At 37.7% G+C, this 59,536-nt stretch overlaps 4 protein-coding genes across 4 annotated transcripts; 3 read left to right on the forward strand and 1 right to left on the reverse strand.

Annotated features, from left to right (window-relative positions):
* The first annotated feature begins 10,676 nt into the window (after positions 1-10,676).
* On the forward strand, positions 10,677-15,731 carry LOC139119051 (uncharacterized). Its single transcript, XM_070682668.1, has 2 exons — positions 10,677-10,768; positions 13,584-15,731. The coding sequence occupies exon 2, from the start codon at positions 13,696-13,698 to the stop codon at positions 15,298-15,300; it is 1,605 nt and encodes a 534-aa protein (XP_070538769.1). The 5' UTR covers positions 10,677-10,768; positions 13,584-13,695; the 3' UTR covers positions 15,301-15,731.
* A 5,697-nt stretch (positions 15,732-21,428) lies between these two features.
* On the forward strand, positions 21,429-25,867 carry LOC139119052 (uncharacterized). Its single transcript, XM_070682669.1, has 2 exons — positions 21,429-21,536; positions 23,556-25,867. The coding sequence occupies exon 2, from the start codon at positions 23,642-23,644 to the stop codon at positions 25,223-25,225; it is 1,584 nt and encodes a 527-aa protein (XP_070538770.1). The 5' UTR covers positions 21,429-21,536; positions 23,556-23,641; the 3' UTR covers positions 25,226-25,867.
* A 7,885-nt stretch (positions 25,868-33,752) lies between these two features.
* LOC139119053 (uncharacterized) lies at positions 33,753-40,184 on the reverse strand. Its single transcript, XM_070682670.1, has 2 exons — positions 40,013-40,184; positions 33,753-37,368 (listed from the first exon to the last, which is right to left on the reverse strand). Exons 1-2 carry the CDS (start codon positions 40,093-40,095, stop codon positions 35,436-35,438), a joined length of 2,016 nt encoding a protein of 671 aa, XP_070538771.1. The 5' UTR covers positions 40,096-40,184; the 3' UTR covers positions 33,753-35,435.
* Positions 40,185-42,002: 1,818 nt separating this feature from the next.
* LOC139119056 (uncharacterized) lies at positions 42,003-59,065 on the forward strand. The gene is made up of 5 exons (XM_070682672.1): positions 42,003-42,350; positions 43,421-43,523; positions 55,944-56,087; positions 56,463-56,702; positions 57,287-59,065. Exons 1-5 carry the CDS (start codon positions 42,348-42,350, stop codon positions 57,316-57,318), a joined length of 522 nt encoding a protein of 173 aa, XP_070538773.1. The 5' UTR covers positions 42,003-42,347; the 3' UTR covers positions 57,319-59,065.
* The last annotated feature ends 471 nt before the right edge of the window (positions 59,066-59,536 follow it).

A 59,536-nucleotide genomic window follows, 5' to 3' on the forward strand; every position in this document is an offset into this window, starting at 1 on the left:
CCCGTTTGTATCAGTTAAAAATGCGTAAACCGTAGGAAATGTGTCACGAGGTCAACGGTTTAGAACAACCACATTTGTAAACAAACCAGGTCAACTGTCACGGCGGTCTCGCACCAAGCTGGATAAGGCAACAGTTTACATTGGCTTATCGATTGTAAATCACTTAAAGATCAACAAAATACGCGTCAATTCATCTAAACTCTTTCAAATTTCTGCATCATGCACGTTGTGGGCAAAGAAAACCTCAACCAGGGGCACCATATCATGCAATGCCGCGATTTAGCTCCAAGCATCATTGTACATTCAAAGTTTACAATCGCGATAAAGCCCAAACATATGTGCCCGAGCGTACGTGACCAATTGCCCTCCTTACTTCGGGCAAATGGTCTCCTTCCTCGAGAGTAAATAGTCCCATGTTTTTGGCTATGTTTTCATTACATGCCTCTCTTTTATAACTGTCCCTCCAAATATTTGGTTTATATGCAAATGACAATTATATGCTTTATTTCCATTCTAGACAAAACCTGTTGAGAAAATAGAATGATTATATATATATTTCAATCACCGTTACGCAGTTTATTGATTTGTTATTTATTTTTTGCATAATTTTGTAAAAACAGTATTTCCGGTAAAACAAGAAATTTTGTCACTTTTAAATCACAAAGTTGCCATGGTGAAATAGTTCCTGTTCACTTACAGTCAAGCGATGACTATGCGGCCCAAGACGTCATCAATGTGTTACCAGTGAATCCTACGGAGAGCGCGACGTTCGATATACGAGGCTTGTAATAAAACTAACATCGTGATGATGAATAGGCTGCAAGCTTTAATAAGCAAGATGAATGAGAAAGTTTTTATACAGGTCGAAAACAAAACCATTGCTTGGGATAGAAATGGAAAACGAAGTTTGTAAATTTTCTACAAAATACAAAAGCGAGATAACATTTAACGTAAAGCTCGTTGGACGATAAGTGTAAAAAGATGGCGGGCTGATTGACCTTTAGTGCCATGTGTTAAATCAAAGAGGAACATACACAGAGTGGTAACGGGTATTGTTTAAGGCGTTAAGCGGTTACGTAACCCATCCATGTTCGCCTCGCCTCAGGTTGCTCTCGCCTCTCTTTTCCGAAGAGTGCCGACCATGCATCCTTCGGTAATTTTCGGATTTTCGCCAATTGTTAAGCGAAAGTATGTTCGGCAAAGTTTGTGTTGTTGTTGTCGTGTGGTGCTGAGCAGAATTGACGTGCTGGCGAAAACGGGAGTGTTTTGAGCTTCAGGAAAGTGAGTTTTACCGTTTTAAAAATTCCTCTCATATTTTTATGAATATATAATGAGTGCGTTTGAACCAAATTTGGAAGTCTTTTATCGATACTGTCTGGTTTTACTCAATGGTTTACGGTCAGTCATACCGTCTTTTACACGTGCGTCAAGGAAGGACATCTTTATGAAACTGCTGGCGTGTTATGTTTTGATTGGCGTGAAGCAGTGTTTCTGGCCTGAGAGCTCACAAAGTAACTATGGTTGCTACGCGACTGGCAGTACGATGCCATCTCGTCGTATTTTTCGCATAATCTCGTGTAATTATCAACCACAAACAAAGCCTCCAAAAAGTTTAACACCTTTGAAGCTCATTTTAATATGAAAAGCCAATAGTCTACCGAGACGACCATGGAACAAAAGGCATGCAAGCGTTGCCACTCTGTGTGTTTCTCTGTAGTTAAATCTGCCTGGGTAATGACACTTAAATTAACATCCCTTGCTAAGACTCGTTAGAATGTACATTCTGTCATTTTATTTCTTGCTCTACTTGTTGCCATTCAAGACATTAATGGCTATGACAGAGAGGTAACTTTTAAATAAGCGTAAAAACACTAATATTGTTAGTTGTAGTCTCATATCAGTTGCAATGCGAATCGCTGGCGCTATCATTCTTCCGACTAGAGGCGACACTACTTCCATACCAGACAAATTGAAAAATATTAGGAATGATCTCTCTCTCTCTCTCTCTCTCTCTCTCTCTCTCTCTCTCTCTCTCTCTCTCTCTCTCTCTCTCTCTCTCTCTCTCTCTCCAACATGTCAAATATCAATTCTTTCTTGGTCTTTCTTGCACATTATTGTTTCTGTTCCATTCATCTTACGGCGAAGTTCAAAGCATGACGCCTTCCTCTCAAATTCAAACAGTGATATGTACTGAATCGAGAAGACGATCGATTCTGCGATCTTCGTACTACATCCCACTCCAAATCATATGCAGTAACAGAAGTCAAGACATGGACATGACTTTGAAACAGTGCAGGCAAGCTGGTGACTTTGTGGACAGTGACCGATCGTGCAGAACAGTATAAAAATGGTGAGGCAAATAAATTTCGAATCATTTATTATGGTATCACTTTACGTTCACAGAAATGCTGCATCTGACAACACTAGATCATCGCCTTTCACCTATCCTCGATAGTGTCGGCTATATCGATACACATTTTGCGAGGATGTCTGACGGAGAAAGACCAATTGGAAATAAGCTTAAGACTTCACCTTCTGTTTTCTCTTTGTTCATTTTCAAACCAGACATCTTTTCGAAATCTTCAAACACATCAAGAACCTTTCTTATAGACTTTTCATCATCGAGAAACAGAGTGGTGTCGTCGGCCAACTGTGCAATTTTAACAACATTTCCGCTTAAATTTTTATATGGCAATTGTATACCTTCTATGTCAGTACATTGACAAATTTTACATGCCAATACTTTAACGCAAATAACAAAAAGCAAAGCACTTAGAGGGCATCCTTGTCGTACACCTCTAGTCAATGAAAAAAATTTCGACATCCAACCATTATTAATTATACAGCTTTGTACGTCAGAGTAAATCACTTTCACCCATCTTCTCAACCCTGGGCCAAAACCAAATCTTTCTAAAGCCTGATGCATGAACTCCCAATTAATACAATCAAACGCTTTTTCAAAATCAACATACATAACTGCACCAGGAATATTGTTCACAGCAGTATAGTGATACATATCTTCAATTAAACGTACAACTTCACCAACAAATCTACCTTTGATATATCCCACTTGATCAGTATTAACAATACTTGATACAACTTTTGAAACTCTGTTAGCTAAAACCTGGGTCAATATTTTGTAATCAGTCCATAATAATGACACCGGTCTCCAGTTTTTCAGTAACTCGGGCTTGTTTTTCTTATGTAACAACGTAATAACACCTCTCTGTTGTGAAATTGACAAACTGCCATTCTGAAAAGCACTGTTAATGGAATCAATAATCAAACCCCCTAGTAATGGCCAACAAGCGCAATAAAATTCTATGGTAAAACCATCATAACCGGGAGATTTGTTCTTTTTCATTTTACGTAACACTCGGCATAATTCTTCGTCAGAAATCAACCCTTCACAACTATTTTTGTCTGTCTGGCTCAATATGGGTAAATCAACATTACTGATGAAATCATCCAAGCTGAGAGACTGTTGTTTTTCACTGTACAAATCCCTATAAAAATTGATTTCTTCCTTCAAAATATCATCGAGTCAGTGACCACATTCCCCTCTTTTGTCCTGAGTTTTACAATATTTTTCTTTGTGATGTTTCTTTTTTCTAGACCAAGGAAATACTTTGTGCTTTTTTCACCTTTTTCCACCCATCGAGCTCTTGCTCTGATTTGACAACCTTCCGCCTCTTTATGTAAGATACTACTGAGGTCAGAAGAAATTTTCTGAAACACATCATAATTTTCTTCTGATGGAAAATCACACAACAATTTTTCACTCTGCTTTAACAATTCCTCAAGGTCTTGTTTCCTACTCCGTTGCTGTCGTTTTTTGAATACTATACTTTATCGTAAACTGCTTTAACTCTTTCTTGTATAAATCCCATTTCGTTCGTTTACAAGTTACATGGTTATATTTTTTCGCACAATTCTCAATACAAATAACAAGCTTATTCAAATAAACCTTGTCTTCTAACAGGCAGTTGTTAAATTTCCAGTAACCTGGTCCTTTTTCATGCTTACTATACACAAAAGAAAGCACTACAGCCATGTGATCACTATAACTTGCAGGAATTATTTCACACAAAGTAGTATTTTTGTTAATTTCATTTGACACAAGATAAAAATCTAAACGGCTTTGTGTAAGAGGCTTTCTTCGTCTCCAAGTATATTGCTTAACAAAAGGATGAAACTTACGCCAAATATCACATAAATCATACGCTTGTAAAATATATTTTAAAGAGAGCCTTGCCTTAGCATCAACCAAGTCATTGTCTCTGTCGCAACTTGAAAATTTATCTAGATTTGGATCCATTGTTGTATTGAAATCGCCACAAATTACAATGTTGTCACCATCAAACATCACTTGATTTACAAAATTACAAAGACTAGTAAAAAATGACGTTTTTGCAGAAGTACTGTTCGGAGCATAAATATTGAAAAGACGGAGGGAAGATCCCTCTAAATCTAATTTTACACTGATAAATCTCCCAGTGTTGTCTTTATGAACATCACTAATGGCAACCGGAATGCTGTTTGAAAAAAGTATTGCAACCCCACAGCTATGTACTGTGCCGTGATTATATAAAATGTTACTTCCTCATTCTCTATTCCACATTTTCTCATCACATCTCTTACTATAGGTTTCTTGCAAGCAAATAATATGGAAACTTTTTTACGGCTCCAATTGAAAATAAGATTGCGTTTTGTTCTATCCCGTAAACCGCTTATGTTCAGCGTGACTATTTTACAAGCCATACATGAAAAACGAAAAACAAAGAAAAGACACACACCTACACAAAAACAATTTACAGTTTCTTCATTTAAACCGACCTTGGCCTCCTTCGCAACGGCATCACTAATTTGTGGATTCTCGCGCAAGTCCGATTTACCCGAAGCGTTGCTGATTGTCGAAAGTGAGCTTGTAGATAATTCTCTTCTTTTCTTCTGGAGGTTTACAATCGGTGTTGGCGGAGAACGGCTGGCCTTTTTAGAACTAAGTCTTGTGAAGAAACGCACAATACCATGCTTTTTCTGTCTGTAGTTGTCCGGCGACAGAAAGACGTCTTCCGAAGCTGGTGACTTCACCGGTTTCTTTTCCCGCGCGTCGGAAGGTGTCTGGCTTGGCAAAAATAGGTCATGTAAGAAACAAATTATGGGTTTGAAATGGACTGATCAACCAGTTAAAGCTCTCGGGGTTTGGTTTGGGTATGATCATTCAAAATGCGAGCAGTTAAATTGGGAATCAAAAGTGACTAAATTTGAGAATATCTTGATTTCATGGGGTAAGAGAGATTTAACGTTTTATGGCAAAGTCTTGATAGTAAATGCGCTTGCATTATCCCAATTATTATACCTAGCCTATGTGATAGTTGTACCAGAGCACGTTGTAAAACAAATTGACAGGTTAATTAAAATTTTATTACAAAGGGTCTTGGAAAATGGCCAGAAATGTGTTAGCAGGACCATTACACGAAGGAGGATGTAATATGCCAATTTTTAAATGGAAGGTGATTGCACTCAAGTTCATGTGGATTGTACGTTTTACTGACGGTAATAATGCATGTTGGAAGAACTATCCACTTTATTTATTTGATCCATTTTCAGATTCCTTAAAATACCCAAACCAATCTTTAAAAAAGGTAATAAGCAGGATATTAGAAACTACAGACCTGTTTCACTGTTACCTTTATTCAGTAAAGTCTTCGAGAAGATCGTTTTTAAGAGTTTATATGGCCATGTTGCTAACGTTATCTCTGATGATCAACACGGTTTTGTTCTTGGGAGAAGCGTCGAGACGAATCTAGCCACTTACACAGACTTTATTTCAACAGCGTTCAACAATAAATTACAAACTGATTCAATTTATCTTGACTTCAGTAAAGCTTTCGATTCCATTTCTCATAAACTACTTATTCACAAACTTTCTTCTTTCGGTTATACCGGAAAATGCATTAAGTGGCTTGAGTCGTATCTGTCTGATCGCTCCCAGAGAACTGTCATTGAGGGAAGTTTTTCAAAATGGTGCCCAGTTGTATCTGGTGTACCCCGGGGTTCTATTATTGGTCCCCTGCTTTTTATTTTATACGTAAATGATTTGTCAACATGTGCTCGGTCATCAAATGTTATTTTATATGCAGATGATTCGAAGCTTTATAAAACTATCCAGTCAATTTCTGATTGCACATTGTTGCAGGATGATCTTGACAGGGTTGTCCGTTGGTGTTCAACATGGAAGCTTAAGTTAAATATTGACAAATGTGGCTTCATTAGTTTCACTAATAAGACTAAGATGATTCTCTTTAATTACTCAATTAATACAACTCCAATCACACGTTTTACGTCAATCAAGGACCTTGGTGTCATACTTTGTGGCTCCATGGATTTTTCCGAGCACATTGATACTGTCGTCAAGAAAGCAATGTGCAATCTAGGTTTCTTAAAACGCAATTGTCAAGATTTCCATAATGTAAAGTCGGTGAAGGCCTTGTACATTTCTTTGGTACGGAGCTGCCTCGATTTCTTTTCTGTGATATGGAATCCATGGCAAAAGAACCTAGTTGATAAAGTTGAACGTGTTCAAAAGAAATTTATCAGATACTTATGCTTTAAACAAAACATACCATACTGTTCTTCAGAGTATAGAAAATTATGTACATTTTTCAAACTTCCTTCCCCTTTTTAATCGTAGAAAAGTTTCTGATCTCTGTTTTTTATACAAATGTATTCATTCTGTGGTTAACAGTTCTTATTTAACACAAAACCCACTGTTCAACGAACTTTAAGGTTTAACTGTCCGTTTCGGGTACCAGCAACCAGAATTAATGTTCGCAAGTACTCTTTCATTCCACGTGCTCTGTCCACTTTTAACGAAATTGCAAAATATAATCCAAATATTGATATTTTTGACAGATTTAGTCTTTTTAAAAATATTGTAAAGAATTATTTTTATACATGATCTCGTTTGTGAATCGCAATTGTCTGTTTTTATTGTATATATTGTTTTTATTGTTTATTTTGTGTGATTGTGCTTGTATTTCTTTTTATGTCGAGCGGAGCCTGTAATTGGGATTTTATTCCTGTTGGTCTTCCGAATAAATAAATAAATAAATAAATAAATAAATAAATAAATAAATAAATAAATAAATAAATAAATTCTTCAATTCTTAGAGATGTATTTTCAAATACTAGAATATCAACAGAGCCCTTTGTTTCAAGATTGCCAATCTTTTATCAACGGGTTTTGAATGCATGGAACTTTATTCCACCCCCTAATGACGTAAAAAATACAGTCAATACCATCTTGTGGAATTGTAAATATAATGTATTTGTTAATGTTAAACGTAGTGTAGAATATATTGAAATTAAGAATAAGAAAGCGAAGTTGATGAATTTGAAAACAAGAGATGTATATAGATTTCTAGTCAGCCGTATTTCACAACAAGCCACTACTTTGAGCTGGCAACAGGAGTTTGGACAAATCATTGATTTGAAGAACATTTGGACTTTAGCTCATAGAGTTACTAAGGAGAACAAATTAAGAGCGTTTCATTGGAAATTTTTACACAAGAAATGTATAAATAATGTAAAATTGTATCTTTGGAAAATAAGAGATAATGCCCTTGCTTGTATTGTAACGTAAAAGACACAACACATCATCGCTATTTTGAGTGTATCATCGCTAAAGAAGTAATGCAAATTGTAGAAAATATTGGACAGAGGTTACATGATTTACATGAAGCCTTGAGTTGGCGGAATATTGTATGTGGGATTGATAATAATGATAAATTAGATGGTATAAATCTTGTTATGTTGGTTGCAAAATGGTCAATACACAAATTTCATTGCATGGAGTTTCATAAATCTCAGTTATGCAATTTGGTACATCATGAACTGAAGCTGCGGATGATTAATGTAATGTAGTTGTCACAATTTTACGTGTACGTGTATACTTTATTGGAACAATCTGTAATGTAAATACTATATTCCATAAGAGACAATAAAAAGATGTCATTCAAAGTAAAAAAAGCTTACGACTTCAGCACTCTAATCGGGGAGCGTATCCGTGATCCTAATCGGCTGGAACCGAACAACTTCATTGGCCACACTGACATCGTGACAATAAATGTCCAAAATATATAGCACAAAAAGAAGTTTTATATTCGGAATAAAAGTAAATGGGTCTGTGCATGTGATAAAGATATTATCTCCCAGTATTCATCAATCGTGTGACCTCAATGAAGATTCGTATTTACCTAATATGGCTAAATATAGATAAATGTCTCTCTCTTTCTCTGTCTCTCTCTGTCTCTCTGTCTCTCTCTGTCTCTCTCTCTCTCATATATATATATATATATATATATATATATATATATATATATATATATATATATATATATATATATATATATATATATATATATATATATATATATATATATATATATATATATATATATATCGAAGTTTACATATGTCCTCTTGGGAAATTACGAAAAAAACAATGCTCGATGCGGAAAGCAAAGCGCTATATATAATACTATTAATTACTCCGAGCACAAAGTAATAATATCTGTTACTTAAGTTTCATGCATCCTGCAATCTTGAGACAGAAGTATATATATATATATATATATATATATATATATATATATATATATATATATATATATATATATATATATATATATATATATATATATATATATATATAAAACACAAATTACTCTAAGTACAAAGTAATAACATTTATTATTACTTTTTATGCATCCCGCAATCTTAGAACAGAACCAAAAGCATTCATAGCTCGACACTCTTATTTATATGATCGGGACGTACCATTATAGAAGTGTTTCATGAGGCCGATGTCAGTCAGGTGAGGCCGATATAAACCTTCTCGGTACTGTCCCTTTTGATATCTTGGCCTTGTAAACGACACTTTTGATTTAACAGTCACCCTTCAAGGGGCATTTAGACTTGTTCTGGCAATTACAATCAGCTGGTCGATCTTATGCTGGTCTCCGGTGATTAACTTCTTTGAAAAAAAACTAGCATGTGGCAATTGACCAATCACAGTGCTCCATTTGGAGGTCTTTATCTATTTATGAGGCCCAACGTGGCGATCGTAACGCGACTTGCAATAGTGGGAAGGGCATTGAAGCAGAGCGAAATTGTCGGGGTAAAATCTAAAAAACACAAGAGCTGAGTTTTATGAAATTCTTTATTTTTAACGCAAGAAACTGGCATATTAGACGGAATAGAAATCCATAATAAGGCCGTGACTTTTTATACAAAGACGTAGAGTTTTTGTATAAAATCCATGCAGAGCTTCTATATAGAATGAATTATTCAAATCAATTTGATATGACTATTCATAGTTGAGTCAAAAGAGTATTATTTTAAAATTCACATATTTCATTTTTCGACTCGCGGTTACAGCCCACACATTCAGCATGCATCTTTTTTCATCACACCATCGAGAAAATCGCCAACCTGTGACGAAGACAGTGTTATTCAAATCAAAACGCTCAAAATCGTCCCTCAAATGCCGTAAGAACCAACACGCCAGCAGGTAAGGTGTATTTGGTATGTACTTCTCGCCATCACGCATACGAAGCTTCCACAAAGAAATACAACACCAAAAGTTTAGTCCGTCGGCACTCACCTCAGAGAATTGGAACGCGATCTGTCATATAGCGAAAATGAAACACCTTGAGAGCTTCTATTTTCAGCCCAATCTTTCCAAACCTGAGCAGCTCATTTTGTGTTCGACTGTGTAGTTATCGGTGTCATCGAGCTCCTTCCGCGAATATCTGTAAAGAAGCTTTCGTTTTCAATCACCCCAATAAGACACCCATTGTCCATGCGAGGGCAGCAGAGTGTGGACCAGACGAGGCGGGCTTGAACTGGAACGGGGATAAAAATATTCATCGCTTCGGGAAAAAGACAGATTGCAACAACATACACATGCAGCACATCTGTCGTACATTGCTTGAAAAAAAAAGAATTAGGCTATTCAGAAAACAAGTTAGCAGGACTTGCACATCCCCATTCAAATACTGGGACGACCTAAATTGCCATAATGATATATAGCCAGCAAAGCGTTGTCCAATCAAACTGATCACGCAACATTCCCTTAACAGCTGTAATGTTCCACATTCCAATTTTAACACAAAAGCTTGACACTTAAATTGCGTTGGCACAAAAATGTACTCGGGGTTTTATTGTATGTCTCATTACACTTGTATGAGACGTTTATGATTTTAAAATGTTACATTGACGAACGAGACACACAAAACAAAATTACCAAAACGGTAGGATGTAAGTTTTGAGTAACAATGTTTAAGTCCGATAAAACCCTGATACTCAGGCTCTTCTGGTATATAGAGTCTCCCTATACCTTAAAATATCCCCGCCTTCGGCCTCGACATTTTATCGTAGGTTCGGACTTTATATACCAGAATAGCCATCGTACTTGAGCCTCGCCCTATAGTTCATATTGTATTGTATTATAATTTTAGAATAAAATTTATCAACTTATATGTAATATATAAATAGAAAGAAGGCGTTGACTTTCGGATGTCACAGACGTGACAATCAGCTTGTCAGATTCAACTTTTAAATTTAGCTATTTATAAAGACCGACACAGGATTAAACAGGCAAAAAACGTACGTGTAAGTGTAGCATATGCATTCTAGGGTAGAGATTCTGACCAGAAACAGGCATTTCTGACCGCCTTGGGAAAATTGTTGACGATCGAAAAAGGTAAGATAATAGATATTGTATATCATTTGGAAAATGAAATTGCCGCTGATTTTCTTAGGCGTTCGGTGCTTTAATTTCTTTTCCTGTTTTATTGTCTTTAGTATCGCGTTTTGAACAAGAAGATTCACGTTTTCACCATCAGATAAAACATGTGTGATATTTGTTCGTTTGGGAAGCCCAGCCAAATTAAATCAATGTAAATTATTATTATAATTATATAGAAAATGATTCATCTCTATTTTATACCACGTATAGCTTTGTTCTCTGTCTTTGATCTATCAGGCATTCACATATGACCTACCAACCAATGTCATCAACAAAAAGCAATTTAGAAAGTATTATTGAAAGAAATTTAGGTCCAACGAAGTTAGGATACTTAAAGAAGAAATCATTATAATACCTTTTCTTTAAATCCTGTAAGCAGATGAACAAACTTAAATGATGCACAAGTAGTTTTCTCTCCTTTTGCTCCTCTACGAATTTTTAGAAATCTAAATAACCTGAATAAATCAAAATCTAGGTGCACAATGCTTACTTGATGATCATCTATCGATAGGTGTTTTTTTTTTCGAAGATCATCTTTTCTAATTTCAATTGTTCAACTAAAAGTTGTTTTACGTTCGAAGTTGAAACATGCTTAAGACTTAGCACAAAAGTTACGGACTCCTGTCACAAATTTTAGAAGAATTTTAGCACATTTATAGACGAACAAATAACAACTGTGCTTAACCGTGAAACTATACTTAGAGATAATTATCTGTCCAACTCATCCACAACAAGCGTTTACTGCTATCCCGCCATCAACGAATTTCACAGTTCTTTGGGTAGAATACTACAAGAATGATCTTCACGTGAAAGGAACTCAAATTTGCGAATAAGAGAGAAAGGACGACATTGTATATCTTAGGGGACATAAAGTGGCGGTTCATGATTTTTACAATATAGTTGCAGTGTTCTCGGCTAAGAATGCTATTATCGAAGGTTCTCTTTCAATATATCGCGAAATGTCTGGATGCATCCATTTTGGATAGACTATATAGGAAATAACAATGCTCTCACGTTTCAATATATTGTTGTTGTCGGTGAATTGGAACTTTTGCCACACGTGTTTAAGTTAACCTATGTGAGTATGCTGATCTGGTAATTACATTGCATTTGAATTGTGACAAGGTGTAATACTTTTTGACGCTAGAAGAGGAAAGAAAAACTTTAAAAACGTGAGAATTTGCAGAATACACAAGTAAAGTTCCATAAACAACTGCAAGTTATTGAGTTATTAGAGACAAAAGACTGCAGCTTTTGCGATGTGTTTTAGTGGTTGTTTGGATATACTCTAAACGTGGCATATAATATCGATTGGATGACTCAGAGATCTTACGCATGTCTTGTGCATCTTATAAAAGTCGGCTTCAAGGGCGCAACCGAATGAAAACTCCTGACGTTTTGCGTGAAGTATCACAGCACATTTTAAATCATATAATTAATGCTGCTAAACTTTGGCAAAATCTATGAATACCTAATTTCTCAGTGTTATTACTTCCGTCAATCCCAATGGAGACACTATTCGCTAGTCCTGTTACAGTATATTTATGGGGTTAACGTAGTTCATATTTCTTAATAATGGGTAACTTTCACTGGACAAAATGGTTGATATACAACAATATACACACATTATACTGATTTCGAACATTTGTCAAGTACGTTAAGCATACGCGTACCTATACTTGTAAAATTCATAAATACAGTGTACATTTGGTGTGCAAAGATCTGCATTACGTGTACTCTTGCTCTGCATAGATGTACGCTATGTATATCAACGTATTAATCTGTTCCATATGCAAAGATATACGTAACGTGTACGACTAATTTTGCGTTCCAAATACGTAAATATACTGCATTTTGCCCAGTGTTTGGGACGTAAACTCACTTCAGAGTTATCCAGGCTACCTGCCTTATTAAAGAGATAAATCAAGCAATCAACAGACCACAGATGACCCGTTTTCATTTTTTTTCTTATCTTTAATATCGAAATCAAGTACATTTTCTCATTCTTTACCCTACAATTTGTATCGATTCCACTATTGTATCGATTCCACTAAACACAGGATTTGAAAACACAATGGATAGTGTATGATTTGAAATCTTCTTTCTGACTGATAAATTCTGTTCTTGACTGAACTCCACCAATAATAATGGATCTGACAAACATACAGCCCTAATCGACGATGTGAGTAGCGGAAGAATTCGAAGTGATTTCGAGAGTAAAGGAGAAACTTGCAGTTATGTAATGCAAGATACAGTTAACTGAGATTTAGCAAACTTGAACTTGTTTCATAATTTTTTCAAAATTTCTGCGAACAAGGTACCAAACATTTAAATGAAAGAGTTGTTGTGCGATTTTAAATATTTTAAAGTCTATCATCATTGTCAAATACATACGTAATGTTATTCTTGTCCCTAAATTCTGTTGTAATATTAAACGTACGCTTTGAAAATCGCAATGCGCTGTTAACGAAATGCAATAAAGTTGCTGACTAGACCAAGATTCGGTTGTTGACGAAATAATATTTGGTGTAAGTAATATACAGGCTGTTATACGATTAGAATATTAGATATTTCTGTGTAATTTTTGGAGTGCCGGGAAAACTGCATATTCGAAAAAGCTAAGGAAAGAACACAAAACGATGTAGTAAATGGAATATAAATGACATGAAGAAGTTTCATATTTATTCATAGTTTCTGCCAAACAAGCAGTGTCAAATATTGAAAATGAATGGTGCAGTAATGACCTGTACTCTTTTCTTTTATTTCACAGACATAATCGCTGTGTTTGCGAAAAAAGAAAAGATAACAGCTTAAGCATCCAAAAGAAGAGGTGCTCTTGCTTTTTTCGGTAAGAGAGTTATCGGTCTGCGTGACCCTATCGCATGAAAATGTCGGGTAGACGACAAATGGTACCCTTCCTACTGGGAGCCCTCAGCATGATCATAAGTTACACCGTTTACCACAACATTATCATACCACAACAAAAGTACGCAATACAAGACGATGGCAGTCCTATACCTACACAAGGGGGTCGTGAAAACTTTGATGAAGTATACAGCACGACATCACATAGCTTGATCAAGTTTGAAGTTAGCGAATCTAATATTCAAAATGCACTGAAGGAGAGATTAAACGACGTCGGCTCGAGAATAAAAGATGTCGACAAATTGCTTGAAGAACGAAAAAGAGAAATTGGGATAGATGAAGAAATGGTGAACTTAGCATTAAAACACAAGACTTCAGTCAAGCGACTGATCCAAAAGTTCAAAGAAGTGCTCTTGATGAACAGAACATTCGCTTTAAGTGTTGTGGGAGGCTCCATTTCTGTTGGTGCAGGAGTTGATGGTACTCCAGGAATCTATGCAACAACTCTCGGACACTACTTGACAAAAATGCTTGGTTCTGAAGTCACGGTAGAAAACGGCGCCGTTGGTGCGACGAACAGCTATTACTATGGCTATTGTTTTGAAACGCATTGCAATGTGCGGAAGATGGATCTACTTCTTTGGGAATTTGCACATAATGATTTCGGATATCCAGATGGTATCTACGGCCAAGAAAGGTTAACAAGGATGATTCTTGCAGACTTACCGAACGAACCACAATTGATTTACACTAATTTTCTTCATGGAAAACAGATTGATAAGGAATCTTGTGAGAATAGCGAGAAAAATGGCAGCGTACCACTCAGTAAGCATTATGACGTCCCGTCAATAAGCATGCCCGACGCCGTGTGTAAACAAGTCAAAGAACACAGAGCTGACTACCTCCTCGGTAGCAAAGATGAAAGCCATCCGGGTCCAAATGCCCACGACATGGTCGGAGTGTTCCTAGCTGAATTTCTTAAAGAGGTTCTCATCGAAACTATTGAAATTTTAGAAGAACAACTCTCCAAAGGTCCAACCACATCCAGAGGTTCCATTAAAGAATATATTCTAGAAGATGTGAAACCTGACTTCAAAACCTGGAATGATGAAGAACTACACCAGAAATTACTCCCTCCAGTTCTCTTCAATACTACTGCTATAACACATCCACAGTGTTGGTCTTTGCTGGGATCAGAATACCGACCATCGGAGATGGCTTTTATGCCTCAGGAGAAGCTAGGCTGGACGAAATTTAACATCAAGAAACGAGATGACCGCACAGATTTGAAAGCAGTTTGGCGCACCCTGCAACCCGACGCTGTCTTAGAGTTTGCCTTCAGCATCCCAAAGTACAGAGACCTCAACTGCACGATTGCAATCACTACGATAACAAGTGAGAATAACGAGTGTGGGCGCGCTAAAGTGTTTCTAGATGACGAGTATATAACATTAATCGATTGTATGCACAGATATTTAATCACCTTGGTCCATGAAGTCGCGCTTAATGTGCCACCCGGAAGACATACCTTAAAGATCACAAGTGTTGATAAGGAAGGTTTTAACGTTGCTGCTGTGAGTGCCGCATTTGAAATTCCAGACGATGAACTCGAGAAGATGTAGTTTTGCAACAGGTATCCTGATTCATCCGATAAGTTTCAAAAAAGTTAAATTTTTACAATTTCAAAACACTTAAACTTGTTAACCGTCTCAACTTAATGGAGCTTGGTAACCTAAAAACCTTGTTTGCTCGGGTTAGAGGCTTAATAAGGGGATGTTACTTTCTCACTCACACCGGTGACAAGGATAACATTTTTACACAAATTGCTGCAGATGACAAAACAAATTATACTTACACTGACTCAAGTACTAAGGGGCAAGGGCGTGAGGGAAACCAAGAATTAAGACGAATGGTGTAGCCATGCATGTAAATTTGTCTAGTTTAGGTGTATTACTTACCGTTTATGTAAAGAATCCCTGTATTCATGCTGCACCGGGTAATTTGCAAATATCAGTGAATATCTCTGTTATTACTCAACCATTTTACTTCATTGAAAATATCCCTAATATTGAGAATTTCTGGTCATGTCACGTAGCGCTAAATATCCGTAAAATGGATGATGCGCAGGCTTGGTTGTCGCTCTAATTCACAGAAAATTACAAGTTCGAATGCCACGACTTTGCAGATTTCGTGTTTGGTGTTTGGTGGTGAAAGGCATTTACCACAATTGCTATATTAGTTAGGTCACATCATGTATTAGACTCGGTCGGATGCCGCTTTCATTTCCGTTTCCTCGCAACCTCACACGTACGTTGTATACCACTACACGTGAATGACTGGTCAAGTCGACATAATTCTATTGACATTGCATACTCAGAGATTCGAGGATTTCCGAACAGAAAGCATGTTCACGGTAAAGTAGATGGTAACATTGGTTCTGATCTTTGCACGGCTGTCCCTTGAAAAATCTAAGGTAATTACGCAGATTAGATGTGGATTCGTTTGTGTAGTATCTCAGAAATGCTGTCACGCACTCGATTGTACGTTTGAAAACCAAGGCTGGGTAAGACAAGACAAATTTAAAGAAGTGCGCTGATATAACTATGAAGACTAATGCATCCGAACCCACGCTATTATTAGTAAACTAGTGATACATGATATTGCCTTTAAGGTAGAACGCACCTCGGGGACAGAAATTCAGGCCTTCAAATTTTAGCAATTTTCTTCTGACCTACCACTTGTGGGGGCTCATATTTAGCTCACGTGTGTAAATACGTGGGCTATTGTCATAGCGATGTCTGTCTGTCTGTCTGTCTGTCCGTGTGTGAGTGTGTGTGTTAGTGTGTGTGTGTCTGTCTGTCTGTCTGTCTGTTTACACGATAACTCAAAAACGCCTGAACGGATTCAAGTCAGATTTAGTACACAGGTACCATATGCTACTTGCAAGAACTGATTAGATTTTGGTTAGTGTGGCTTGCATATTAATGAAGTTATGCAATATCGTATTTTTCCGTACAATGGTTTCCCTATGGAGACGGTAATGACAGTGTAGACATATATCAAGAAATACTGCACAAAATTTCATGAAATTTTTCACAGATGACAATCTCAAAACATTATGATGATACTGTGAGTGTCATGTCAATTACCTTCTCATTTGCATATTTAATGAACTTTTGTTATTAGTGAGATAACTCTGAAATTCCTGCACCAAGCTTGATGATACTTGCAACAAATATTGATCTGATATATATCTAATTATACTTAGACGCATTGGGCAGTGTCAAGTTAATAAATAGGTCATTTGCATATTTTATGAAGTTTTGTAATTAGTCATATAACTCCGATATAACTTCACCAAATGTGATGGAATCTGCTGCAGATACTGATCCGACTGATATCTAACTGTAGTGTAAAGCATTCAGAAGTCTGAAATTAATTAAGGGTTCATTTGCATATTTAATGAACTTTGTAATTAGGTATATAACTCTGAAATTACGGCACCCAAATCTTTGAAATTGGGTACAGATATTGTTTTGATAAATGTTTAATTGTACTGAGAAGCATTTGGCAGTGTCAAGTTAACAAATAGGTCATTTGCATATTTTATGAAGTTTTGTAATTAGTGATATAACTCCAAAATAACTGCACCAAATGTGATGAAATCTGCTGCAGATACTGATCCGACAAATATCTAATTGTGGTATAGAACATTTAGTTGTGTGAAGTTAATTAAGGGTTCATTTGCATATTTAATGAACTTTGTGATTAGTGATATTACTCCAAAATCAAAGCGTTAAATTTGATGAAACTTGCTACAGATGTTGATCTGATAAATATCCAATTGTACTGAGAAGCATTGAACAGTGTCAAGTTAATAATTAGCTCATTTGCATATTTTATGAAGTTTTATAATTAGTCATAACTCCGAAATAACTGCATCAAATGTTATGAAAACTACTGCGTATACTGATGTGACAGATATCTAACTGTGTTGTAATGCATTTAGTAGTGTAAAGTTAATTAAGGGTTCATTTGCATATTTAATAAACTTTGTAATTAGGTATATAACTCGGAAATTACGGCACCAAATTTTGTGAAACGTGCTACAGATATTGATTTGATAAATATTTAATTGTGCTATGAATCATTGAACAGTGTCAAGTTAACATAGGGATTATTTGCATATTTAATGAACTTTGTAATTAGTGACATTACTCTAAAATTACAACATTAAATTAAATAAAACGTGCTACAAATGTTGATCTGATGGATATCTAATTGTCCCATGAAGCATTGAGCAGTGTCAAGTTAATTAATAGCTCATTTGCATATTAAATAAAGTTTTGTAATTAGTGATTAAAATCTGAGAGTACCGTGCGATGTTGAAAAAAACCTGCTTCATTTAGTGATAACATATATCTTATTGTTCTGTGAAGGGTACTACTATTAATGAACCTGTTGTAAAACACGTGAGCATATTCAGTTCATATCTGGTGAAGCTCTTGGCGAAAGAAAAGTTTTCACCGTCTTAGTTTTTCGAAAATCGAAATGTTTATTTTTTCTCATAGAGTTAACACAGGGATGGCGGCCATTTTGGATTTCAAATATCGAGAAATCACAAGTTATTTCTCTCTCTAGTACCAAAGTTTGCACGGTGACCCCTGATTTTTAGCTTATGTGTGTAAACACGTGGGCTAATGTCATAGCGATGTCTGTCTGTCTGTCCGTGTGTGTGTGTGTGTGTGTGTGTCTGTCTGTTTACACGATAACTCAAAAACGCCTGAACGGATTCAAGTCAGATTTAGTACACAGGTACCATATGCTACTTGCAAGAACTGATTAGATTTTGGTTAGTGTGGCTTGCATATTAATTAAGTTATGCAATATTGTTTTTTTCCGTGCAATGGTTTCCCTATGGAGACGGTAACGACAGTGTAGACATATATCAAGAAATACTGCACAAAATTTCATGAAACTTTTTGCAGATGACAATCTAAGAACATTATGATGAAGCTGTGAGTGTCATGTCAATTATCTTCTCATTTGCATATATAATGAACTTTTGTTATTAGTGACATAACTCTAAAATACCTGCATCAAACTTGATGATACTTGCAACAAATATTGATCTGATATATATCTAATTATACTTAGAAGCATAAGGCAGAGTCAAGTCAATAAATAGCTCATTTGCATATTTTATGAAGGTTTGTAATTAGTCATATAACTCCGATATAACTTCACCAAATGTGATGAAATCTGCTGCAGATACTGATCCGACTGATATCTAACTGTAGTGTAAAGCATTCAGAAGTGTGAAATTAATTAAGGGTTCATTTGCATATTTAATGAACTTTGTAATTAGGTATATAACTCTAAAATTACGGCAGCCAAGTCAGTTAAATTGGGTACAGATGTTGATCTGATAAATATCTAATTGTACTGAGAAGCATTTGGCAGTGTCAAGTTAACAAATAGGTCATTTGCATATTTTATGAAGTTTTGTAATTAGAGTTATAACTCCAAAATAACTGCACCAAATATGATGAAATCTGCTGCAGATACTGATCCGACAGATATCTAATTGTGGTGTAGAGCATTTAGTTTTGTGAAGTTAATTAAGGGTTCATTTGCATATTTAATGAACATTGTAATTAGTGATATTACTCCAAAATCAAAGCGTTAAATTTGATGAAACTTGCTACAGATGTTGATCTGATAAATATCCAATTGTACTTAGAAGTATTGAGCAGTGTCAAGTTAATAATTAACTCATTTGCTTATTTCATGAAGTCTTATAATTAGTCGTATAACTCCCAAATAACTGCATCAAATGTGATGAAAACTGCTGCACATACTGATACCACAGATATCTAACCGTGTTGTAAAGCATTTAGTAGTGTAAAGTTAATTAAGGGTTCATTTGCATATTTAATTAACTTTGTAATTAGTGACATTACTCTAAAATTCCAGCATTAAATTAAATAAAACGTGCTACAAATGTTGATCTGATGGATATCTAATTGTCCCATAAAGCATTGAGCAGTGTCAAGTTAATAAACAGCTCATTTGCATATTAAATACAGTTTTGTAATTAGTGATTAAACTCTGAGAGTACTGTGCGAAGTTGACAAAAGCTTGCTACATATAGTGATAACATATATCTCATTGTTCTGTGAAGCGTACTACTATTAATGAACCTGTTGTAAAACACGTGAGCATATTCAGTTCATATCTGGTTATTCTTGCTTTGGTAAGAGAATGGTTGAAAGTTTCACTGAGGAAAGTTTAGGCAAAAGTTTAAGTCTTTCACTTTCGAGGTGCATATTACCTTAAGGTAAATCGCGCCTCGGGGACAGACATAATTCTTTTCTGATCCACCACTTGTGGAGGCTCATTTTAAGAGCTCCTGGATAAGAAAACTTTCATTGGCTTAGTTTTTCGAAAATCCAAGATTTAATTTTTCACCCATAGAGTTAGCACAGGAATGGCGGCCATTTTGAATTTCAAATATCGCAAAGTTTTGGGTAATTTGTTTCACTAGTTCCAAACTTTACATATTTACCCCCGATTTTTATTGTTGATTTGGTAAGAGAATGGGTGAAAGTTTCATTCAGAAAAGTTTTAGCAATTGAAAGTCTATCACTTTCGAGGCGCAAACACCCTTAACAGGTACGAATAGTAATGAATTATTAATGTAATGAACAAAATAAGAACGGCCAAATAGATAATATTTCTCGTTAAAACTTTATTTCGTTGAATGAATTGGACTCTGTGATTAATATCAGAGTTTTGATCCAAGCACACAATTACCCACTTGCTGATTCAATGCGTCGATGTACTAAACGGTCCCTCCTATCTTAAAAGGACGATGCTTCTTTAGTTTAAGTGACTTTTTCACGTGAAATGCAGTTTGTGCAGATTGACTTCTTGCAACATGCTGAAATACTAGCAAATGTACGGGACCGGTGCACTTCATCACGAACTATGCCTGCAGCCGACAAATTTAAACATTAAAATAAGCAATTTACGGTTGATACAAAAACATAAAGTTCAAAAATTCAAAAGGACAACTCTCACTATCCATGGCTCAACATACAATGTTATACATAGAGTTGGGAATTAATGCAAGCTTTGTAATGAAATCTTAATTAGCGGTTCCATTCAAGTAGATAAGGATTCATGTAGAAGCTTTTCCTTTCACTGCGGCAATGCGTATATGTCAGGGGTGTTCAGACGTCACCAACGGTTTGCATTCAGCAAAGGGGTAATTTTAACCCTTTTGCAGTTAGGTATTACATCATTTTGTACACTGAATGACTTTATGCAAATATTCAAGCTTTTCTTGAGATCAAAAAGGTAAAAAAAGAACAACTTTGTTCCTTTAATTGGTATAGCGTTTTTTGTCATCTTCTTTACAAGGTTTTTCAGTGGTCAATTTACGATCTTGCGATTATGTGCTGACCCTTGGAAATAGCATTTGTAAGTGATTAAATAGATTATTTTGTATCATATTATGTTTTGTGAATAGAATCGGTCAAGTCATGAGATAGATTTGTCAGTTTGATTTAGAATTCTAAGCTAACTGGTCACAATTTAACACGTCGCATTGCCAAATTTCTAAAATTCTAAAATGGCGTTTCGCATATAAAGAAAGCAAACGTGGGAGTTTGGCTGTCACAGATGTACCACAGGGTCGATTATTAAACCTAGATATTTATAAATACACGTATAAAAGTGGAAACAGACAAAAAGCGAAAGTGCAGCGTATGCTTTGTTGGTGAGAGACTCTGATAGAATACACGTACGAGATTTTCCTGACCGTCTGGAAAAACATCAGTAGAATTCGAACAAGGTAAGATTATATAATGTATTTTGATTATTCTAAAAGTGTGTTTTGGTGAATTTTCTCAGGTGTCCAGTGCTTCTAACTTCTTCATCCGTTTTTGTATGCATAAATGTTCATTAAAAGCGCTTTAAAAAGTCTAATTCAAATACATCACGATCAAACAAAGCTAGGAACTGTGTTACCTGAAGGAAGGAATTATTATAGCTGTTCTGTAAATCCTGGAAGCAGAAGAAACAACCTGCTGTTATAGAATTATCAGTTTTTACCCCAGATGACTGCAGAGATCCTTAGTAAACAGTCATGACTAAGTAAAATTGAGGCGCACAGTGCTTACGGCTAAACACCCACGATGTTAGGTTTTAGCAGAGAATGCGCCCCGTCTAAATTTCCTCTTCTATTCTAGAATAGAATAAAATAGAAGAAAATCACCAACTGTATTTTGTTATCATTCTTCCCATCCTGCACTTTCAAAATTACTTGCACGGTAATAAATCCTACTCGAACAAGTATATTAACGCATGATTTAAAAGTATACGTCTGGAACTCGTCGATTACAATGGTATAGGCACAACAGTACATGGCGTGATTAACACACCAGCTGTCCAGTCCCAAAATCTGATCAGCGGAAGCGTCCTAGAAATGTAAGCAACTTGTGACTACAGCTTCAGCTTAATGGGAGTTAAGTCTTTGCTTATGCTTTACCGTCCACGTGTACATTTTGAATTTTTTGACTGAAGGCAGCATTTTTAATCTATTCATCTACAGTATAGTAGCTTTGTAACTGATATGTATACAACACATCCAACTGTACGAGTAAATAATAAGTAAAATGACCAGGGTGTGGCCATATGACGACTGACACTCTTTGAAGATGATTTCACTGCAGTTACTGTGGCACTTCAAATTGATAATCTAAACCATGCTTAAAGCCCCGATTAGTATCACAAAAGGGGATTCCTGTGATAAGTTTTAAAACAATTAATGGCACATTTATACACTATAAATGGCAAACTAAGATCGTCGAACGTCAAACAATATTAGTTCGTCAAACGTTCGACAATTAACCAAAAGGTAATTTGCTTTAATTCGAATTCAGCTGCAACGAGCGTGTGCTTTTACATACGAGCCTGTAATAGAACACCCGAAGGTCACAGGATAGAATGCTACAGGAATGACCTTAATACGAAAGACCCTGGAAATTTCCTTTATGCTTCTACATTTTCTTAGTGTAGTGTAAAAACGAAAATGTCTGCCTTGTTGTAATGGGACAAAATGCGTTGGTTAATGTTTACAATATTGTTTTGGTGTTCCAGGATTAAAATGGAATTGTCAGAGGTTATCTGTGACAATAGCGAAATGTCTTACTGCCTCCACTTTGGATTGGATTAGGAGATAAAATATAATTTTGATTTTACGAGAACTAGCCCTTAATAGAAAACAGAAATACCGTCAAAGTGTGAAATACTAAAATAGTACCGCCAAGACTGCAGATATATATATATATATATATATATATATATATATATATATATATATATATATATATATATATATATATGTGTGTGTGTATGTGTGTGTGTGTGTGTGTGTGTATGTGTGTGTGTATGTATGTATATATGTATGTATATATGTATGTATGTATGTATGTATGTATGTATGTATGTATGTATGTATGTATGTGTGTGTATGTATGTATGTATGTATGTATGTATGTGTTGTGTGTGTGTATGTATGTATGTATGTATGTAGTATGTATGTATGTATGTATGTATGTATGTATGTATGTATGTATGTATGTATGTATGTACAATAACACTGTAACAATGTACAATCTTTCGAAATCATTAACTTTGATGTGACTTTGGGTATGCCGGTGAAACTTTAATTTCTTTTGCAGCTAATAGAGTATAAATGACATGAAGTGGTTTCATTGTTTGATCTCATTTTCTACGAAATGCGTAGCGTCAAATATTGAAATGCATGGTGGATTTGTTTGAGAAGTAATTCATTTCTTTCACTCCACAGACAAATTCGTTGTATCGAAAGAGGGAAGCTGCTCTTACTGTTCTTTGAAAGGCAATCATCGGTCAGAGAGACCACATCGCACAACAATGTCCAGTAGAGGACGAATGCTACCCTTCCTACTGGGAGCCCTCAGCATTATCATAAGTTACGCCGTTTACCACAACATTATCATACCACAACAAAAGTACCCCGTTCAAGACGATGATAGTCCTATACCCGCACAAGAGGGTCGTGCACAATTTGATGGAGTAGACAGCCCTGCATCATCTAGCTCGGTCCAGTTTGAAGCAAGTGAATCTCACGTTCGAATGGCACTGAAGGAGAGATTGATCGACGTTGGCTCCAGAATCAAAGATGTCGACAAATTACTAGAGGAACGAAAAAGAGAAATTGGGATAGATGAAGAAATGGTGAACTTAGCATTGCAACACAAAACTTCAGTCAAGCGACTAATCCAAAAGTTCAAAGAAGTGCTCTTGATGAACAGAACTTTCGCTATAAGTGTTGTGGGAGGCTCCATTTCTGTTGGTGCAGGAGTTGATGGTACTCCAGGAATCTATGCAACAACTCTCGGACACTTCTTGACAAAGATGCTCGGTTCTAGAGTCACGGTGGAAAACGGCGCCGTTGGTGCGACGAACAGCTATTACTATGGCTACTGTTTTGAAACGCATTGCAATGTGCGCAAGATGGATCTACTTCTTTGGGAATTTGCGCACAACGACTTTGGTTATCCAGATGGTATCTTCGGCCAAGAAAGGTTAACAAGGATGATTCTGGCGGACTTGCCGAACGAACCACAGTTGATTTACACTAATTTTCTTCACGGCACACAGATTAATAGGGAATCTTGTGAGAACAGCGAGAAAAATGGCAGCGTACCACTCAGCAAATATTACGACGTCCCGTCAATAAGCATGTCCGACGCTGTCTGTACACAAGTCCAAGAACACAAAGCTGACTACCTCCTCAGTAGCAAAGATGAAAACCATCCGGGTCCAAATGCCCACGATATGGTCGGGGTGTTCCTTGCAGATTTTCTAAAAGAGGTCCTTATCGAAACTATGGACATATTAGAAGCACAGCTATCCAAAAACGATTCCATCAGACAGTTTATTCTAGAAGGTGCAAAACCGGATTTCAAAATGTGGAACGATGAAGAACTACACCAGAAATGTCTCCCTCCAGTCTTCTTCAACACGACTGCTATAACGCGTCCGTTATGCTGGACCCTACTTGGATCGGAGTACCGACCATCGGAGATGGCATTTATGCCTCAGGAGAAGCTAGGCTGGACAAAATTCAACATCAAGAAACGAGATGACCGCACAGATTTGAAAGCAGTTTGGCGCACCCTGCAACCCGACGCTGTCTTGGAGTTTGCCTTCAGCATTCCAAAGTACAGAGACCTCAACTGCACGATTGCAATCACTACGATTACGAGTCAGAAACATGAATGTGGATGCGCTAAAGTGTTTCTAGATGACGAGTATATAACATTAATCGATTGTGTGCATAAATATTTGATCACAAAAGTCCATGATGTTGCCTTTGATGTGCCACCGGGCAGGCATACCTTGAAAATCGTAAGTGTCGACGATGTTGGTTTTAATGTTGCCGCTGTTGGGGTGGCATTTGAAATTCCAGGCAAGGAGTTCGGAAAGGTATGAACTGTAGTGCAAGAGTCAAAATTTCGGGTTTTTTTCTTCAACAAACTTTCAGAACAGCGACATGTAACTCCTCACATCGCAGAGAGGAACAAAATTTGGTATCATGGTATTAATTTCCGTCTTTTCAGGAACCAAAGTCGTTCATTAACTGTTGAGGGACTATAGCCATCGATCGATGCCATTTATTTGGTCACGTTTATAGAGTTTAATTGTTTTTCACTGCGAATAACGTTCAGTGGAGGGACGAGCGTGTCTTACCTTCCCTTACTACAACACTAAAGCTCTGTCAACTACGGCGGTGCCTCTGTACTGCACTAAACAGACCTCTTACACCATCGTACGTGTTATTGTTCAATTTTAACTATATTTAGATGAGTGGTTGACCTGACAATATCTCGCTATTTCATTGGCTACTTCATGTACAAATGACGAGATTGGAAGGATTTGCGCATAACGTTGCATCATTCTCGTTCACTCTGTCGTGGCTCGTTTATGTTTGGGTATCGACTGATGCCTATGCCCTAGGATGGGCCGTTCCCTAGCACAAGGAAATGATATTATTCGAGAAAAATATTGGGATATTCTTAAATATGCTTTCATTATAATGGAAATAAAGAGCTTCATGCTGACCATAAAGATTTATTAACGTGCTGGGCTCTCAATGTCTCAAATGTACAGTTTTAGCTTCCGCCTGGCACTTTCCAATAAATAAAGGCATAAAGGGCGACACGCCGAAAATTAACTTTTACTAGTATACCATGCCCTTCGCGTTAACAATTTCAAACACTTCCATCGGTCAAGCAGCGTGATGCGATTAACCACACTACTCGACTATACTGGATAGGGTTGTTTTTAAGCACCTACAGCGTGTAATAAGTAAGAACAGTAAATGTTCTCAAATATTTGCAATATGTGACAGGTGTTTTTTCGGTTGACCTCATACACTTTCCTGTCGCAATTGTTGAAACTGAACAAAATAATGAGCTCTATGGTCAAGATATGCAGTACGTTCAGTACAGACTTTGATATATGAGGCAGTGCGGTGTGACGTCGTGTGGTGAAAAAGTAAATACGATGCATCTCAAAACATTGAAAATTACAGTGTACCTCAATTAGTGAAATGTTTTATGTCTAGAATATTAAACGATAATAGTTTTTTTTGTCGTTGTCCTAGGGTAATTGCCCCAACTCGTCCCATTCAACGACTATAAATTGTCATGTATATAAATTGCCACGTTTCCAGTATTAATTGTCCAGTAATCAAATTGTTGACGTGTACGGCACAGCATTGCAAAGCAAGTGGTCAACACATAGCCTTCTATGCCAGCAATAACGGAAAGCATACATTAACTCTTAATACTAACTCCAGATGGCCTCTCCGTACAAGTCACATAGATCATTAGAAAAGGAAATGCGCTGGATAAGTGCAATGTCTTGAATGAAGTAAAGATTGACAAGCTTTTAAGTGTAAGAAAAAAGAAAAGACTCAAAATGTAGGAAGTCATTTTTTATTTCATTCCTTGTCTTACCTTCCAATAGTTTGGAATGATTTTTTTTAGGAAATTGTGCTTGACTAACATTCCAATAAATGAAATACGAGCTCGTCCAGCAATAGTACAGTTCCAATCATGTTCGATCATTTTCAATCAATAGCATCACCATAAAAGAGGTTGCGATTTCCTAGACCTAATAGCTATTGTTGTTCGGAAAATAAAAAGTTATGGACCGTTTCTAGTGACTGTAAATAAATAGGATATATTTACTGATTAGCATGATGACCGCGCATGCTCAGTAGCCTATGTCGCATTTACTCAAACAGTCAATGATTCCTTGGCGCAGGCATGGAGTGCAAGCATGATTCTGCTCTTCAGTTCGAAAACAAGCCGAATATACTTAATTAGGATTTTCACAGTACATTGTACAATGGGTTTTTTTCATGAGGCGATAAGCTCTTGTATGTGATTTCGACCTAGGATGTTGCTAAACATTGTTTAGCACTTGTTTAGTGCCTTTTTTTAATTAGTTTCTGCATGTTGTAATTTGTCTTTTTCATGTTTTAATTTTTCTCTGTTTGCATCCAGTTATTGGGCTATGCCTGTTGGATGTCAGAATGAATAAATAAATAAATAAATAAACAACAATAATAAAGCAATGTGCCGACAATTGCTGAACATGATTTTTGTTGATTTCTATCACAAAATTTAGATAATCGTTTCTGTATACCGATATTTGGATTGCTTTGAACACTACAGAAGTGGGTTTCTTATGCATATCAAGTGTTTTTAAAGAATGAAGTTACCAAAACCGTACCAAACTTAGCACACGCATTCTAGTCTGATCTCGACAAAATATTACTGTAATCTTGTAAATATTCGTGACCAGAGTTCTTCAGCGACTTTTAGTCAAAATATAAAAATTTAATAGCGATAAGTTATGACTCACCAATCTTTGAAAATCTTTGTTCTTGGAAAGTCATCATACTTAACATTTCTCCTTTCGCGACTCAGAATCCTGTGATGTGACCCGATGATTAAACTTGTCACAAACCAAAATGACGAGACAAATCAGTGACGTCAGATGGTTTCAGAGAGTTGGAAAAACATTTATATCCATTACTTTACTATAAAACACCACCGTGTTTAGGTATAGTGATCTATTGGTGACGCACTGTTTCGCGACAATGCTGTCTCAAACAGAGAAACTGGTCCAAGATATTTCAAGAGCGCTATGTAATGATTTGAAGATAGGAGATGCCGAGCTAGTGACAGCGCGATGTGACTGATCACTGACCCGATCAAAATCATAAAGTCTTCAAAATATCTGTACAGGAAAGGGGTAGCAATCCCGTGCCACTAGCAGATTACAGCCCTTTTTCAATACTCGACTGATCAATGTATAAAGTATTATGCTTGCTCTGATGAGCACGTACGTCAATAGCTCTTTACTACGTGGCATGTATACGTATGGTCTTTTGGTGTTATTTTAGCATCTTATTTTGGATTTGTCTTCGTTATCTCGTTTTTTCCGCTCCTTGGTCGCACAATTCAATTGCAAATGCACCTCTTCGGTTGCTGTCAATGCATCATGCAAGGTCATAGATATATGACCTTCTTTCCAAAAAAATGAATATAGGATAATGCTATAAATGAGAATGGGCACGACACGTGTGATTCGGATTACTGGTCCATAAATGCAGCATATGTGGCAAATTTATTATACTACAGAAATAAACGTCAATGATATGATATCACTGCTTCATTTTTAATACTTCATAATCATTAATGAACTTAGAGCTGTCAGCTATAAAGCTGTAGATGGTTGAATGTTTAGGGTTGGGGTGGGATGACCTATGATTGTTCCCGGAAACTTCCTAAATGGCGTTTTGTGATGCAAAGCTTTTTATTGACTTTATATTTCTGGTCTCGATAAACAACGCGTGGTATTGCCAAGCTGACGAGTGTGGATGAAACGTCATGACGCACATGAGTTGACTTGCTTGCTTTGCCAGCTGGATGTAGCCATCGCTAATCGCGTGATGAAGCGGCAGATGTTAATAGTTTGTGACGTTATCAAGACAATCTGTTTGAAGACCAACAGGGACCCCTTTCAACACCAGTTGGGCACTATTCACCCCGTGTGTAAACTCCCCTCCCCGGCGGCGTTTTGTAGGATTTTGTAGGGGTCGTGCACGTTAGTCTCATTAATATTGTTTTTGTATGTGATGATGTGACAACATGGCAATCGGTCGTTTCAAATAAGACAGAACCACCACTTGAATAGAAACGGCCAGCTTTCGTTGGTCATAAATCACAGCAAAGATGTGACGGCAGTTAAAAAGACTTAGCTGAAAACGACAGCCACGTCGACAGTCGTGTGAGCTCACCTATTGCAGTAGGCCTAGATATGGATTTTATCAAATATAGATTTTTTTTCAAAACGAGGCCAACAGCTTGGGCTAATCCTGGCAATCATTCATAAAAACAAAGTGTAAAATGTACAAACGATATCCATCCGCCCATTCCGAGCACTTGACCTGAAAGCCAATGACATGTAAAAAAAGGAGTTTGAGTTGATTTTGTGGTGGAAATCAAGGGGCAATGAAATTTAGCGAGGCGGCAGGTTTACACGGGTGCCATAGTGGTTCGTGGTTGCCGCACAGACCAAAACTCTGTTAGCGATGATTAAGGGATCGTGGAGGCCACAGCCTCGTTTTGGTGAAAAAAATACAACATGTAGGAAAAATCCCGATTTTCTTTATTTATTGACTTGCGAACTGGTCTGCATGATGGGCTAGTTGTATTTCATTTTTATTTCGGTTGGTTTTCAATATTTTAGCAGGTATTACAAAAACGAACATTTAAATAATTAAAACAAACGATTTAAAATGATTCATTTTCCTATTTTCCATACGATACTTTTAGGTGTTCTTAGCTGAGAAAGCTGTGTTGTTTTATTCGCTTCCTAACTTTGACAAATAGAGTGATTCAGTAGCATCACTGGATTACTGATTTTGACACGTTTGGGTCATTCTTCAAAGGTGTAGCATGCAAGCTGAACACGCTTATCGGGACACCTGGTACAACCATCAATCAATTACATGGTTCAACATTGTCAAGGCTTCCTGAAAATGTAAATATGTGTCTTTATGCGACCTGGCAATTTTATTACCTTGTATATCATTTGGATTATTTTGGTTTATTTTGACGTAATAGTCTTACAATAATTTTTACAGAATTTATGTAGCAATGCTTCTACATGTAGTTCATAAACAAGGGTATTAAATGCAACAAATTATTATGCAAATTAAAAGGCAGATTAAAACACAACGTCATTAGGTTTTTGGGCGAGTATGTTGTTAAAAGTTACTGTTTTTATTTGCCAGTTTTAGCAAAAATTAAAAAACCAGCATTTTTTACGAGTCTATTTTGCCCCCTAATCTAGTCATTAGTTTGTTTGTTATTTCGCAATGTGTGTTGCTTTCAGGTAGTCCGTGCAAATTAAAGACTTACTCTTTTGCACATGGAACGTTTCTAAAGCAAAATTTTAACCATTAACCATTTTAACCATTAAAGTTCAAAATCAAGAATAACAATTGGGGGTTACAGTGCAAATGTTGGCACTAGAGAAATATATTGTCCAATATTTACGGACAAGTTAAATTCAATACGTGCGCCAACCCAACTCTATCGGTCGAAAGAAAATTACCGATTTTCAAAAAATGAAGCAAGTAAAATATATTTACTAGATGCGCTTCAAATTAGCCCCTACAAGTGTTAAGCCAAAAGAAAATTGTAAAAGTTTGAGAGTAAAAATCATTGTCCCCGTGGCGCATTCTAACTTAAATTCTACGAACACGATATTTTTGGGTTTTAATTCTGATACCTTTACATTGATGAACAAATCATAGGTGAAATAAAACTACTGATTCAGACATCCCTTCAACTTCTGTCGCCAAAAACAATCTGAGGATATTTGGTTTCATCATATCCGAATCTAAATATTTGATCATGTTTTATTGATTTGCATTAGGGAGAAGATAAGCTGACCGTGCGGATTTAACGTTTTCACTCACTTTAAACACCTGTATGAATGAAGGTGGATTTTTACACTCGGCTAAGGAAAAATATCGTCATGTTTTTTCTATAATCGTAAGAGTTGTGACACAATACACAAAATGATACAAAAACGACAACCAATCATGACCTTAAAGAGATAGCTACAACACTTGATGATATTTTCATTATTTATGTTCAAGAAAACACAAGGTTCAAAAAAAAAATTAACCATGCAAGCACAAGACACTGAGTTCTATATGCAATTATTTATTGAAAGCAGGAATTCTAGCCTGCATAGACTTAAATTCAAATGTCAACGATGATATTTTGAATCACACGCATACAGACTGAATTGGCAAGTTTAGGACTGGGTATTTTGACATTCTCATATGAGTGGAACAAGAATTGCGTTTTACAGACTGACAAATATTTTATGTAACATGCATCTAATGTTATGATGGAGCCTTCATGTATGAAATGATTGATGCATTGCAGATTACCTGGCCGTAGACCACTTTGCACAAAATAGAAAGAAAAATCGTTGCAATAGTTGAACAAATTCTACAATGAGTCTGTGAATACTTAACGGATAAAAAATCTAGGTGGGGTTGTTTCTTTCAACAAGTATTAAGGTCGCTTCAAAAATATTATTGCTTGTCGGTGACAAGTCTACTGATTCTCAATGTCAAGATCAGCAAATTCACCTTGACTTAACATCTCAGTAGGTAAGCTGCCGATTGTGAGGATAATCACTCTTGCATTTTCAGAGTGGAACCTTTTCCATAAATATTTTGAAGTAGTCTTAAAGCGTGTTTCTTTATATTACGATTGCAGGAAGTTCTAAGACACAAACTCATTCAAATATATCCTTGTTAATATAAAAATGGTGCTATCAAATGGTACTGTTCGGCAGTTTCTCTTTAGTCTTTGATTTATTTCAGTCGCTATCTCTGTGATATTGTTTCTAGTGGATTCTGAATTCTACAGTGTTTGGAATCACAGCAGTATTAGCTTTTCGTCTCTTTTAATGACCTTATGCTAAATACTTTACCGGCTTTTACGAGCACGCTAGATGGTTGCCTTGTAACAAAGAGGGCGCTGTAATCGTCCAAGGCAAATCACAGTTGGCCCATTTGTATAACTATAGTCAATATTGTCCAGTTTCTCTCATTTTGCCAAATTCTGTGGCAAAATCGGTAGCGATTATCCTTCAAGTAATTAGATCACAACACCCGCTATTAATGACAATATTACCATGCCCTGTCCAATGCGTATTGGTCGAGCTGAACTACGTGACTGCCCACAAATACACAGTAATGGTTTGTTTTCATGCCCGTGAATATGAATAATATCGTAAACAAAGTTACGGCTAAAACGGAAATTTTGATTTGTACAAAGATCATAATCAACCACAAAATAAAATGGAGCATTTGTGGGCCAAGTTTAGACGCATTTTTCAAAAACATCTCCGGATTTTCAAAATTTTTGCAGCGCGCACTACTCACTGACAGGTTCTGGGGCGCCGTTGTCGTTCGCACGGGAAATTTTCGTAAATTTTGACGGTTTTTAGGGGTTCATTGATAATATAATTGAAATGACAGACTCCGCGCTGACCATTAACGTTTATTTATGGGCAAGAGCGTGAGCAGAGCCAAATTAACGGGCTCGGCAAGCCTCGGCCGTTAATTTTTGGCTTTCCTCTCGCCCTTGCCCATAAATAAACGCTAATGGTCAGCGCGTCGTCCGTTATTTCTATAATCACAATTACGATAATAATTGGGTTTTTATTATCAAGTTTAGGTCAACTCCTAGTCATCCCTGGTTTTAAACGAATATGCTATGTCTGCCTTTGTCTGCCCTGCATGGGCGGCCTGATTTAGGTTGGCCCTGAATAAAGGAAAGGCTCTGGAGTCGAAATCGTGTATATTGACGCCCTCACAGTTGACTTGCGACCTTTTTCTGCCTTCTTTCCTTATCAGATAAGTCAGTAGAACGTTTTACATTTCCTGCTACTTATTTTAAGTGAGTGCCACTCTTTCCGGCGAATATACGTTATAGTCGCTCACCGTGTTTGCTGCAAGTTTAGTAACTACTAGTACTAATCCTGTCGTAAATTTTGAAAAACCACAAACCAATTGCGAAAGTTTGATAACACTTAGATCAATTTCATCAGTTGCTCTCCCATGACTTTGGCTTGACAGCAACTAATTCAGCCTGCAAAGTTACGTAGTGGCTCTCGACTTCACCTTTGTATAATTGGTAGTAAACAAAATTGTACCTTGATCTGCCTCATATTATGAGACCAAAACAGATATCCCCCGTTGGCATTCACTTAGGAAATAGGGAAGTGAAGTCTGTCACTCTTTTTTATTGAATGCGACCCGTAAAAAAATGCAAAGTTTAGCAAAATTGGACGTGATTTTAAAATGATAAAGAAAAGTCCAGGGTTGGAGATTTAAATACGTGAGGTCGGGTTACAGAACATATTTTTGTAGCAGTTGAAGCCGTGTTCCATATTAATTCATTTCCCATTGGTCAAAACGGAGAAACCTAGGCAATGAAATAACGAAAAATGCAGTAATATATATTCACAAATTATGTTGACAGCTCTACAAGTACTTCAAGTCCAAAAGTCATCAGTGTACGGCTAATTTTGTTAGGTTTGATGTTTAATGAAGTGGTGCTTCATTAAACATCAAACCTACTTCGGAAATTAAATGTTTATGCAAATTGGCGGGTACAAGCGAAAGCTGTACATCCGTGATGCAACCGGAGGGAACGAAACAGTTGTATGATACATATTCAAATTAAGACGATTGGAACTGTTTGCAGATAATTGTATGTAAAGTATTAGATTAGTTTGTTTACAGTTTCATGGGGATTATCAACCGATCATCATCAATTTTCGTCGGAATACTCTGTACGAAATAGAATATACTCTATACGTTGATAAAGAGCAAGGAAAGCTTAAATGTGTTGATTGCGTACATCAGTTTTTTAATCGTTATGCCATAATCCTCCAATCGTGTCAGCTGTGCAACCTCCATGTCGATTAAGATTACGTCACCATCAGTATGAGCTCTAGGGTCACTGGTTGAGTACTTATGTTGAAATTATTAAGGTAGTATGCACCTCCAAAGTGAAAGACTTAAACTTTTGCTCTAACTTTCCTCAAGGAATCTTTTAATCATTCTCTTTCAAAATCAAGAATAAAAATAGGGGGTCACCGTGCAAATTTTGGTACTAGAAAAACAAATTACCCAAGATTTACCGATATTAGAAATTCAAAATGGCCGCCATCCCTGTGTTAACTCTATATAGAAAAATAAAAATTTTCGAATTAGGAAAAAGTAAGCCGGTGAAAAGTTTTCTTTCACCAAGAGCTTTAAAATGAACCCCTACATGTGGTATATCAGAAGAGAATTGTAAAAGTTTGAGAGTCTGAACGTCTGTCCCCGAAGTGCGTTCTACCTTAAGGTAGAACGCGCCTCGGGAACGGATAGTCGGACTCTCAAATTTGAATAACTCATTTTTGACCTACAACTTTTGGGAGCTCATTTTAAAGCTCCCGGAGAAAGAAAAACTTTCGACCTTCATTTGCTTTGTTTTCCGAAAATCCGAGATTTAATTTTTCACCCACAGAGTTAACACAGGAATGGCGGCCATTTTGAATTTCAAGTATCGCAAAATGTTGATTGATTTGTTTCGCTGGGTCCCTATACTTCGCACGTTGACACCCGATTTTAATTGTTGATTTGATAGGAGACTGAATGAAAGTTTCATGCAAGAAAGTTTTAGCAAAAATTTAAGTCTTTCACTTTCGAGGCGCATAGTACCTTAGGTATATTTGACATCCAAATTGCGAATTTTCGAGTTTCATCTCTCATGTTTTATTTGAGTACACTCCGTAGCCTTAGATCTTTAAGGCTTAACAAAGTCAATTGTCATATTTTTAAGTAACACACGTAGCGTGAAGACCTATTGACGTTATTTAAATTCTTGTGTTTTTTCCGTAAACCAATAAAAAATGGTTATTTCATATTACACAGTGACATGTTTACTTCTGTAATTTGGTGAACGCTATTGCTGCAAACACGCAGGCACTTCACGACTGTCGAATCAATCGCCATGATACATGTATGTTCTCGAAACAAGTACTCCGTTGAAGACGTGCGCTTTAGTAAAACGATCCATGATTGGCTACTTTCGACCAGGATTTATAACAATTATGCTTCTTATTCAGCAACTTTAAGATATGACTTGATGGAGCGTACTTCTTGTGAAGCGTCCTGGAATCATGCTTGCAAGCCTCGGCTTGTCAGCTCAAGGTTCACAATCGAAGTTGATTCGACTTAGAATCAAGCTGAAGAGGTTTATTTGCATGTAATGTGAGTTTACCTGGACAAACAATAACAGGAGATTGAAGCAAAAGACAATTATTGTCTAATTGAAACTGCGGTGATGACACCGACAGCAATTTTAACTCCCGCGGGTTGGTACTATACTTGTGACTGAATGGGAAAGACGCTGACAAATTTCCTTGCAAGCTGCTCAATAGATCTCAAACCACTTGTCGTGTAAGGTGCACTTTCGTTAACGTTAAACAGGAGACCATGTATTTCCAATTTGCGAAAAGTGTTCCTCCGTCGGTGTTTTCACGAAGAAACTGACTCTTTGAGCTCCGCATCCGGGATTTCGTAGGCTGTACTCACTGACACAATGTTGAAACCCTGCATATCAAGGCTGACAACTTTAAGAAGATGTCTGCCGGGGAGTAAGTTAAAACCTACGTCATGGACGACGGTAATCAAATAACGGTTCAGACAGCTGAGCGTTGTCACGTACTCGTTATCAATAAACACTGTTGCGTTTCCGCATTTGTTTTGCTCGCACATGACCGTCGTGATGGCAAGAGTACTGTTCAGGTCTCGATAGGCGGGGATGGTGATTTCAAACTCGATGAAGGCCTCCGGCTGCTGTGTTTTCCAAACCTGTTTGAAATCTGTGCGGCCATCCAATTTTTTGAGGATGTACAACCTCCAGCCGTACTTGTCTTGGGGCGTGAGCGTCATTTCTGGCTTTTGGTACTCTGTTTCCATGGCGGACCAGCACAGTGGATGGGTTATGGCGGTCGTTTCGAAGAAAACTGGTGGGAGATCTTTCTGGTGTAGTTTTTTGTCATCCCAATGTTTGTAATCAGGTCGTACACCTTCCAAAATGGCTTGTTTAACAGAGCCGCGGCTCGCAGATAGCTCTTTTTCTAAAATTTCAATTGTTTCCAGCAGAACCTCTTTGACGAATTCCGCCAGGAATACCCCGACCATGTCGTGCCCTTTTGGTCCCGGATGATCCTTATCATTTTCACTGAGAAGATAGTCAGCTCTCTGTTCTTTGACTTGTTTGCATATAGCATCCGGCATGCTGATTGACGGAACGTCGTAATACTCGCTGAGTGGTACGCTGGCGTTTCTCTCGTTGTTAACGCAGGATCTCTTGCTAATCTGCCTGCCGTGCAGAAAGTTGGTGTAAATCAACTGTGGTTCGTTCGGCAAGTCCGCCAGAATCATCCTTGTTAACCTCTCGTGGCCGAAGATACCGTCTGGATAACCGAAGTCGTTATGCGCAAACTCCCACAGAAGTAGATCCATTTCGCGCACGTTACAGTGCGTTTCGAAGCAATAGCCGTAGTAATAACTGTTCGTCGCGCCAATTGCACCGTTTTGCACCGTGACGTTCGAGCCCAACATCTTTTCCATGTAGTTTCCAAGGGATGTTGCGTAAATTCCTTGGGAGCCACCCACCCCTGCACCAACAGAAACGGAGCCTCCTACGACACCAATAGCGAATGTTCTGTTCATCAAGAGCACTTCTTTGAATTTTTGAATTAATCTCTCGACTGACGTTCTGTGCTTTAAGGCCAATTTCACCATTTCCTCATCTATATGAATTTCTTCCTTCTTTTCCTTCAGCAAACTCTCAACATCCTTTATTCTTGCCCTGACATCGGCTATTCTCTCCCTCAGCGCCCTGTCAACATTGGCACGAACTGAGTTGGACGACTCAGCCTCAGTGTGTTGTACCTCATCGAAGCCTAAGTGAGCGGACGACTCAGTGATAGTGTCTTCTTCAAGATCCTCACCGAAGCCTAAGCGAGTGGACGACTCAGCGACGGTGTTTTCTTCAAATAGCTCGCCGAAGCCTAAGTGAGCGGACGACTCAGTGACAGTGTCGTCTTCAAGTTCCTCATCGAAAAGTAAGTGTGTGGACGACTTAGTGACAGTGTCTTCTTTTACATCAAAGCGCATGCGTGTGTTTTGAAGATGTTTCGGAGCGGTGACGCCATATTCTCGGATGATATCCGCCTGATTGGTCGAGATGACACTGTAGTAGAGTGAATAAATTAGAACCATGCTCACCGCTCCAAGAATGTACGGTACTGCACGTCGTTTACTCCACATACCGATACATGTACGATATGGTAGCACACTGAAAGAACACTTTGTTTCCCAGTAAACGTCGGAACCCGGATTCCCCGTCGGGATGGTCATAATTCCGGTGTGCCTCGCTCGGTATCTCCTGAGTTTTTGTCTGTGAAAATCAAACGAGAAAGAAACGATTTTATGAGATCATCGCAGATAGAGAGCGCAGTCTGACTACGCATGCGTGAACGTAACTTTGTTGAAACATATTATTTCTTGAAACATATTATTTGTTGAAACAAACTATTTGTTGAAACATATTGTATTTTTTTGCGGTTTTGATGCCACGTGACCGCATCAGTGAGTTGCGTTTTTGCGGTGTCAATGATGCAAAGTGCCTTGAGATACTAATTTACTTTTTCTTCATTCCTGGTGAAATATCTTGTTATTATAGTGCAGAAATGAGAAATTACTTGGGAATTGAAGAAAGTTCAATTGAACAGTTTCATGCGACCACTCGGTGATACAAACCTTTTTATTTATGCTAAATAAATCTCTAGACTTCAGTGGTGCAAGTCGGTGAATTTCGAAAAAGCAAAATCATTTGCAACAGTTTCTCTTGTGTCTCTTCTATTTCATACAAATCTATTTGACAGCCCAGGTCAGGTCTTCCTGGCTATCGAACGCGTTACCTTTGAGTCTGCGCAGTGGCGATGTAGTTTCTGTTGGTGAAGTTCCCCACCCACTCATCGCGGCGTTCACACAACTAACACGTTTCCTATGAAAACAGAACACAAATCATCGCGTTCAACCCACTCAAACACTCACAAATCACAGACTTGAACCATATCTTACACATCCCAGATTGAAGTAATGTACAATCCAGTTTCGTAAGTTCAAAAGCTGACCATCGAATTTAAAGTACAATTTATTGCCGTTCTTTCTTGAGACAATGTCATATTTTTTTTTAATCTATGCCATCCCATTTGTTCGGGGCACAAGTTATGATATTAGGTCCTATCTAATGCTGCTGGGGATGCTACCGTCTGTGTGACAGTAAGCACCTTTCTAGCGAATTAATATCACATGACTACGGCTGTGCCAATGTACATGATTAGGACATGCGCAATACAAGTGCACTAACTTACAGCACTGCGCACCATGTTTCGCGGTTACACCATGGAAAATGATTGCCATACGTGTGAGACACTCTTTCGTTGGGATTCTATGAAAAGTGTTTGATGTTCAAGAACCTCCATTTATCATCACCAGTCTAGACTCCTTAAATCAAACCCCTATTTCAGCCATTTGTCTTCTGCACAGTGAAGTTGACATCATAACTTCGTCGTCGAATGTTCACACTTCCATACTTACGTAAGATGAAACACTGGGGTTTCGTTTCATATGCGCATTTTGATTACCCTTGGTCCTTAGTTTTATGTCAAGAAATGGGTTTTTAGTAATTTGGAGGATAACCAAATGAGAATGCATTTTTAAAGGAAAAAACAATCAACACACTTCTAATTACACCGTGTACGGCTTTTATTTTGAACACGCTGCTAATCACAATCTTTTCGGACCAACATCACTGTGAACATATTGGCAATAAGCGGCCGTTACAAAGGTGGTTGATTGCTATTATATAATAACAGTATGTTGAAATGATAGGTTGAGACATCAAAATGCGATTTGTTTCTAGCTGAGAGGTAGCGCGTGTTCCAACTTTGCTCTGTCGCGAATATAGCACGATTATTTCCACCTCTCGACCAATCAGATAGCTGGGTGGCCATCGCCAACAGACGATTGCTATTCATGATATTCAGATAATTGATATTTGATTACATTTTGTCCTTTATTTCTTTTGTGTAATTATTAATTTGTCTTGTCGTTTTCAGCCACTACTTCACTAATTAAGAGTTTGTGTCAGTAATTACCTCGAACAGATCAGTTAAAACAATGCACAGCCAATGGCATGAGCCACAGCTGTCAATAAGTATCTAAATGCCATGCTTGAGAATCAACAGCTTTTGTGAAAATAAGAATCAGGGTGTAGAATTTGGCCATCAGTTTATTTCTCGATTATATTGTCTTTATCATTCAACTGCGTGGCTGCTGGCGGGGATTTTGATAGACTGTTCTGTATATTAACTCGTTTAGGTTGACCATGCTTTATGCAGTCACAAATTAAAGGGTGAACGATATGGACATCAAACACCGTGACAATTATTTACGATTATAGGAAATAAAGGAATGTTATCAAGCCAAATGACGACTTTCCAAGCTCCATATATGATTTTATCGTAAAAAATAAGAATCCCCAAAAATCGTCTCTGAGGCATTTTCTACCATAAGCTAGTATTGGCCTTGGCGCATGGCATTACGTCACATTCAGACACACGCATACGGCAAACGGGAATCGTCGCGTTTGATACGAACGCTCTCCACTAGACGACGGTCAGAAGTGCAAAAAAAAACAGCGACCAAATTATGGTTTAACTTCCATCACACAAGATAAGTTGCTAAAATGATATGATTTTCAGATCACTGCAGTATTAATATTTTGAACAACATACGTTTTTACAATGAAAGACACTGAAAATTTAGAAGAAAGAAGCGGGGTGTCATTTTCCTGATATCCTGAAACTGAAAATCTGGTTGATTACGCCTCAATAACTTTCACCAAATGATCTAGTAGTACATACTACGTTACAGGGTTTCGACATGTCAAATAATAAAACGTTATCATCCAGATAAGAACCCAAGAAGTAAGTCGTACAGTCCTATACAATTCAATGAAAGTTATACAATCTTACCTTATCCGATTGGCACCAATTTTCCCCAGGCGGTTACAGATCACATACGTGCGTACAGCCAGATTGCCCGTGCCTGAATGCATATGCTTGACCTTTCACCCACTGGTCCGAGAGTGGAGTGTCCGTTTCTGCCTGCTCTAAGCCTCTTTAAATAATTCTATCTAATAGCTGACCCATCTGATGCGTCAGACTGTCCCTATCTGCCATACCAGCGCGTATTGTGGTTTTTAGCTCACGTGTTCACACAGGTGAGCTAATGTCATAGCGATGTCTGTCTGTCTGTTCATGTGTGTATGTGAGTGTGTGTCTGTGTCTGCATGTCTGTCTGTCTGTCTGTTTGTTTACAAGATAAATCAAAAACACCTGAACGGATTCAAGTCAGATTTGGTAGACGGGTACCATATGCTAATGGCAAGAACTGATTAGATTTTAGTTACGTGATTTGCACATTAATTAAGTTATGAAATATTATTTATTGTTTTCACATGGTTTCCTAAGGAGACAGTAAGAACAGTGTCGACATATATCAAGAAATACTTCATGAAACTTTTCACAGATGACAATCACAGAACATCGTGATGATACTCTGAGGGTGATGTCAATTGTCTGCTCATTTCCATATTTAATGAACTTTTGTAATTAGTGATACAACTCCCTAATTCCTATGCATAATTTTATGATACCTGCTACAAATATTGATCTTGTAGATATTTAATTGTACTGAGAAGCGTTGGGCAGTGTCAAGTTAATAATAGCTAATTTGCATATTCAATGAAGTTTTGTAATTAGCCATATAACTCCGAATAACCGTACCAAATTTGATGAAATCTGCTGCAGATACTGATCCGACAGATAACTGATCCGGCAGATATCTGAGTGTGTTGAGAAGCATGGAGTAGTGTGAAGTTAATTGAGGGTTCATTTGCATATTTAATGAACTTTGTAATTAGTGAGATAACTCTGAAATCATGACATCAAAGTTGTTCCTTGCAGAACTTCATAAAAATGGATATTTCCGGACAGGGAAAGGCGTGTGGGGCTGAGGCAGATGCGAACTGATTTTCAAAATTTCATTTTGTTCCTTAAAAAAAACTATATCAATAAGTAAAAATACCCCTAACGACAATTTCCCTACGCTGCCACTTGTTCAACGTCAGACATGATGTTGAATAGGGACATTGCCAATTAACTGCAGTGAAACTGTTGATGCCTACAGTCTTTTTGTCAATAATTGTATTAAATATGATGGTCTTTTAATACAGGTTGTACCTCATACCACACCCTCGCTAGATAATACAATGCTAAAATGTTTGAAATAAGGCACTGCGACAGCTTTTTATGACTGCCCATGGTCAAACTTCCATCTAATTATAGTTAGAAGACGCTCCTTTATCCTGAAAACAGTAAAATTTGCTTGTTTTCATAGTAATTGTCTCTTTCAGATTATTTGCTTCACAATAGCTCGATCATTTAATGAAAAGAAATACACGGCGCTTTGATTAATTCCAGCGGAGGGTTTACTGTGTGACCTGAAGAATATCGCGAAGCCTTTTACTGTAAAATCACTCATTTTCTTTCGCAGCGCAAGAGGGCTATTTAAGAGAACCTTCAAGTCTCTCCGCTCTAGTTCTCATATAGCACAAGGCAGCCCATCGTGTACAAATAACAGTTGCCGATCGATGTAAGACAGTGGATATTTGTAAGTCGGTGGCCAGTTTTGTTTGGTTTATTTGTTTACGTCACTAATCCTGCGTAGGGGGTTTATTTTACATGTTGACAGGCAAGTGAGAAGGGTAATCAAGGGCTTGACACCCATTCAGAAACGGCTATCCCAAAATGTAAAGCGCGGCACGCATTCTTTTGTGATACACTTAACAATAGAGAAGAGGGTTTTGTGCGCCTTTTTAGCCCAATGAAAAGGAGTACACCGTACGACATCGTCAAAGTAAACAACGCGGTTACCATGGAGAATTCTGCCCAAAGGCAGAGGGTCAATGAGGATTGGAAAGGGTCTGAGTAGGAAACAGACTTTGCAAGAGTAATCGATAGCAAAACTGTACGGTCTGCTGACCTTTGAGCTATTAATTCCCATTGATTTGTTTCAATTAATGCAGAGAGTCGGACTGGTGAGGGCGTGCAAAGTCACGACAAAAAGCCAAGAGGTGAAAGGGCGCTGTATTGTCCCTCTATATTTTGGCAAGGCAGTCGCATCACGATGCGGGTCGTCTCATTGTCCCCGTCGTCCTAGTGTCCGTCGTCCTGGGGTTTTTTTGTGAGTGTATCGTCTTTGGAGTGACCGCGGCAGGCAAGGAGAAACACGAGAGATCGGGCCACCATGGTGAGTATATACGGTGTTGAACTCTTGACAACAATAGAATCACAGAGCAAAGCAAATGCCGCTGTCTTGAGTGTCTGCATGTGATTTCGAGAGTTTTATCAGTGGTACTCGAGTATTTTTTCAACGTTTTCAAATGATGGTATGTTAATCGAGTTAACGACCGATATGCATCGACAGAGCGGAACAAATTCGCTGATTACAATTGGACTCGAGTTCAATTACAGTAACAGAGAAGGTGGTCATTAAGACAAATTTACTTTAAACGCTCTGAATTCATTGTATTAACTCGCTACTCCGTGCAGCTGTACACTCAAAAGACCATTTTACTATTACGAAACAACTTTTTAATGGGTGATATATCAAGAAGGCCACTTTAAGAAACCGTCTATGTATACAGGCTGCCATGAAATCACGGAACTTTAATATATGTCTGCTAAAAGCGGACTTCGGCCTACGGGGAACTTACCACATAGAGTGTCTGTTTTGTTTTCGGACACATTTGGACTGTTGTGACATTGTTGCTGAGTCCTGAGACACACAGTATTATTAAAAATCAGTTATCTCTTGCGGGACGCTCACACGGAAGCCGTCTTGGCGATATTACCACACGTATTTGTTCAGTGTGTATCTAATTGGAGGCCTTATTGGTCTCTAAGGACGCGTCCGTCTGCGTTGATAAGAGCCACTGATTGCCGCATGACCTTACCGTACATAATGCGCAGCCATTAGTGTGTATTAGAATAGACTGAATGAACGCAGATCCTTCTGGCTACGCCATCAATGTCTAGAAAGCGCCACATTTTTGCTTTACAATAGAATAAAGTTCAAATAAAAGAGAGAGGGACTTATAATTTCATGCTTGTGTTAGCAGAAAGCTTGACTATTAGTCTCTCTATGACCAGACACGATAGTTTGAGCGTATGCCACCTCTGCCGAGCACAAAACTCCACTGTTGTACGACTATACAAGAAATCGCTGAACTGTAAATTGCACGTTGTATACACTGTAAAACAAGCTATTATGTTCTAATTGTCTCTCTTTTACCCTCGTCTGTTTGTCACTTTCTGAAGTCTCTCACGGGGGTTGGGGATGGTCAACCGACGACGATGTCCGAGCAAGAAGACTGCCAGAAAACTACCCCGCCACGTGAGCTTTCAAAAGAAGAACTAGAGGGTAAGACTTGTTTACTTCTTTCTCAACATGATCATTGGCGGAGAAAATTGCACAGATTGTTAACTTTCAGTCAGAGACGCATAACGGCTATATATGTATAGTCGGCATTGTACTACAGCTTGCTGTACAAAAAGACGTGGTAGACATTCCAGACCATAGGCAGTGAAGTGGAACTGTTTATAGTTACGCATATAGGCAGGCCGCGTGATTTTCTAAAAAAACTATCCTTCCCTATGTTGTTTTTCCTTCAAATTTCAATTTCTCCTGGTACAAGATCGAATCGATAAGTTTGCAGTGAAGCACGCCTGTACTCAGTACTCATGTTGTGAGAAACGCCTCAGATAGCGGTAAGGCAAAATGAAGACACGGGGATTAAGCTGCCCTTGAAGGAGACTTAGAAAGCGAGTGTGCTCTTAGATTGCTTCTTTCATGCTACAGAAAGTGTGTTCATAATCCTACCAGTTGAGTTCATTCACTACACGGCAGGTATGATGTCACGGTTAGCCTGTGGCGCATTTACAGACACATCGCTCTGAAATAGCCTATAACCATAGACCCCGGGGCCAGATCTACCGAGAGAAAGAGACAGTTACCATTCGCAAAAGAGTGTTTGGCGTAACGCCGATGAGCCCGCTTACTCCACACGATACTTGTAACATATCATTTGTCACGGCGTCTACCTGATACGCTTTTTATCGATCAGGGTGATAACGGTCAATCCATCTTCAAGGTCAAGGTGATGAAAACACAATAAGTGTCAAGAGTCTGTTTACAATGGCAAGTACATCCGCCGCTGAATGTCTATACGTTATTTCGACAATAGTGTGCATACACACTCTCATGTTGTACAGCAAATCAAACAATACCTATATGGGCAGAGCAGTATCAACAAACTCCATTGACTCGCTCATGGAAACAGAAGCAAAATCGTATTTAATATTGACACTTTTCTTAGAACTTTCACCAAAAGAAAAATGTAGGCGCGAGAGCCATTTTGTGAAACTCTAATGTATTCAAACAGTGGTATAGCATTTTATAGATTTTACGATAATTTGGCAAGATAATTTCTTTCTTCGCACAGCGTGGGAAAAAAACGCAGACTCGGCGGTTTTCTTACTTAAATTAAATGCAGTATATTGTGTCTTCATGCGTTGGCCAGTAATCAACTCGTCTCTTTATGGATCTGACGTGTACAAGTAATTAGCAGATTTCTTTTAGCTCTTTGTCAGCTGGAATATGTCGTACGCATATGCGCCAAATACAATAAAAATATTCACGCTGATCATAAAGAAAGTAAGTATCACAAGTTTCTAACTATCTAAAGGTTCTTAATTACGATGCTCTCATTCAAGGGTATTCGCTTGGTAAATTCTGAGTACATGTAAAGCTTGATAGTATTACATATGACACAGAATGCAATGCGCGGACGTTTGCACCGGGTTACCATCATGATGTGCAATGAGTGACTCCATTTCTAGAAGATTCTTGAATAGCTTTGCGTTCAAGTTTGTGTGACAAATCATCGACGATAGCGTCTAATGAACGATTCCACTTCTACAATTATGTTATATGTCGATATCTTATTCTGACGGTATTATGCCATAGGCTTGAGAATCTTTATCTCGTCCTTCTCGTGGAAACTCTAACGAGATCGAAGAAAACGCGACATATCAGCATATGAAACTTTATCGCGGAACAGAATGAGGTTGATGAAGATTTACAACACTAAGACAAATCTTGGTGAATTTATTCTCTGTCTGGAGGTTGCATTTAATCGACTATTAAGATCAATAGGTCGACGTGATGATGTCTTACAGCATTTAACGAATTGGATTACGTCACGTCCCTCTTCATTGGGACATTTAAACGATTCTATACCGACCAAAACAATTGAGCCTCGTGGAGAAAATGTCACCATGTTATCACTTTGGACTTTAACAACTTACTCATCTTCCTGTAAGTCTTTTCCCCGAATAATGATGTCAGTTTACAGTCCAGGGCTGTCCATCAATGTAACACAAAAAACACCGATTCTAGGGTCACGCCGTAAAGTTACACCTGAAAGGCCAGTTAACAGAGGGTTTAGAGAGATAAAGACTTGGATTTATTGGGGGTATAATGTTCTTAGACATTTAGTTCAATGACAATGCATACTATTTTTACATCCAAATGATGAATGTTTTGTCCTCTTTTAACAAGCCTTGTTGTTACTTTCAGTTGAACACGTCACAATTTATAAGGAACTACAAAAATGACATTTTTTTTAATTTTAGCGACTCTTGATTAATACTGATAACAATTGCGCAATATAAGGTGACCGTGTAGTCAATGAATTTAAAACATTTAGTATCACTAGTGATCAGTTTACGCGATCGATACTGAATTAAAGCTCATGGCCGTACCATTTTGATAGTAAACATTTCATGACAAGCGAATTCCAGGGTCAGCGTGTCAAGATAATTTGTATAAGGAGCATATGCAAAAGTCAAAACGAATGTTTGAGGTCAAAAACGAATATGCATCTGTTCAAATGGAAAGTTTTTAAACTCAAAACGAATGCGCAACTCTTCAAAAAGAAGTTGTTTAACAACTTAATTTTTACCTCGATTACGCGCCATGCTGTGACGTTTTTCATGTCACAAATACTAACGACAAACTTTGAGTCATTAGCAATAAAAGTTTACGTGGCGGTAATGGTCGCCGCGGTACAATGGAGGCGCTATTGTCAAAATGACTTAAATGGTCGCCTTGGGCAAACCATTATCCGCCTATTCATTTTACTGTCAATATTTTCTTGTCACCTAACGTGTTAAAATGGAACGAGAACGGTAGGTGGGTGACCGCTTCTGAACAATAAGGTTACGCTACCAACTAACAATAGATGAATTGTCGCGACAATCGGAGTCACAGAAGAAGAAATTTAACGTCAGCGCCAAATACTCTGTGGATGTATTTGTTATCACCATGACCACAGTTCCTCAATCACCCTTGACCAACACCGTGTAAAAAACAGTTGTAAAAATCAAACTTATTTGTAGAGATTACGTGACATGTGCCTACTGTTTTGGTTATATTACTTCATGCACTGGGGTCTGTACTGATGTTAAGGTAGAACGCACCTCGGTGACAGATATTCGGACTCTCAAACTTTTTTAATTCTGTTCTGATAAACCGCTTGTGGGGGTTCATTTTAAAGCTCTTTGTGTAAGAAAACTCTTCACTGGCTTAGTTTTTCAAAATTCGAAAATTGTATTTACCTCCATGGAGTTAAGACCGAGATGGCGGCCATTTTGAATTTTAAATATCGTTAAATCTTGAGTTATTTGTTTATCTGGTACAAAATTGGCACGGTAAACCCTAAGTTTTATTATTGATTTTGAAAGAGAATGGTTGAAATATTCCTTAAGGCAAGTTTGAGGAAAAGTTTAAGTCTTCACTTTCGAGGCGCATACTACCTTAATGCGTGTCGCCGTCTCAGTTCCCACTGCTAGATGACCTCCTGTTACACCGATTGTGTAGGCTCTGAGTATCAGTGTTGTCCTTAGAAGCCGGGTGCCGGGTAAATAACCCGGCTGTTTTGCATTTTTTCCCGGCTACTTTTAACGTAATTAGATTATTTTTATAGACCTGTAATTTTGGGATTGCACTGCCAGCTGTTAGACGGCACACGTACGATTAGCAGTTTCGCGATCCCTTTCCCCGCATGGAACTGCACAAACATAAAACAGTTTCTAAATACCAGTTTGTGGCTTTTTGAGCCCGATCTTTTATTTGTTAAATAGTGTGATTGGCTGATGGACGCACCTATGGTGTTGTCTTTGGTACGAGCAGTGTAATTGGTTTGATTAGTGTGAAGGTCATCTTAGGTCATTTTTAACGATGGCGTGAAAAAAGAGAAATGTGGCGTCGACCACTGGCACCTTGCCGATGGAATATTTTTTCCCGAAGAAAGCCCGTTCGAAAGGTATACTTGATTTCAACAATATATTTAGTTTATGTGTGAAAAACTTCAATTTCGCTGAATTTGTGAGAGAAAAGGGCCGAAAAGATGTGATTTTGATCGACGATTCGAAGTTCATGAGACAGTGCAGCTAGTTTTCCGCCGCCGCGCTGGCTGCCAACGTCACTTCGAGCTTCGAGTATGATCTTCTCAACAAATCAAGTTATTCTCAGAGCAATACCGACGCATTGTCTAGATTTAAAAACAACGAGCTAGAACTGATTATTTTAAGAACAAACTGTTTATTTGAAAGGGTATTTTTTTCATTGATTACTTTTACGTACAAGAATCCACGGTCACAGGCATGTGTGTTGCCAACCGGCGCATCATCGGCTTCACAGTGGCGCTGATCTCCTGTTGTTATACGTCGTGCATTCCGGCATGGGTTCAATTTCACTGCACCTCTCTAGCTCTATGTTCTCCATGTTGGGTTGCCGGATAGTGTCTTTCGATGGACCCTCTACATTATTTTTTTTCACGGACTCGTGGAGCAAATTTGAAAGAAAATAGAGTTGTTTCCTTCCGACGCCATGCTGCATATCTGCTTTGAACAAATTTGGGGACAGCGAGACGCGATGATCGCGCACGGTTTGCATTTAGGGAGCGTTCAGTTATTATGGCCGGGGGTGGGCCGGCAAATTCTTCCTGCGCATCAAGCAAAATAAGTGAACCCCCCCTACCCATTGTACCAAAAAATTGATGACCCCCCCCCCCTTTTAAGATGACAAAAATTTCATGACCCCCCCCCCCCCACATTGCTTGAGTAAAGCTGCACAACCATACACCTTGGAGGGATAGAATCAAAAAAATGATTCTCAGATATTTTCAAATGACCCTCCTCACAAACTCACAAAGTGTTAATGTTCAAATTTCCCCTTCTGATTTGCTATAATTTTGAAATTACCCCTTAAAGGGATTAGACAGAAATTACACGTAGATCGCAATATTTTTGCGGAAGCGTGTGCGTAAAAAATTTTGATATTTGGATTTAATTGATGATCAGCTGTTGATAATGTTGATTCACTATACATGATAGTGTATGAGAAAACTTAAATACTATTTTAATACAAAACTATATCTATGCATTTATAGATGTTTGATAATTGACATAAATGTACTTACAACTGGTATGTGGAGAAAAAAATTGACTTTAGAATTTCACCAAAAATGTTCATCCACTATTCATACGAGTCTATGATAAAATTGTGAACATTTTTTTTTTGGAATGAAAAACTTGCTGTACATGAGCATATACAGACGTTGAATAATTTACATAATTGTACTTGATTAGAATATGATGGGTAAAGGTGCATATTATGTGTACAAGAAATCTGATTTTGAAATTTCACTGAACGTGTTCATCCACTATACATGGGAGTCTATGAGGAAACTATAAATAATTTTTTTTCCAATACAAAAATAGGTAAATCTGTGTATTTATGTACTCCCGATTATTAACATCAATGAACTTGATTAGACTATGGTGGTAACAAATGGAGATGTTCGCCAGAAATTGGATTTTGGAATTTCACCGAAATGTAGATTCACTGTACATGGGAGTCTATGAGGAAACTATGAATAATTTTTTTCCTATACAAAAATAGGTAAATCTGTGTAATTATGTACTCCTGATTATTAATATGAATGTATTTGATTAGACTAGGGTGGTAACAAATGGATGTGTTTGCCAAAAATTGGATTTTGGAATTTCACAAAAATGTAGATTCACTGTACATGGGAGTCTATGAGGAAACTATAAACAATTTTTTTCCAAAACAAAAATATGTAAATCTGTGTATTTATGTACTCCTGATTATTAATATGAATGTATTTGATTAGACTAGGGTGGTAACAAATGGATGTGTTTGCCAAAATTGGATTTTGGAATTTCACCGAAATGTAGATTCACTGTACATGGGAGTCTATGAGGAAACTATGAATAATTTTTTCCAATACAAAATAGGTAAATCTGTGTAATTATGTACTCCTGATTAATAATATGAATGTATTTGATTAGATTAGGGTGGTTACAAATGGATATGTGTGCAGGAAATTGGATTTTAGAATTTCACCTAAAAGAATTATTTAACTTTTCATGGTACTAGTAGTCTACAGGTAACTGTTTAAAACTTGCCATATCTCTCATATATAAGTAATAGGAATTGTTCATTGCCCTCAGTGAGCTCCATTGACAATAAGACATGCCTCAGAGTTGCCAAGTCAAGATGTTCATGTGATAGATAATTATATTTTTGTTCAGATTTACAATTAAATGACTTCAGAGAATGAAATCATGCAGCAAATCATTCTGATCTCCCAGAATATTTCTGAACACTGAAACTGCTTTTTGACGTGACGGATGCTTATGAAAATTAAGTGACCCCCCCTCTGAGCTGTTTGAAAAATACATGACCCCCCCTTTGCAGTTTTCAAATTTGAGGTGACCCCCCCCCTGTATTTTGCCGGCCCACCCCCGGCCGTAAAAACTGAACGCTCCCTTAATTTGTTGCAACATTTCTGTTAATCACTCACTTTGTGTCATAAGTTTTAGAAACTATCGCTCGTCATAACAATGAAAAAATGCGTAGAGACTCAATCCAATGCGTAAATATTATTACGTATTGGATCGTCTCTCTACGCATTTTTTCATTGTTATGAGTTTTCTATGTACGCATTTTTTTTTTCGTAAATGCGAACACTGTTACAGTGAATTATCTTACGGATGTTTTTTTAACGAAAGCGAATGTGTTTTTATTAGAATACTGTCGGTATTTTGAATTTTCCATCCTGATTTTGGGAAATGAGCAATGAAATGAGCAGACTGCAGGTGATTTAAGATTAAATGTTAAATCTTCAATGCAAATAAAACCATAAGTGTGTCATAAATAATACAAACAAAACAATTTTTTTTTTGTATGTGAGCCACGTCTAAGACACACAACAAAAGTACTGTTTCAGTCTCAGCTAAATGTCACTTCAGATGCCACCAGAGAACACCATTTCCACTCCAAAATTTCATTTTTCGCCTTGCGAGAGGGGGGACACCCCCCTCTCGCGCTCTTCCCCCCTCGTTCGCAACGCTCCCTCGCAGTCAACCCGTCTACTTTCTTTAATTACCCGGCTACTTTTAAATATAAGGACAACACTGGAGTATTACAATTATTATTTCATAGGCGGGGAAATTTCATGATGTCCTTTGCTAAGTTGCCAACTTTAAAACCCACAGAGGGCTTAGGGGGTATAATAATGTGCCTAGTGGAAACTTACAAGCGAAAGCATTGGTAAAGATGGAGATTGCAGTTAGAGGGGATGCTAGGGTCCTCGTCAAGTGATGAGACGAAATAATGGCGGGAGACGGATTTCTTTGTCGTAGCAAGATATCAAATGTATACAGTTTTTACTTTCTCTTCCAATTTTTAGTTTTGTTGAGAATTCGAAAAGTAGACTAGCATATTTACATTTGGATCACATCTCCTCACGATTTCTCAACTGAAATCCGAAGCTGGATACACCTCAGGCTGATGCCAAAAATAACGGCAATTCAATATTAGACAAACGGAAAATCACTTGCGACATGGCCTAGCGTTGATACAAATACCAATCCAATACAAATCGTGCACACACAGAGGAACGATGATCAACATTTTACATTTATGAGATACATCAAGCCCGTGACGTCATCTTACCGGCCATATGCATTATGGATGCCAGTTCCACGGTTTGACCTTTGGCGTCATTATTAACTTTGCGTAACAGATATCGCCCTGTATTAATGCCTTCTATGAATATTTCGAAACAGATGCTGTTAAGCCTACAGAGTGGAAACAAGGTTACTGCAAAGATCTAATATTCAAAAGCTGGAAAGCGATAAATGAATCGCTTGATATAGTCTGGAACTTTGAAGCCTACTTAATTTCAGATCACGGTTCCCCTTTTCTTTGGCAGGGAGGGAAGGCAGCTTACGGTCGGCTCGACTTGTACGCTACGTCCAATAACACCTAGTGAGGGCACGAGAAACCTGAGCATAGCGCCCCTTAAGAATTTTCACAACTTCTCGGGGATGCCTAGTTTGTCATGATTTAGGGGTACGACGTATAGAAAGAATGCTATTTATTAAATAAATGTGTTTTTATTTATGGTCTATTTAAAATATAGCAAGTACATAACATATATCGCAGTGGCTTAAGTTGGCTCCCCCGGCTTGTAAGTATTTTGTGTGATAGGTCCCACCTGCCATTGTATTAACAGCTTCTACTGCTCGTAACGATGCGTCTAAAATAAGGCGTACTTACTTGCTTTTAACATAATATACTATGCTTATATGTATACTTACTATAACAAACATACCGATGTTTCTTCAAGTTGTTTCTCGAATTCTTAGTGTATTGTCTTAAGCAGGGCGAGCAAGAGTCTTGACTGTATCTGGGCTTTTTCGTTGTTTTATTTAATATTTATGAAGGACAAGATAGCCATATAAAAATGATAGGTTGGCGCCAAGTTACATTTCCTTGATGAGAGGGCGCCCCAGAGAGATTGAGTCACCTTCCAATCGTTAGTGCTTTCGTCAGTAACAGTTAGGCCTTGCAATACCGGAAAGGATTATTTCCACCTCTTTAAACCAACCTTGAAAAATATCTTATAGTCGCGCCAGCGGCTTACTGACTACGCATGCGCTTATTCATAATATACTATGCGAGTAACCGGAAGTGTACCCTTCTTTCGCGGGCGCCGCCATGTTGTTGTTTTTTTAGTACTCGTAAATAAACAAATACGAAACAAATTACTATTGTATAACATGCCTTTTATAAAATATACCTCTTTTATTAGCGAGTAAATGTTATTATGCACCTTGTCGCTGATACAAAATATCGTTAATATAGATAAAGGGAGAAAACTGTCGTGCATATGAACGGGGCATACGCAAAGAATGCTGGGATTGAATTATAGAAGAGCGCCCCCTGTGTCAATAATTTGATTCAAAAATTGCCAGTTTTTACGGAACGCTATAGTTTTCAGCTTGCAAGTGGAAGGTGGGCAGTGCGGTTACCATTGCAATGATAATGATTGCATAATACGTCCCTTGTTTATCGCAATAGGCTGTTATCATTGTAAAAATTGCCAATTTTTGTCCAAAAGTTTTACACGCTACAGAAAATCTATACCTGCCTTGCTGCAGGGTTTGACGTCGTGTACGTACGTGAACTGCTTTCATCAGAGGGAAACTGGGCATACCTGTAGTTGTCATATAAACGTTTATGAAGTAACAATTACAGTTTATCATGAATCAATACAAATAACATTGCCAATCTTTAATAACCCCTGGCGCGACACCAAGGGCTGAGCCCTATATAATATTAAACTGCTAGTTTAACCTTATAACAATAAATAAAATTGTACGGAAAGATTTGATCACTGGCATGAATTCTACTGAATTTGAATTATTGTATTGGGCTAAAGTATTATTGTATGAAGCACATCATAACAGGCAATGTGGATTCGTCAAAACGTTAGATACGATTATCATTTTCATTAAGTTTGAACCTTGAAATGCCTTTTGAGCCTGGTGTAAGCACTGTTTATGTACAATTTAAGTACGATTTACAACTGTTTATGAAGTACATAATATGCCATTTGCATTTAAATAATCTGAATTACAACGTATTTATAAACCATCGTACGAGCCATGGAGTATCAAACATGTTCGATATTGAACAATGTCGAGGAGTCGCACATTGGACCCATCTACTTATGCTGATAACATACTAAAATGCAATTATTTGTCAGTCTTCAATTTGTTTAAGTAGAACGCACCTCGGGGACAGAAATTCGGGCCTTCAAATTTTATCAATTTTCTTCTGACCTACCACTTGTGGGGGCTCATTTTGAAGCTCTTGGCGAAAGAAAAGTTTTCACCGTCTTAGTTTTTTGAAAATCGAAAATTTTATTTTTTCCCATAGAGTTTACACAGGGATGGCGGCCATTTTGAATTTCAAATATCGAGAAATCGCAAGATATTTGTCTCTCTAGTACCAAAGTTTGCACGGTGACCCCTGATTTTTATTCTTGCTTTGGTAAGAGAATGGTTCAAAGTTTCACTGAGGAAAATATGAGCAAAAGTTTAAGTCTTTCACTTTCGAGGTGCATATTACCTTAAGTGATTTCGCTGGCTATATCTGTATGCAAAGCAGGTAACATCTGTTCGTAGTGACATTGGGTCAACACGCATCAGCTTGACAAAATATCGCGTCGTTTAGGGGAGATTGAAAAAAAACCCACTTTATTGAATGGAAAGTTTCTGTATAGGAAACATTTATTGCATTCTTCCGAAGTGCAATTGTTTTTATTTCTTGAGTACTAGTGTATTAGTATTGATTTATTTTATTTATTTTGTGATCCATTTTAGCATATGAGCCTCTCGTGTCGTCACTTGTTAATAATCAAGAAAAAACGAAATGAATTAGATCGGGGAGAGGCAACACGTGTGCATTATGCCAAACCAAATCTTGTTCGCTCTCAGGTATTCTGCCCGCCATCACTCCTCAGGCTCTGAACTCGGAACCGACACCTGTTTGATTCGCTCAACCTGTTCTAAAAGGGGACATGGAATAATTTTTATTCCATTCTGAAGCGACACGGCGTGTCACAAGTGTGTGTGATTACCCAAATCAGACATCAAATTGATCACTGTGGTGTCATATGGTCAATAAATAGAGACTACAATGGCCAACCACCCGAAGTTTCAGGAACGTCAAGGGATAGTTCAATCTGGTCCCCTACCCCGTTGCTACCGCTGGCTGCGCTGCTATTTGCGTGAGCAGCGCAGCCAGCGGTAGAAATGGGACAGAGAAACAGACTAGAGACGGTTTAATTTCTCGTTGAAAAACATGTTAGCGTCATGACTCCGGAGAAAAGTTTGGCTGCTTTGGATCGGTCGATTTCGTCATAATTGCGCATGCTCCAATTTGCCAGACTAATCTGTGAATCTGTACAACAGGTTTATAGCTCTTATCACTGACAATCACGAGGAACCGCTATGATTACATCTCACACAACGTGCTTCGGATTGTCAGGTCTCTCCCTATCAACTTCTAATGATTTATATTCAAGATCAAATCTCGAACGCTTTGCAAGAACGGGAAATGCATATATTGAAGGATTGATTAAAGTGTTTTCAATCGTATGACTTGCAAATGTATTGCTGTCACAGTTAGTAAAGATGTGGTTAATGGGTCATCCAAAAAAAACTAAAGATTCTGAAGAAATTTCACACTACAACTAATCAGTTTTAAAAGAAAGAAAGAAAGCCGCGTGCTGTTTCAGGTTGATAGGTTACTGTATTAGTTATGCACGTGATCTATGACGTATGTGTACAGCAAATGAAGGCTTCGCCCGCCAATTTAGAAACGCGTCAAAAAGTCTCCGAATTTCCGAAAGAAACTTGGGTCAGGTAATTGCCAGACATCAAACTGAAGGAAAAAGGAGAGCTAAGTCAGATTCGGTTTACTGAAAGCAAATACACACAGTATGGGTGGAGTGTGTTCACACCAAATGACTTCTATACAGTAAGAAGAAATCTCATTGAATTCTTCAAAGAGTCAACTACTTAGGTTTCTCATATAGACGCTGTGATATAAGAATACTAATGCAAGATCGTGTTAATGTTTTCAAACTAAGGTCAATCTGTTATCGTCAGCCGATGAAAGCAAGACCACGCCAAGTGCACCTCATAGTTCTCCTCGTGCTGTGATCTCTGTCTTTCAATGAATATGTCTAAAATATGGGCTTCCGATTTGCCTAACATATTATAGCTGAAGTCATGAATTAAAGATAAATAATAATATTTTCAAGAAGTTATGTTTGTATATTTTATCTAGTAAACGTTCTTTTCCCATATATAAACACGATTGGAATTAATTTGGGATAATTGGCTGGTGAAGTAATGTCGGTTTAATGTAAGCTCATCTGCTTTCCATTTTAAATTATATACACTTGTTTTTTATGAGTAATTTGTAATATTGCAACATATAGCTATACCACACCAAACACTTTTGAGAAATTTGAACATTCAATATGAAGATCCAATTCTCCCAAAATTAGTCCCAATTATGTTCATATTAATTCTAACCGCGAAATCTACACAAATCTACGTGTACCACATTAAAACCAACTACTAAGCAATTAGAAATACTAAAGAGAGTAATTTTTATGAAGGACGCCCGTAACAAAAACTCTTAAAAATCATATAAACTTGACATAATTTATTTTGTTCACGGCTCTATATATTAGTTCAAGACTGTACAACGTACATGGCAGAGGTCAAGGGGTGTTATACAACTTACTAACCTTGTCGAATTGCAACGCTAACTAATTAATTTGCTAATCATTGGCTGTTCATCCCCCTTCTATTTGCTCTTTTTCAGACATATCAGTTGCGTTTAAGTTGTTCGATGCTGACAATTCTGGTACAATCAGCGTGGACGAACTGGGTCAAGTAATGAGAGCTCTCGGACAGAACCCTACAGAGTCCGATTTGAAGAAGATGCTTGCATCTGTGGATATCAACAGTAAGTTTTTACAGGATCACCTAAGTTTTATCGGTCTTTAAAAAGCGTTTCAAACACACGTTTTAATAGACAGAGTATATATGGTAAACACGTACATGTACAAAACCAAGTTATTGGGGCAAGTTAGGTTTCTTGTTGCCATATATTGATTCCGAAACGACTGTCTGTTTGCTCTCTTTGAAATATCGCAAGACAAAAGCAGCAGTTATTTTATTACCCTTAGTGGCTACTCTGGGGTGGGAATGGGGGTACCCAGTCACCCTTTTCGTAAGGAAATGCAATTAATGCCTGAAAATCATGTGGATCTTGTGTGATCTGCTTTGCGACAGTATAGTAATGTATGTATGAAAAGCAACTACTTGGGATTTTTTGCAGAAAATGGTGTCATTGATTATGAAGAATTTGTGTCACTGATGGCGGAATTTACGGTGGATGACCCGGACGAGGAACTGCGCGAGGCGTTCAAAGTGTTAGACCGCGACGGCGATGGATTCATTCAGACGGCAGAACTGCGTAAGGTGGTCACCGAATTCGGAGAGAAAATGACTGACAAAGAAATCGATGAAATGATGAAGGAAGCTGATCTTAACAAGGACGGCAAAATTGATTACGAAGGTAATGAGTGGATTTGTGTCTTCGATGCGTAGTAGTCTCTCTCTCTCTCTCTCTCTCTCTCTCTCTCTCTCTCTCTCTCTCTCTCTCTCTCTCTCACACACACACACACACACCGTTATCAAATCATGATCTGACGCGTAATTTGCAGATTCTTCAGCTTTGTCAGAAAGAGCAGGACTAAAACCTCCCAAGACTGCTGCCATCACATGATTTTTATGGGCATGCTTGAAAACGAGGGCCAAAGACGATACTCAATAATACACTTGCAGAAGTTGTTGGAGCCATACACGGACAGAACGTCTCGTGAAACACATTGCAATAAGTGTGCAATTTCGACCTGTACTAAATTATGTCAGCTTAAGTCGCCAGATAACGAACCTAGGGCCTAGGGCAGGACAGATTGTTTTCTGTCCATGGCATGGCAGTGGGAAGGCATATAACGTTGATACCATATGCACAGATTTTGTTAAACATATACGATATTATGTTCATTTAATAAAGGTAAAGCTAATATTACATGTAACATTCCATGATATTTTAGGCCCTGTACTTCAAAGATCTTTTTTTCTCAATTTGCCTAACAGAGTTCGTGAAATACATCAACGCAAAACCTTGACGGAAGAGTGGCCATGACAGAGTTGACCGACGAAGACGAAAACAGACGTCCACTTTCGAATAAATATGGACTATTTTTTACAGAAGTTCATGAAATGCTGCTCTTGTGGGGGGGGGGGGTGCGTGATCACTGGTATGGTCATGAAGAGTCGTAGCCACAACTTTTAAGGGAGTCGTGCAAGTGATGTGCTGACTTCTGTCTGAATACACAATTCCTTAGTCTGCTCTCACCATGGAAATAAAGAAACCACTCGCCAATAGAGAAAAAGGCAGCCATATTTATTATCACCCGGTTTAGTCGATCGTTTTTTTATTAAAATCTCTTAAGAAACATGTAAGCAAATATACACTGATTTATCAGGGGGACAAAATTATTTTTAAATGGCATGAAAGCATCACGTTGACATTTTTCTTCTGAAGTCAGTTTCAAATGCTTTAAATCAATTATAGAAATCGGTTTCCATGCATTGCCTGTACAAAAGTGAGCTGCACATTTGGTCGAGGTTTTGTCATTATGATGACACTTACAGAAGAATAAAATTATCTAGTAGACAGTGGATCAAGAATGGTTTAAAACCAATTTATTGCACCATTTCAACCAGTATAGGTCGGGTAACGAGTCTTGATCTATTGCGAATATTGCTTCTCTATACCAACAGTTTCAATTTGTAATTATTTTGCTGTAATTAATCACTGACCCAGCAATGGACCATGGACGACACGAAGCGTAGGAGCAATTTATGATACGGTGCATGATTCTGCTGTTATTCTAAGTGAACCTTTAATTTATGAGCACGTGTCAGACTGTCCCTGAGGGCGCACCTGATGATGAATATGAGGTGCACGTGCGTACAGTTCGTACACAAAGTTCGATTGTATACTATCCAAATTCGAACAGACTGTACTGCTTTGCCATGACTCTTTGGCTGTAACTCATACACTGTGATGTAAATTTTAGGATATTGCTTCAAATATTTTAAGTCAACTGTATATAGCAGCGTCAATTAGAAAATGTGTTTGAACGCACATGTAGAATGCTGGACTCATTCGAATTCTTCGTTACGAAAACGATGAAGTTTTCTGAGTATAGGGGTTGCCCTTCCATGATAAAGCCTATTGACTCCCTAGGATTATTGTGATTTACAAAACTGTCAGAGCGCACCCAGTTTTCTTTGGCCTTGCCCTTTTAAACGAGTAGGATTTTGCCTTAGCTTGCCACACGATTATTTCAAGATGCTTCATTTAGTCATTCACTGTCGGTAGTAATTCACCAAATTTTCAAATTTTGACCCAACTGCGTGGGATTAATTAGGGGCGCCCTCTGTGTTGAGTATTTTTCCCGCCTTTACTGATGTCACATGTGTCAGCCATCTTGTTTACAGCAGTCTACTTTTAGTGTGCTGCTTAAATCTTCAAATTATTACTCTAAGTCATAACAATAACGAAATCAAATAGGAAACGCACTTTCTCATTTCCGTTCAATTCATTTCTTGCTTTTTTTTTCAATATCTGTACCAAATTTTGAATAACTTTATCGTTGATTCTGAACAAAAGCCTTTATTAGTATGGTTCCTCATGGCGTTGTAAATGTTGTTTATAAATAAAATGGCAAGGTTTTATCCACTGTACAAATAAATTCACCTGCCACCAAATAATGAATAAATGTTAATATCGACTTGATGTAAAGTATTGGTTATTTTTTTATTTTTGTAGAAGACAATGAAAATAAATTCTACTAATCCTGTTAATGTTTTTCTGGCTTGTCTTGTGTATATAAGATCATATCAATAATCTTTCATATCTCTCTAGAATGTCAAAGGCAGCGAAAATCTCGTCTCATTGCGTAAACTATTTATCAAGCTTTTATGCATTTTTTTCTGAAGTTTACTTTCAAATTGTTGCTCCGATTTCGTCTTAAAACAGCCAAGGGACCCGCACTGGATGTGTCTGGGAACTGCAAGATTGTTCAATTTGCTGACAACTGAGAATTCCTGAATATGGACAAGTATGGTGGACAAGTATGGCGCTCTGAGCATGATATGGTAGCACGCTCTGAACAAGGTACCTTGGGGTTTTCCACAAGGAATGATGACGTGTTACAGAGATTCACAAGCTATCCGAATACGGAATACGGTACACTGTGTAATAAATGCCAGTAAAAAGTGACCCTATTATCCAATCGGCTTTCATACATGTACTTCCGGGCTATCTCTAAATAT

Source organism: Ptychodera flava, chromosome 19 (assembly GCF_041260155.1).
Source record: "Ptychodera flava strain L36383 chromosome 19, AS_Pfla_20210202, whole genome shotgun sequence".
In the NCBI taxonomy this organism is placed as follows: domain Eukaryota; kingdom Metazoa; phylum Hemichordata; class Enteropneusta; family Ptychoderidae; genus Ptychodera; species Ptychodera flava.

Bases quoted from the DNA above. Each gene is read 5' to 3' on its own strand.
- LOC139119051 (XM_070682668.1), top strand. From the start codon at position 13,696: ATGAAAATGTCGGGTAGACGACAAATGGTACCCTTCCTACTGGGAGCC.
- LOC139119052 (XM_070682669.1), top strand. From the start codon at position 23,642: ATGTCCAGTAGAGGACGAATGCTACCCTTCCTACTGGGAGCCCTCAGC.
- LOC139119053 (XM_070682670.1), bottom strand. From the start codon at position 40,095: ATGCATTCAGGCACGGGCAATCTGGCTGTACGCACGTATGTGATCTGT. The intron at 37,369-40,012 runs GTAAGATTGTAT...TGATTTTCACAG, and splicing joins ATTGGTGCCAATCGGATAAG to ACAAAAACTCAGGAGATACC.
- LOC139119056 (XM_070682672.1), top strand. The intron at 43,524-55,943 runs GTAAGACTTGTT...GCTCTTTTTCAG, and splicing joins TTCAAAAGAAGAACTAGAGG to ACATATCAGTTGCGTTTAAG. The intron at 56,703-57,286 runs GTAATGAGTGGA...TTTGCCTAACAG, and splicing joins CGGCAAAATTGATTACGAAG to AGTTCGTGAAATACATCAAC.